General features: G+C 37.5%; 1 protein-coding gene and 1 pseudogene across 1 annotated transcript; one reads left to right on the top strand and one right to left on the bottom strand.

Annotated features, from left to right (window-relative positions):
• Window positions 1-2303: 2303 nt before the first annotated feature.
• On the bottom strand, window positions 2304-2423 carry LOC136215771 (5S ribosomal RNA; annotated as a pseudogene).
• A 28438-nt stretch (window positions 2424-30861) lies between these two features.
• LOC136230218 (protein MICRORCHIDIA 6-like) lies at window positions 30862-59913 on the top strand. Its single transcript, XM_066019221.1, has 22 exons — window positions 30862-31181; window positions 31407-31803; window positions 32103-32190; window positions 39907-40136; window positions 41373-41447; window positions 41554-41588; window positions 41930-42008; window positions 42114-42203; window positions 42278-42353; window positions 43826-43904; window positions 46958-47092; window positions 55810-55908; window positions 55998-56093; window positions 56215-56361; window positions 56902-56994; window positions 57283-57334; window positions 57426-57537; window positions 58026-58096; window positions 58231-58343; window positions 58672-58736; window positions 58863-58905; window positions 58982-59913. Exons 3-22 carry the CDS (start codon window positions 32171-32173, stop codon window positions 59081-59083), a joined length of 1812 nt encoding a protein of 603 aa, XP_065875293.1. The 5' UTR covers window positions 30862-31181; window positions 31407-31803; window positions 32103-32170; the 3' UTR covers window positions 59084-59913.
• The last annotated feature ends 12176 nt before the right edge of the window (window positions 59914-72089 follow it).

Here is a 72089-nt window from a genome sequence, read left to right as displayed (position 1 = left end):
GGTTCAGGGTCTGTTGGTGGTTAACTCTTAGGATATGTCTTTGTTGAGGCAGTAGGCCGCCATGATGTTGATCGCTCCTTCCACATTCAATACCTTGACCCAAATGGCTTCCTACTAGAATCTCTGCACGTGGTCCTTAAGGGTTTCTTTTTATATTAGACTAGGTAGTTGAGATCCTTCATGGGTTTTCTCTCAGGGATGGATGTTACGATGTGGTCAGTGAAGAGCCCTAACATCTCCTTGAAGTTGATGATCATCTCGGTATCAAGGGACTCCTACCAGTAGGAGGCACCATTCATTAAGGTGGTGGCGAATGGGCAACACAACACCTGAGTTGATCTTTTGGAGGACTACTCGTTGGTATTCTTTGCTTTCCTTATGGGGGGAGTTCAAGATCTGTGGTGTCTTACTGTGGAGTCTTCTTTCCCCTTAATTAGGTGACTGAATCCTTTACCCGATCTTTTGGAAACCCATATTGCTAAAGATAACAACTACGGGTAGTATAATGTCTAGTTGAGAAATCAGCATTCTCAAGTTTATTTATATACCTAATAGTCTCATCCAATATCTCCAGTTTTTCTTTAACCTCCACTATTTGGATGGTGTGTTTTAGTTGCATGACGTTGATGATGTTCTGGACAGATCTCGGGTTTTCTACCAATCATCAGGAGATTGCGCCTAGGAGCCTTTGTTGTTGGGCATCTAAGGCCTCAATGTCCTCTTCTATATCTAGAGGTAGACCATGATAGACCTAAAACTATCATCATGCTTCTTCTTCCGCCACCATTTGAACTATAGATGCAGGAAGTGCACTAGAGGATGGAAGTTGGATGGAACCATTCAAGCGAGTCATTGTTGTGTTTGTTCCACGCTCACTGCACCAATTCAATGTGGTTGAATCTTAAAAGTCAACTTAGAGACCTGCAATTGGATAAAAACAGAGTCAAAGGGGGTCGTTGTCCGACTAACCCGCTCTGATGCATAAGTCAGTTTGAGGTAGGACTCGAGGATGAACACAACGTTAAATAGAAGCTGTAATGTAAGCTTAATGAATGAACTAATCTACATTGAGTTGAGCTTACTCTATTTATATTATGATCGAATTATATAAGACGGTTATGAGTTGAGAAGCAGGATATTCCATGTGTCATATGTTGATAGGTGAATGTGTGTCCATATATCAATGCCTAATATTCCTCAAGCCCACTAGGCTCGAGATTCACGAGATTGGGTGTGATTTCTGTAGCGGATGATCTTTGACTAGGTGTTTTGAGACTTCTCGAGTCGAGGTCTCTAGTGCAGAGTCGTATTATGCAGTTTGGCTATGGAGATACCACATGTTCCCTTTTTTGGGGTGTTGGTTCCAATCTCTCAATTGCCACATGGCGAGTTTATATTAGCCTAATATCATTTAGCATAGATGGATAATACATTTTATAATGCATTATTGCAGTCATTTTTTTTATACAATATAATTATCAACGTTATAAAATTTTAATATTTTGATTATATAAGTAAAATTTTAATGACAATTTTTATAATCTAATATAAAAAATGTATCTTTAAATTCATTGTTAATTGAACAACATAATAGCATTTTTATTAAATTAAAGATCATAAATAATAAAATTACGATGAACAAGATACAATTAATAAACATTCAAATGAATTGAATATATGGAAGGATAATTGTTTTAGGTCCGATGAGATCAGTCTCCTTAAAACAGATCTTGTCACCATTGACACTTATTAATCAGGTTACTATGGAAGTGTGAGTTAAACTCTAAACATGTATCGAATTATAACAAAAAAAATCAAGAAATAGTACAAACGAATTAAAATAAAAGTTTTGAGAGCTGAACCAAATTTGCCAGGGAGGAAATTTTTTAGATGAATTGTCTATCCGTTTCGAATGAGCCAAAAACCACTCTTATAGGCATACTGTTGGAATATTTTTTTTCTTCTAAATTAATTTAAGAGTTAATTCACTGAATCAAGAATTGACCTTATAGAATTAATTCACGTTAATGATAATTAAAACCAGTATAACTACTAAATTGTTTTACAGAATTAATAATTCTATTTAATTCTATTAATGAGATTTAATTATTTAATAACCACATGACTTGAAAGCTATAAATTACAAACTAATAAATAAAGTTAACTTAAAATTAGTTTTTAGAATAGAACCAAGGAAGATTATGAATTTCTTTTGAGATGATATGACAAATTCTTTTTTTTTAATCAAAACAAGTGTTTTAATCATCTCATCTACCTTTAAACAATAATGATTAAAAAGTTTTGGGATGCAACACGAGAACTTCCCAAGAGGTCACCCATCTTAGTACTACTCTCGTCCAAGCATGTTTAATTTCGGAGTTCTGATGGGATCCGTTGCATTAGTGCTGGTATTTAATACAATATATTTCACCTATTATATATTTATAATAGAATAGATAGATAGATCACGTTAATGACAGTTAAAACTAATGTAATCATTAAAACATTTTAAAGAATTAATAATGATCATTAGTTCTATTAATAAGATTTAATTATCTAGTAACAACCGAACTTTAAAGCTATAAATTGCAAATTAATAAATAAAATAAACTTAAAAGTATGTTTCAGCTATTATATATATTTTTAATAAAAAAAAAATTCTTGTTTGTCCCATTTTTTGGTTCGAGGCTCGTCAGACACATTTTAGGTGAATCATCTCTCAATTAAAGCTTTATGCGTACGCTAAAACTCGAGATCTAACTTAAGCGACTTGAGACTCTTAACCACTCAAACGAACCTTAATTGGTAAGTTAATTATTATAGATATTTCGTGTTTGATATTATATGTATAATATTTTATGTCAAGTTATGCTCATGACTCTTCAACTTTACATTTATTTTCATTACAATGCCTGAACTCTAAAATCAGATATTATGATCCCAGAATTTTGCATTTTACTAATATAATGGTCTCTTTTAACGTTCATCAAGATCATTACTCTAATAGTAGGTAACCCTTTATTATGGAGTTGATAAAAATTATATTCTAAACAACTTTAATTCTTGAACCTTTTGATTTTGAGGCAATTTAGATGTGTTTGGCTAGAAAAGAGAAATAGTTGTTTAGATACAGAAAACTATGAATTACAATTTTAAAAATCGAAAATGGTAAGTACATAGAGGATGTCGTTTTAAATAATTTGAAGGGAAAAATACAAAAATAAACTATGTGGTTTGAGTCATTTTCAAATATAAACTATGTGGTTTAAAACTTAGTAAACAGATACATTGATGTTATTCCGTTAGCAAACACAGTCCAAATTGACCAACGGTATTAAAATAAAAGTCAAAAGAAAAAGAGTTAATTTCCTCCTTATATTTATTTATTTATTTTATAAATTACCTATTTTATTATTTAATTATCATAAACAAACCTCAAAATAAAAATAAAAATTCAAACTAACAATTTCTCTTCGTCTTCAATCTCTCTCCTTCCATTCTTCTCCAAAAGGCAAGCTTTATAGAGGGTTATTCTCGAGGGAAATTGAGGCGAAATGAATTGCAAATACATGTAGAGACCAAGTGATAAAGGGAAGAAAATATTGAAATTATAGGGACTAAGACAGTAATTTACAAGGGATAAATATGTAACTTTTTGATAGACTTGTTGTATATTTTTCGGAATTAGAAATTGAGACAAAGAAAATCCTTTATTGAACACAAAAATATGAGAACATGCATTATTTTGAGGTACACTCCACTCAATTATATTTTGCTACATCTATCTACCTATATATATATCTCTCAATCCAAGACACTTACATTTTTATATATATATATAAATGTCAAGCACACATTTTTTACTAAATTTGGATCCATACAAGTCCAAATTTATTCACTAACCACAAGTTAGTATTCATGCCATAAATGCATTACCTTATCTTATCTCATCACGTGAACATGCATTATTTTTCCTTTTTTTTAAAATATAATTAAGTTTATTAATTTTAACATGTCCCCTTAAACTTAATTTTTCGTGACTCCTAGTTGAGCTCTCAAATGGCTGAATGTATCGTACTTCAACGGCTTCGTGAAAATATCTGCAATTTGATCTTGAGTTTTCACGTACTTCATCTTCACCTCCTTTTGCTCAATGCACTCCCGAATAAAATGATACCTCGTATCAATATGCTTACTTCGATCATGAAACACTGGATTTTTCGCTAATGCCAGTGCAGATTTATTATCAATAAAAATGTCCGTTGGATTATTTTGTCCCATCTGAAATTCTTCTAGCAATTTTTGAAGCCAAATTGCATGACAGACACATGAGGTTGCAGCGACATATTCAGCTTCACAGGTTGATAGCGTCACAATTGCCTACTTCTTCGAACTCCACGTAAATGCAGTATCACCTAGAAAAAATACAAAACCAGTTGTACTTTTTCGATCATCCTTGTCACCGGCCCAATCACTATCACAATATCCTGTTGAAACACCTTTCCACATAATTTTGATTTGACAAAATTGTTTAAGTGTAATTAAAAATATTCTAAACACACTAAGTTTAAATGCTTTGATTTATTCTACTAATGTGTTTGTTCAATGTTGAGTTAAATTGTTTATAAGACATAAAGATTAAAAGGCCCAAAGCCCAATACGGAAGTCAAAGCCCAAGTCAAACAGTTCAATACAACTCGGCCCGCGTATGTCAAAACGCTGTCGTTATGTACAAAACGCAGCTCAGCGGAAGAAGGATCTAGAAGACATTCGTTGAACAACTTCGGGACGAAGCTGCTGAGTTGAATCGACAAAGAGTACAAGACAGCAGCTGAGTAAGAACAACTTCCAGACAAAGTGTTTCCACTTTGGGTAAAGTTCAGAAGACACAGAACGCTGTCTAGTTGACCTTACCATAAATGGAGAGACAATCTGCCGAGCTGACTAAAAGCTGCTCAACACTGACCGAGGACAGAAGATACTCAAATCTGATTGGCCGAGAGCTCTGAGCAAGATTGAGTGACAACGACAGGAAGCCGTTTCCCTCCAACGGTTATTTCAAAATTCGAAATGACCGATGTCTCAGACGTCTCTATAAATAGAGCCCTTCAGTTGCTTCATTCGATATAGAACTTGAACAAGCCATTACGCTGACCAAAATTCTACTCAAAGTTCTGCAAGAAAAAGCAAAGCAATCTTACACCAAATTTCATATCTTTCGTGTAAAAGTTTAGAGTGATTATTCAATCATCTAAGGTGTCTTAGCAATTGTTGTTTAGGACAAACACTTATCATTTCTAGAAATTAGAAAGGAGAGGCTGAGTACTCGGTTATAGTACTCAGCGAGAGATTAGGAGTGAGTAGAGGTATAGAGGAAGGTACTCTTATTATACTCAGCTTCTAAGTTGTAAAAGGTTTGATGCTCTACCGTTAAAGAGCTCAGTAGAGAATTCGAAATCTCGAAACGTGTTCCGGGGACAGGACGTAAGCTTGGAGGCCGAACCTGGATAAATCTGCAGAGTAATATCTTTCTAACCTTAAACTCCTTAATATATATATTGCTTGCTTAAACAAAACTGACCAAGTAAAGAGGTCAAGCTGAGTTGTGCGCATTGAATATCTGAGCTCAGGAATAGACTCTAAGTGCTATCTCTTGACTTAAGTAAAGAAACTTACCTAGTCACCAGTTGACTAAGCCAGTGTCTTGCTATTCACTCAGCACCGCTGTTAAAACCTTTTTCCTGAAGAAAAAGAAGTCTGCCCTAAAGAAAAATTTTAAATAGTTCCTAACCCCCCCTTGGAACTATACTTGTAACGTTATAAGGGACCAACAAGTGGTATCAGAGCCTGAAAGCTCACTGTAAAAGGTTTAACCACCTTGAGCTGATCCCCATTATGGGCGAAAACATCACTCGGTTTCTCCCAGGAAACCAAACAACTCAAATCTTACCTGAGGGGTTGTCCATTACTCGGCCTCCCCTATTCTTCGGGTCTAATTATACCTTCTGGAAGAATAGGATGAAAAATTTCATTCAGGCTACAAATATGAGTGCCTGGCTGTCCATAGTCCAAGGCCCATTTGTACCTGTCGAAGTTGTGGCTGTCCAAACAGTTGTTAAAGCTGAGGCCAAATGGACAGAGGATGATCTCAAGAAGCTACAAAATCACGCTTTGGCTATAAACATGCTTCACTGTGCGCTCGATGCTGCAGAATATAATAAAATTTCAGGTTGTGAGTCGGCACAAGAGATCTGGAAGAAGCTGGAGGTCACCTACGAAGGAACCAATAAAGTAAAGGAGTCCAAGGTGAACCAGCAGATGAGACTGTACTAGCTGTTCGAAATGAACGATGATGAGGGAATATCTGACATGAATGCAAGGTTTACAAACATCATCAATGAGCTCAAGAGACTTGGGAAGATCTTCACTAAGGAAGAACAAGTTAAGAAGATTCTCAGGAGCCTTCCCAAAGACTGGCAAGCAAAGAAGACCGCTGTTGAGGAAGCTCAGGACTTAACCACCTATAAATATGATGAGCTCATCGGCTCGCTGTTGACCCATGAGATATCAATGAAAAACTTCGAGGTGAAGGAAAAGTCTGAAGACAAGAAGCAAAAATCTCTTATCATGAAAGCTGACTCCACTGATGGGAGCTCAACAGATGATGAAGAGATGGCTATGTTCACAAGAAAGATGAAAAGGCTGTTCAGAAAGAATGACAAATATTCTAAGAAGCCCTACAGAAAGTTTGATAAGTATAAAGCTGAGTCCAGCGACAGCAAATACAAGAAGGACAACTCAAAGCCCATTACATGCTTTGAATGTCATCAAACTGGCCATATCAAGTCAAGCTGTCCCACGCTGAGGAAAGAAAGGAAGAACGGCAAAAAGGCAATGGTGGCAACATGGAGCGACAGTGATGAGTCTTCATCATCAGAAGCTGATGCCACTGAGTCAGCAAAGATCTGTTTTATGGCTGACGAACTTGCTGAGCCGTGCGTCTCTGAGCATGCTGACCCTTCCATTGCATCTAACGATGAGGAGCAATCAAATGAGGTAATATCACTTCCCCAGCTCAGAAATGAAATGGTAAATGCCTTGAGTGACCTCTACACACTTGTCAAAAAGTGTAATAAGAAAGTTAAAGCACTCAGCAGGCGTTGTGACGAGGTTGAAGAGGTCAAGCTGAGTGACCTCAGATTCCTTCTTCAGGACAACTCAACTTTGCATGATAACATGGAGATCATACATAAGTCTGTCTCTGAAGTCCAATCAGATTCTAAGAAACTGAGAAAGGACGTCACAACTATCCAGAACCAATTAAAGGTTCCAAACAAAAGAAATATTCCTCTGAATACTCAGTACCGAGGTACTGGTCAGCAGAGATGGAATCCTCAGCGGAAAGTCCAGTGTGACTTCTGTGGGAAGAAAGGACACACCACAAAGGTGTGCTGGCACGCTCAGCACTGGGGTGCTGACCAGTTAGTGAGAAATCCTAAACGGAAGGTCAGCTATGACTTCTGTGGAAAGAATGGCCATACTGTCCAAGTATGCCTCCATAAAATTAAATATGATGCTTTACCTGTTGAACCTAACAAGCAAGGACCCAAAAAGAATTGGGTACCTAAGAGTAACTAGTTACATTGCAGGTAAGCCTGAAATGTGCTGAGAAGTCAAAGATGTGGTATATTGACAGCGCATGCTCGAGGCATATGACTGGTGATGAAACTCAGTTCATCACATTTGAGCGTAAACGAGGAGGAAGCGTAAGTTTTGGAGACAACAAAAAGGGTAAGATAGTAGGTTCAGGAACCGTTAGAGGTAATCCTACTATTGAGTCAGTCTCCCTAGTCAGCGGACTCAAATATAACTTACTCAGCGTAGCTCAGCTATGTGATAATGGGAGAAAAGTTATATTTGATGACACTGGATGTAAAATATACGAGGGTAAAACTAATGAGTTAATTTTAACTGCCCCTCGCATTGATAGTGTCTTCATGCTGAACTTGGAGAAAAAGTTTTCAAAAACTGTATGCTTAGTTTCAAAGGAAGAAAATTCCTGGCTATGGCACAGGAGACTTGGTCATGTAAGCATGGACCTCCTGGCCAAGTTAGCAAGAAAGCAATTGGTTGAGGGACTGCCAGAACTTAAATTTGAAAAAGATCAACTATGCCACGCTTGCCAAGCTGGAAAACAAACCAAACAATCTTTTCATAGTAAAAATATTGTCTCAAATAAGCGTCCGTTAGAGTTACTACACTTGGATCTCTTCGGTCCAGTCCAGCCGCTGAGTCTGGGTGGAAGAAGATTTTCCCTGGTCATTGTAGATGACTTCTCTCGATACACTTGGGTCATCTTGCTGAGTAGCAAGGATGAGACCTTTGAGACATTTTCAAATTTGGTTAGAAAACTTGAAAATGATAAAGACCTAAAATTGGCTCACATCCGAAGTGATAATTGTAAAGAATTCAAAAACCAACAGTTTGTTGAATTCTGTGAAGCCAGCGGCATTGACCATAATTTCTCTGCTCCTAGGACGCCTCAACAAAATGGGGTTATTGAAAGGAAGAATAGAACCTTGGTTGAAATAGCCAGGACAATGCTGAGTGAGCATAGGCTTCCAAAGTACTTTTGGGGAGAAGCTGTTAACACAACGCGCTATATTCTTAATAGGGCTCTTGTTAGACCTATACTAAAGAAAACCCCCTACGAACTTTGGAAAGGACGAAAGCCCAATATTGGATACTTTCGTGCCTTTGGCTGTAAATGTTTTATTTTAAACACCAAAGATAGCCTAGCTAAGTTTGACTCAAAAGCTGATGAAGCTATCTTTTTAGGCTACTCAACAAACAGCAAAGCATACAGAGTTTTTAATAAACGAACTTAAGTTTTAAAAGAGTCAGTACATGTTGAGTTCGACGAAACTAACCCTGCAGGAAGATATCTGCCGCTGACCGAGGATGATCCACACTCAGTACCCGCTGATCAAGATACAGCCGCTGAGTCATTCCCTCAAGGGCTGACCAAAGGTAAAAGTGAACCAAATATAGTTTTCACTGACCAGTCATCACCTGCAGAGATTGTTGAAACACAGACAGCACAAGACATAAATCTACCAAAGGAGATCAGAATTCCAAGAGGGCACTCAGTGAGTGCAATCCTTGATGCCGCTAAGAATACCCTGATGACAAGAAATCAACTCAGGAGATACCTCAGCAACGTGGCCTTCGTCTCAGTTCAGGAACCAAAGAATTTCGCTGAAGTTGAGTACGACGAGTTCTGGATGATCGCAATGTAAGAGGAGCTTGATCAATTCAGAAGGAATGATGTATGGGAGTTGGTGCCTCATCCCAAGAGTCAGAAGACTATTGGAACAAGATGGGTCTTCCGAAACAAGCTGGATGAACAAGGGAACATGGTCAGAAACAAAGCAAGACTTGTAGCTCAGGGCTACAGTCAGCAAGAAGGTATTGACTACGATGAGACCTTTGCCCCAGTGGCAAGGGTAGAGGCAATTAGAATTTTATGTGCATATGCATCTTACATGAACTTTAAATTATTCCAAATGGATGTTAAGAGTGCATTTCTTAATGGAGTTATAAACGAGGAAGTTTATGTTAATCAGCCTCCAGGGTTTGAGGATTCTAAATTCCCAAACCACGTTTATAAACTCAAAAAGGCTCTGTACGGCCTCAAGCAAGCACCACGTGCTTGGTATGAGAGGCTGACCAGTTTCCTGCTGACTAGAAATTATGTCAGAGGCAAAGCTGATACAACCTTATTCATTAAGAGAAAGGGTAAAGATACCCTGCTGGCTCAAATATATGTTGATGATATTATTTTCGGTGCTACTAATGAGTCAATGTGCAAGGAATTTAGCAAGCAAATGCAGACTGAGTTTGAAATGTCGATGATGGGAGAACTCAACTTCTTCCTTGGACTTCAAATCAAACAAGGGAAGAATGGCATCTTCATCAGTCAAGCTAAATATGCCAAGGAGATATTGAAGAAATATGATCTTGAAAATTGTAAGCCAATATCCACTCCTATGGGCACTGACACTGTCCTCTGCGCTGACGAGAATGGTAAGTCTGTAGACAGCAAATTGTATCGAGGTATGATAGGCTCTCTACTTTACTTAACAGCAAGTAGACCGAACATTCAGTTCTCAGTATGTTACTGTGCTAGATATCAATCTAACCCTAAGGAATCTCATTACATAGCTGTAAAAAGAATCCTTAGATATTTGCAAAGCTCAGTGAACGCAGGTTTATGGTATCCCAACACTCATGGTTTTACACTCGTTGGATACACTGACGCTGACTATGGACGAGACAAGCTAGAACAGAAAAGCACCTCTAGAGGATGTCATTTCTTAGGAAGCTGTCTTGTATCCTGGTTCAGCAAGAAGCAGGCGTCAGTAGCCTTGTCTACCACTGAAGCTGAGTACATTGCTGCTGGACACTGTGTTGCTCAAGTCCTATGGATTAAGCAACAGCTTGAAGACTATGGTGTTCAAACAAAGACAATTGAGGTCAAATGTGACAACAAAAGTGCAATTGATCTGTCCAAGAACCCAATTCAACACAGCAGGATGAAGCATGTCAGCATAAGATATCACTTCATTAGAGACCATGTACTCAAGGGTGAGATAAAGCTGACCTACGTCCCAACGGATGAGCAGCTTGCGGATATCTTCACGAAGCCACTGGCTCGTGAAAAGTTCAGCATACTGAGAGAAGCCATTGGTATGTTTAATCCTCTTCAGTAAATTCCAGCTCTTAATATAGAATCATGCTGAGTGAATTAACATGCTGAATGATCCATTGTTTGCTGAGTGAATAAATGTATGCTGAGTGTTTAATGCTAAATGAATAAATATCACATACTGAGCAAACATTGACACCGAGTAGTATAAAACTGAGAAATCATACGTATATATAAAACTGACCACTCATAATATAAAACGCTTAGTATTCTAAACGCTGAGTATAAGATCTGTGGCGTTTAATGCTAGAGCATGCGAATAGCCACCTAGGATGACGTATATGCCGAATGTGTCATAAAAGCCAGGATTATTGTCGGTTCACAATCCCAAGGCAAAACTGACACATAGATTCGATAAGATCCACTTTTCACCGCTATAAATAATGGGCAAATCCCCATTGTTATCTCTTTACACTTACCGAACTCTCTGGCAAAGCACTCTCTCTCTAAAAACTCTCAAAGCTTCCCAATCTTTTTCTGAAACTATGACTAAGGTTTCCGTTAACATCTCTGGTGCCGGTCACCCTAAGACCAGTTCCGATGAACCTTCTAGGCAAGCTACTTCACCTGAAACTACAAAGGTCACTACGCCGAGCAAAGGCAAAGCTGGCCAAGCCACCTCCTCTAAGGGAAAACCGACCAAAATCAGAACCTATACCAAGGTATTCGACGACGTTAGAGAATGGAAGATTGACTTCTCTAGATGGGTCTCAGAAGCCTTCGTAGAAACTGAGCAACCCTTCTACGAATGGATATCGAAGAGTGGCTGGACCGAGCTGTTCTCCATTAGAGATCACACCTACCCTGACCTAGTAAGGGAGTTCTACCACAATCTCCGAGTTGCTGATGATAACCAGGACTATCTGGTAACTGTGGTAAAGGAAAAGACCATTTTTATAAATCCTACCTATCTTGCTAACTTGCTGAAGTTAAAAAATGAGGGGACAAAACTGAGGCGGTCCGGGGATTATGAAGGAACTGGGTACAATACCACCTTCTGCAAACCCGCTGGCCACTCTGGAGAAATCTCCAGCACCTCAATGGGTCAGCACCAAAAGATGGCCCACTATCTGCTGACCTACTACATTTATCCCAAGATCAACTGCACCACCTCAGCAACGAATTTTGAGCAATGCTTCATATGGCATATGCTGACATACAAGCCGATCAACATGCCAGTATTCTTGATTGCTGGTTTCCAAAGGAGCACTAGAACTCTCAGGCTGGGCTCGCTCATCACCAGAATCCTCTTAGATCATCAAATTGATCTATCTGAGGAAACTAAGGCTAAAGGATCTGAGATAACCGCTGCTTCGCTGAGGGCTTTAAAGTTCAATCAGCCAATTAAGAAAGGCAAAAATACTGATGAGGCTGATAAGGAGTCAACTGTCCCAAAGAAGGGCAAAAGGACAAAGGCTCCAGCTGATCGAAAGAGGAAAGCTGTTGGGACTCCTTCAAAGAAGGCTGAGCCTCAGGCCAAGAAGCCTAAGTCAGCTGCTGAAAAAGGTCAGGAGAGACCTAAGACAGCTGAGAAGAGAAGCAGGCAAGATGAGCCTGATACAGAGGAAAGACTGGGTGTTGAGCAACCTCTGAAGAAGAAAAAGTCTTCAGAGCTGACCCCAATTGATGCTATCCCCACTGACATCATCGTTCCTGGTGATTCTCACTACACTCAGTGTCAAGGAACTGAAGTTGAGCATCAAGAAGATGATGTGGAACTGGATGATCACTTCATCCCTCAGGTGGAAGAAGAATTAGATAACTCAGATTAGGATGATAAGGAAGAAGAAGAAGAAGAAAGCGGTCAGGATGACGCCGAGGAGACAGCTAGTGAAGAGGAAATTGCTGACCCAACTAACACTGAGTTGTCTGCAGATAAAGAACAAGTACAAGCTAATCAGCTTAATACTGATCAAGAAGAGACTTCTCCTTCTCACTCAAGAGAATCTATCCAAGCTGATCCCACTCCTCCTCGAAGAAGAAGAAGATTGATAAAGGCAAGTCAGCAAACAGTCATTGATCTCCCTGTTCCAAAGTCGACCAAAGATCCCTCTTCTCTGAAGCTGAAGTTTTTCAGTAAGCAAACCCCTTCTTCTCAACAAGATTCTCTTGAAAAGCAAGCCTCTGTTTCTTCACCAAAGGAACAAGCCGACTTGAATGCTTCCGCAAACTCAACGAGCCAAATCGAGCAAGTTCTCATCAATGCTGTTGCTCCAAGCACTGTGTTGACTCAAAATATTCCTGCCCCAGTCAGCACTTATAGCATTAGAATTACTACTTCACCAACCATCACTACTTCCGATCAATCAACTCTTCTAGAACATCAAGTGCAGATTGACACCACACTTCCAGTCACTGACCCTATCATTACTCTGACTCCTCTACAAACTGGTCATACTGAAGAAACTAGGCAACATGATGATGAATCTCTCAAATATCTCCATGCCACCGAGTCTGGTAGAAAACTCATCAACTCGGTGCAGTCATTAATTCAAGACATTCATCAATCTGCTCAACCTACTGCTGGGTCAAGTAACAATGCATCAACTCAGCTGTCCCAGGTCACTCAACTCTTAAATGAAGTTAAAGGACTGAAGGATCTGCTAAGTGATATGATCTCAATTCAATCACATCAGCCCAAGCAGGACTCAATCACTAAGCTAGCTGAGCTCCAACTAACAACTGTTCAACATCTTAACACTCTTCAAGGCCAAGTCCAGACCTTGTCAGCTGCGAATACTCAGTATGCCACTTCTGATGAAGTTAAGATGCTTTTTGCCCAGCTTCACACTGAGCAAATCAAGACCAACAATCAGCTGGCCTCTTACTCTCAATGCTCGGTGGAGCAAATAAGCGAAGCAGTTCGTCTACTTAACTTAAATAAACAAGAGATGGACACTGACCAGATGAAGCAGAATGAGATTCTGGTCACTACCCAAAGGACCTTCACACATGTGCGACATAGTAATATCCAGCGCCAATACTATGACTCAGCTCTGCTGAAGACCTTTCATCAAGTCTTTACTGCCCTGACAGAGTCAAATACTTGGGTAGGTAAGTCTTAAGCTTACATACTGAGCGTACTCAGCGCTGCTGAAATCGGCATTCCAAAAGAGCTCTTGAATGAAGGCGTTATTGTCTTTGACGGCATTAACGAAAGTGCCGACAAACTTAAGGAGCTGTCCGCCGTGCTAACCGCCTCTATCTTAACCGACTCTTTTAGAATTCCTGCTCCTCCCGATGCTGACAAAACGGGGGAGAAAGAACAAGCTAGAACTCAGCACGAGGCTCCTAGAAGCAGTCAGTCTAAGCAAAAGAAAAAGAAGTAGAAATAGGCTAGCTCAGCTTGTTTAACTTAGTCTCTAGTCTATATGTTCTTTTATGCTCATCTTTTGCTATGTATGCTGACTACTTCACTTAAATACAATACTTGCATCCTTTATCCTACCTTGAGTTATTTCATATGATGTTGAGTATTATGTCATTATGTATCTTCAATTACATCAACTATGTTTACTGTCTAAATACTTGTTGATTGTATCCCATGCTGATCAAATGTTTGACATTATCTTGTATGCTTACGAAACACTGTCTCATAAAAACCATTGAACAAAATGATTACTCAGCGCTCTTTGAATGATAAACCTTCCGCTTAATACTGAGTAAAATAGAATATGTTCCATGAGCTGACCTATATCTGAAAACTGACCCTAGACCTACTCGATTAAACCTTTGAATGTTTAGAGTTAAAACTAAGTCAGTAGCTCAACCCTGACGGGGGAGTTTGCTAAGCAATAATAGGTCAACTATCATGGGGGAGCTCAACACTGAGTTCCTCGCTGAATAGTTTTGCCAACATCAAAATGGGGGAGTTTGTTGAAACACCTTTCCACATAATTTTGATTTGACAAAATTGTTTAAGTGTAATTAAAAATATTCTAAACACACTAAGTTTAAATGCTTTGATTTATTCTACTAATGTGTTTGTTCAATGTTGAGTTAAATTGTTTATAAGACATAAAGATTAAAAGGCCCAAAGCCCAATACGGAAGTCAAAGCCCAAGTCAAACAGTTCAATGCAACTCGGCCCGCGTATGTCAAAACGCTGTCGTTATGTACAAAACGCAGCTCAGCGGAAGAAGGATCTAGAAGACATTCGTTGAACAACTTCGGGACGAAGCTGCTGAGTTGAATCGACAAAGAGTACAAGACAGCAGCTGAGCAAGAACAACTTCCAGACAAAGTGTTTCCACTTTGGGTAAAGTTCAGAAGACACAGAACGCTGTCTAGTTGACCTTACCATAAATGGAGAGACAATCTGTCGAGCTGACTAAAAGCTGCTCAACACTGACCGAGGACAGAAGATACTCAAATCTGATTGGCCGAGAGCTCTGAGCAAGACTGAGTGACAACGACAGGAAGCCGTTTCCCTCCAACGGTTATTTCAAAATTCGAAATGACCGATGTCTCAGACGTCTCTATAAATAGAGCCCTTCAGTTGCTTCATTCGATATAGAACTTGAACAAGCCATTACGCTGACCAAAATTCTACTCAAAGTTCTGCAAGAAAAAGCAAAGCAATCTTACACCAAATTTCATATCTTTCGTGTAAAAGTCTAGAGTGATTATTCAATCATCTAAAGTGTCTTAGCAATTGTTGTTTAGGACAAACACTTATCATTTCTAGAAATTAGAAAGGAGAGGCTGAGTACTCGGTTATAGTACTCAGCGAGAGATTAGGAGTGAGTAGAGGTATAGAGGAAGGTACTCTTGTTATACTCAGCTTCTAAGTTGTAAAAGGTTTGATGCTCTACCGTTAAAGAGCTCAGTAGAGAATTCGAAATCTCAGAACGTGTTCCGGGGATAGGACGTAAGCTTGGAGGCCGAACCTGGATAAATCTGCTGAGTAATATCTTTCTAACCTTAAACTCCTTAATATATATATTGCTTGCTTAAACAAAACTGACCAAGTAAAGAGGTCAAGCTGAGTTGTGCGTATTGAATATCTGAGCTCAGGAATAGACTCTAAGTGCTATCTCCTGACTCAAGTAAAGAAACTGACCTAGTCACCAGTTGACTAAGCCAGTGTCTTGCTATTCACTCAGCACCGCTGTTAAAACCTTTTTCCTGAAGAAAAAGAAGTCTGCCCTAAAGAAAAATTTTAAATAGTTCCTAACCCCCCATTGGAACTATACTTGTAACGTTATAAGGGACCAACATATCCAACTAATTTGAAATCGTCAGTTTTTGAATAATGTAATCCCAAATTAGTTGTACCTTTCACGTAACGGAGAATTCTTTTTGCTGCATTCCAATGTGAGACCGTTGGGGCTTCCATGTATCGACTTACTAAGCCGACTGCATATAGAATATCTGGTCTCGTACATGTCAAGTATCTGAGACTTCCAACCAAGCTTCGGAATAATGTCGGGTTGACTCTGTCTCCACCTTCATCTTTTGTCAATTTGATTCCACATTCAACTGGCGTGCTGACGAAATTACAATTTTCCATCTTGAACTTCTTTAAGATCTCTTTTGCAAAACCACTTTGAGAAATAAAAATTCTATCGTCATTCTGCTTCACTTTAATGCCAAGATAATATGACATTAGACCAATGTCAGTCATCTCGAACTCACGAGCCATTGTCTTCTTGAACTCTTCAAACATCTTAGGATTGTTCCCTGTAAAAATGAGATCATCCACATACAAACAAACAAGTAACATATCTCCATTTTTCACCTTTGCATACAGGGCATATTCATGTGGGCATTTGGCAAAACCATTTTCTTGAAAATATTTGTCAATGCGACTGTTCCGGGCTCGTGGTGCTTGCTTGAGACCGTAAAGTGCCTTTTTCAGTTTTAGCACTTTATTTTCCTGATCTTTCACAACATACCCAGGTGGTTGCTGGATATAAATTTCCTCTTCCAGATATCCGTTGAGAAATACGGATTTCACGTCCATTTGATGGATTCTCCATCCGTGTTGAGCAGCTATAGAAATTACCAGTCTGATACTCTCCATTCTGGCAACAGGAGCAAAAACTTCATTGTAGTCAATTCCGGGTCATTGACTGAACCCTTTCACCACCAATCTTGCTTTATGTCGGATAATTTCATCGTTTGCGTCTTTCTTTGCTTTGAACACCCATTTAACTCCAATGGGTTTTTGACCAGACGGAAGTGACGTCAGCTCCTATGTTTTATTTTTCTCGATCGAATGAATCTCCTCTTCCATGGCTTTTCTCCATTTTTCATCTTTCATTGCTTCTTCTGGATCTGTTGGTTCATCATTAACAAAATGACAATAAAAAGTTAATTCATCATCGAGATTTCTTGTTACATCATAGAGATCTTTAATTGGTATGAATTTTTTTGGCTTTCCGGGCGGATGTTCATCTGAACTGTCTTCATTACTCGAGGATGAACTCGAACTGGATGAGCTTGCTGATGTCGAACTGGTTGCTGGTGTTGTGGCTGCGACTGTGGCTGGTTCTTCATGATCATTGTCTTCATCCATGAAAGGATAAAAATTGTAGCTGTTTTCTTTTTCATCAGTCCAGTCCCAAACTGCTTCTTCATCAATAGTGACATCTCTACTGATGATGATTTTCTGAGTCTGAGGATCGAACATTTTTTACCCATTGGAATGTTCTGAATAGCCCACAAACAAATATTTCTTGCTTTTATCATCTAGCTTCTTGCGTTCTTCATCCGGTACATGGACATGAGCAACACTGCCAAAAACACGCAAATGAGAAATACTGGGTTTTATTCCACTCCATGCTTCTTGTGGAGTTTGATCCCAAACACTGACAGTTGGCGATCTGTTCAACAGGTAGACAGCACAGTCTACTGCTACGGCACATAACTCCTTCGGTAAATTTTTGCTTTTTAACATGCTTCTCACCATGTTGAGCACCGTTCTGTTCTTTCTTTCTACTACGCCATTTTGCTGAGGTGATCTGGGGACTGAAAGGAAATGACGGATTCCATGCTGTTCACAAAATTGCTTGAAAGAGACGGACATGTATTCACCGCCTCTGTCTGATCTGAGTGCTTTAATAAAATAACCACTTTCTTTCTCCACTTGGACTTTGAATTTTTTAAATGTATCAAAAACTTCTGTTTTTTCCTTCAAAAAATACACCCAAGTTTTTCTACTATAATCATCAATGAAAAGTAGAAAATATTTATTTTTACCCAGGGACTGTGGAGTAATCGGTCCACACACGTCTGTGTGAACTAGCTCAAGTGGCGCCTTTGCTCTTGACATGGACTCCTTTGGAAAACTGGTTCTGAATTGTTTTCCAACAAGACATCCTTGACACAGTTGATGAGGCTGGTCAATATGAGGCAATCCGTTTACCATCTGCTTCTGTCCCAACTGCTTCAGTCCTCCAAAATTGAGATGTCCGTACCGTAAATGTCAAAGCCAGGGGGACTTTGCACACAAGCTTTCAAACATTTGGCCACGTCCGTCTGAATGTTAATTGTGAACATTCTGTTTCTCGCCATGGGTACTTGTGCAATCAGCTCCTTTTTCTCATTCAACAGGAGTAGTTTCCGGTCCACCATGTGAACTTCATAATTTTTCTCCAGTAATTGTCCCAAACTCAAAATATTGCTTTTCATGTTAGAAACATAATAAACATTATCAATAAACAGGTGAGCGCCGTTTTTGAGCCGAATAAGAATTGTTCCTTTGCCTGTAATAGGAACCTTGGAGGAATCTCCAAATACAACATTACCGCGAACGGATTCATAGAGCTCCACGAACATCTTCTTGTCACCACACATATAGTTGCTTGCCTCATTGTCAAGATACCATATATTATTTTCGCGATTTTCTTCTCTTCGTAGGTAAGTAACATAGTGCCAGTTACTTCCTCATCTTGAATATTATTGGCAGTCTCTTCTACCTCCTTAGGCGAACTCCAACATTCTACCGCGTAGTGACCATACTTGGAGAAATTATAACACTGAATATTGGACTTGTCGCGTCCTTCATTCGGCCTCCAGTTTCCTCTTCCTTGACCGCGTCCTCGACCTCTTCCTCTGCCTCTGGTGAATTGAGTGCTTCTGTCATTGTTGTTGTTGCCGTTTTCATTTCTGCCTTGATTTCTGCCACATCCTCGTCCACTACCATTTCCTCCTCGACCTCTTCCGCGTCCTCTGTCGGACTGACTACTTTCGCCATTTTTAAACACAGCCTTTGTTGCTAAGACTTGTTCTGCGGAATCTTCTCTTCGTTTCTCAAACCGCTCCTCTCGTGCTTGTAGTGACCCTACAACTTCATCAACAGACATTTCGCAGATGTCCCTGGACTCCTCCATAGCCACCACTACGTAATCAAATTTTGGTAGTAGTGATCGCAGAATTTTTTCAACAATTCTGGACTCTTCAATTTTTTCTCCATACTGCCGCATCTGATTTACGACAGATTTTACTCGGGATGAGTAATCACTAATGGCTTCCGTCTCTTTCATCCTCATCATCTCACATTCTCCTCTCAGCATCTGCAAACGAACTTTTTTCACTTTCTCCTCCCCTTGAAGAGAAACTCGTAGGATTTCCCACGCTTGTTTGGCGGTGGTAGCTTCGGCTACTTTCTCGAACATTAATTCATCCAAACCTTGATGGATGAGTGTAAGCGCCTTTTGATCGCTTTTGCGATTTTTCTGCAGAGTATCTTTTTCTGCCTGTGTCAACGCTGCCTCATTGCCTGGGACTACGTAGCCTTTTTCGACAATATCCCAGACATCTTGACATCCGAGTAACGCCTTCATTCGAATACACCAACTTGAATAATTGGTTTTGGTGAGCTGAGGGTATTGATAAGGAAGTTTGAGACCGTCTGACATTTTTGTAGGGTTTGTTTTGCGGAAGACTGACTCTCGTAACGTGGCTCTGATACCACTTTGTTGAAATTATAGGGACTAAGACAGTAATTTAAAAGGGATAAATATGTAACTTTTTGATAGACTTGTTGTATATTTTTCGGAATTAGAAATTGAGACAAAAAAAATCCTTTATTGAACACAAAAATATGAGAGTCTCTAATTGAGGTACACTCCACTCAATTATATTTTGCTACATCTATCTACCTATATATATATATATCTCAATCCAAGACGCTTACATTTTTTTTATATATATATAAATGTCAAGCACATATTTTTGACTAAATTTGGATCCATACAAGTCCAAATTTATTCACTAACCACAAGTTAGCATTCATGCCATAAATGCATTACCTTATCTTATCTCATCTCATCACGTGAACATGCATTATTATTATTTTTTTTTAAATATAATTAATATGCATTACCTTATCCTATCTCATCTCATCACGTGAACATGCATTATTATTATTATTTTTTTAAATATAATTAAGTTTATTAATTTTAACAGAAAATAGAATGAAATCGTGGTTAGAATGAGGATTGATGAGGAGATTATCAGAAGGTAGTAATCGGATGGTGGCCCAGAAGTTGGCGAGGCTGAAAGAAATGGTGCGACCATGGTAACCGTCACTTGGGTTACGTAAAAGGCCAATTCTGGCGTAGGCCTTGTGCTCTATCGCCGCTGATTCTTCATCCATTTATTTTTTTCGAACAATATATATATATATATATATATATAGGAGGGAGATGTAATCGAGTGAGATAGTGTTTGTTTAGTACAGCTCAATTGCATAACCTTATGAATTAAGTTGGCAATTAACAACTACTATGAAATCGATTCGCAATGAATTAAAGACTGTCTTTCCTAATATCAACACAAATTTGAGATCTAAACTGTCCGGTTCACAATTAAAACAAAAAAAAAAAGAAAGTGAACAGATGTCAGATTATACCAGTACACACGAAAAAAACCCACCAAGAAGTTGAGATTCAATCTGAAAGTGGCCACAAGGACTTGAAAGAATGTAGAAATGAGTGGAATTTGAGGTAATGTAGAAAGGAGAAAGCTTGTTTTAGAAAAGAATGGAAGGAGGGAGATTGAAGAGAAAGAGAGAACATCTTTGTGTTTAAATTTTTATTTTTGTTCGAGAGTTTGTTTGTGATAATTAGATAATAAGAGAATTGATTTATAAAATAAATAAATATAATAATAAAATTAACTATTTTTTTATTTAACTTTTGATGTTTTTTTAACACCGTTAGTCAATTCAGGTCGTGTTTACTAACTGAATCAACCTCAATGTATCTGTTTGCTAACTTTTAAACCACATGATTTATGTTTGAAAATAGCTCAAACCACATGGTTTCGTTTATTTTTGTACTTTTTCCTAATTTTAATTCTTGAACTTGTCTATTTTGAGATCGTCATTGGTCATTTTGACTTAGGTAATGAAAGAAGTTATTATATTAGTAAAATGCAAAGTTCATAAGTCATAATGTCTAATTTTAAAGTTGATAAGTAATAAGTAATAACAAAAGTATGAGAAAAGTTGAGGAGTCATAACTAGACCTGGGCATGGGCCGGGTTCGCGACGGGCTTGTCAGGCTTTTAATAAAGCCTGATGAGCCCAAGCCCAGCCCGTAAGAACCATTATTTTCAGAACTGGACCGGACCGGCCGGTCGAACCGGCCGGACCGGGAACCGGATTGCTGTCCGGGTTGGGTGGATGTGGGTTTATGAAATTACAACAGCCCGTGTAAACCCGGTGTCAACCCGAGAATCGGCGGTCGGACCGGGAACCGGATTGACTCCGGTTTTTTAATTATATATGAAAAAAAAGACAAAAACTAATTAAACGTAATAAACTCTTCCAATTCCAAAGAAACAAACCATATGAAAAAAAAAAGACAAAAACTAATGTTGTTGAAGTGCAGCATATTACATAAAAAAAAATTTGTTGATGGTGCTTTTGTGTTGTTGAAGTAAATTTTTGGTGCTGCTAGTGTTGTTGAAGTATGCATACATTAGATAATGAATTTTTTTTGCTAAGGTTTTTAAAGTATTTTTTATATAATTAATATATATATAATTAATAAATATTATTTTTTTATTTAATTATTTATTACGTCATCCGGTTCGATCATTCCGAGTCATTTGGTTGAACCAAGTGATCCCTAACCTAAATATAAATCCGGTTCGATGTCCGGTCCGGTTCTGAAAACATTGGTAAGAACTTTAGTTGGGCCCGGGCCTAAGATCTATATCCCAAACCCGCCCATCCAAATCCATCTGTATATATATAAAAAAAAAAATTAAAGTCATCAAATTATTAATTAAATCTAAAAGGCAATTAAACCAAAAAACAGACTATAATTATCACATCGTTTTTTTTTCTGGAAGGGTGCGTTTGTCTTACAACTTTTTAATTGATGTTTGCTGTTTCACTTGGAACAGCAACTATAAAGTGTTTGGTTAATTATTAAATAATGTTCCTGATTGCTTTTTGCTAAATAATCAGCTGATGTTTGCATAAGCAATAAAATGCTACTGTTGTAATTTTACTTTTGTCGGTTGACTTTGTTTTCCTATAATAACTTTTTAATATCAATTTTCTATTTTGTTTAAAACCAATGTTTCTTTTTTGTGCTCTAGGTTTGGTTTTAATGCTTTCTATGACATGTTGATTACCATTAATGGGAGTTATGCTTCAGAAGCAAATTTTTTTTCTTTAGCAAAAATATGATATATAATTACGTAGAAATTTGAATTTACTTTTTAAAGTTTCTTATATAAAATAATTTATTGTGTTCATAAAATGATTTTACTCCTTACAAATTATGTGTTTCTTCTAGCATTAATAAAGTGGATTACTAAACCCAGCCATGAATTCTCACCCTTAGCCTCGTGAAAAGACCAAACTACCCTTTATCCAAAATTTAAAAAAACACAAAACCTCTCAAATACCCTACACACTCTTTGATCAAATCCGGACTAATTTGTGAACCAAAACATGGAGTGTAACAACAACCGTAAAGGAAAAGCGAAAATAATAAGATTTACCGTTTTTGTTTTTGATTTAAGCTTAAAAATTGAATCAGTGGGTGATTTTTTAAAAACGCCGGAATCGCAGTCGGGCGTATGAACATCACGCCCGACCTACAGTTCCGGCGTATGAATATCACGCCTGACCTGTGATTCGGGCGTGAGGCTATCACGCCCGACCTATGGTTAAGGCGTGATGTTCATACGCCCGAGGGGTTTTAATTAATTTTTTGTAATTTTTAGTTTGTTTAATTTAGTTTAACTAAATTTTTATGTCGTAAATTTTAGTATTTTATTTTGTTTAATTTAGTTTAACTAAATTTTTATTTTGTTAATTTTAGTTAAATTTTTATTTTGTTAATTCAGGTATTTACGGGTTAAATTCAATAGCGGACTAATATTTTTACGGGTTTAATTTAATAGCGGACTAATTTTTTTTACGTAACAGGTATTTACGGATTTAATTCAACAGCGGATTAGCTATTTTTTTGCTCTTCCGACACGCGGGCGTGTGCCTATCACGCCTCACCTTGTGGTCGGGCGTGATAGCCCCACGTCTCACCGTGTGGTCGGGTGTGATCGCTACACGCCCGACCACACGGTGAGACGTGGGGCTATCACGCCCGACCACAAGGTGAGGCGTGATAGGCACACGCCCGCGTGTCGGGAGAGCAAAAAAAATAGCTTTTTCCTCCCCAAAACCCATGAAAGGGTATTTTCGTCCTTTCACGGGGCTAGGGGTGGGAATTTGGGGCTGGGTTTAACAACACCCTTAATAAAATAACGAGATTTCCTCATAAAAATGTAAATAAAATAACGATATTTGTATAACTTTGTACTTAGTCATTTGATTTAAATCATCCTCATATTAGTCATTTTACATACTAACAGCAACAACTAATTATAATCTTACCAAACACTAATAATCAATCAGCAAATAACAAACAGTAAGCAGCAACAGCAAACAGCGAAAACCAACAACAAACAGCAAACAGCAAAAAGCAACATGTAAAACAAACGGGTCCGAATGAATTCTTGTAACACATTACTATATTCTTATTATTAAAATTTAAAATAATCACAAGATAATAGTTCACATCACATGATAATAATAATGATCAGTCATATATTTTTTATATTTATATCATACATAAGAAATATATAAATAACATAATATAATTACAACACAAAACTTTAAGTATTTATATTTAGGGTAAATTTCAAATAAAACCCTTGTGGTTTCACTAATTTTTAGATAAAGGACTGCGGTTTACTTTTTGTCAAAACAAGGATTGCGGTTTCGCACTTTTAATAATGCTATTAAAACTATCTTTAACTAGTCGAAAACCCGTGCGATGCATGTGGTATGAAACTTTTATATAATTTAGATAAATAAATAAATTGACATATTTACTTTTAAATAATTTTATATCATGCTAAGAAAAAATTTATATTATATATATTTGAAATTAATATATATTTTTTAATGATAATTCAAATTAAATTAATTTTAAAAATAATTGACTACTTTTTTATAGAATTTTAACTAAAGATGAATGATTTATTTATTTTTACAAAATTCAATGATTTGTACTTTTTAGGAATTTTAATACATTTTCATATTCCAAATATTCTGTGAAACAATAATAATAAAATAGCAGATTAATTAAGAAATATATTAGAATATAATAAAAAACCAAAAATTGAATTAAACTATTAATTAAAATTAAATATTATATTTACGATACAAAATAATTACAATATAGGTTAAACAAAAATTGAATTAAACTATAATTAAAATTAAATATTATATCTACGATACAAAAGAATTACAATCTATGTTAAAATGGAAGCAACATTAATATATTATTCTATAAACTATTACAATCAATACTTTTCTAATGTTGCATATGAAGAAACTTTATCAATTCAATATGTTGCATATAAAAAAATAAAATTCGTAAGAATTAGTCACAAATTCATCTTGATGATAATTATTTTGGTTGATGGAATTTCATGATCACCAAGTATTCGAATTCAATTATTCATTCTGCTACAATAATCCAATATATCTAATTGAATCAGTTTAAGATGATGATTTCTCCTATTTTCATCTCGTAATATCTCATCAAGACATTCGATCAATTTGTTCTTTATTCTTTCACTATATAGAATATCAGTCATACTCGCAGATATCACTTATTTGACTTCATTAATAATTATATATTCTTGAATTTTGTAAGTAAGAAAAAGAAACAAAAGAATTGAAAAAAAAATGAAGGGATGAAAAAGATAATTAGGAGAGAACCATCTTCCTCTCGGGTTTTTTTTTTTGAAAATAAGAGAGAATGTCGAGACATAAGCGTATAAAGAGGAGAGTGAAAATATTTTTTGCACATTAATTAAACATTTTATTTTTTCTTAATGAAGTATTAAGTCCATAAATTAATTTTAGTTAAATAGAATTAAATCGCAATTGTAACCACTCAGTACAAAAAAAAACGTTTTATAATTAATATGTGAAATTAATTATATTAATTAGAATCATTATGCTCAACATTTGAGAATTTGAAGAGATTCAAATAATAATATTATCTTAATTAATATTTTTCAAAAATTTGTCCTATGATCATATTTCATTTTCATCTGTTAAAAACTCTTGAAATACTAACAATTATGTACGAATCATAATATAATAGTTAAAAATTATATAAGCCAATGTTGCAAAAGCAATTATCTCAATATCCATAATTAATGTACATTTTTAGGATTTTGAGCATCAAAATTTATTTTTATTTACCTTGATTTTGAATTCGTATCTAGCATAATCCACATTCTTCAAGAATAAACATCTTATCAAGCGTATTAGACGCTTACAATCTCCTTGTCTAGAAAATTGAGAAAAAATAACTTCTTGATAATAATAATAATAATAATAATAATAATAATAATATAACATAATTTATATTGAAATAAACTTCATTGTAAGTATAATATTCCAATATCTCTTTAATATTTTATTTAATATGTCTCAAACTTCAATGAACAACTATCGTGTGAAACTTTATATCTATTTGTACCAAAATGCATAAAAATAAAAAAATACAATCCACATCAATTAGCTAAACTCAAACTAAAAAAATGAGTGGATTTCAACATGTTCCGAATTAGAAAAATTAATCTAACTTCAATTAAAACTAAAAATTGAGTTCATAAAAAGCCGAAAATCTAAATTTTAGTTAGAGTTAACAATCAAAACGATAATATCTAGGAACATATACTAAAAAAGAATGCAAATATACAAAATATTTATTTTAGTCATTTTGAAAAATAAATAAATAAAAAAGAAAACATGGATAAGGTAGAGAGAGGTATGGAATCTGGATAACGACAGAAATGGAATTTCATCTCTGAAAGATGAAACTATAACAACAATTGTTTAATAAAAATAAAACAACAACACAATTGAGAAAGCCAAAAATTGAGTTCATATAAAGCCGAAAATCTAAATTTTAGTTAAGACTTAGCAATCGAAACGATAACACCTAGCAACATATACTAAAAAAGAATACAAATTTACAAAATCTTTATTTTAGTCATTTTGAAAAAAAAAAGACAAATAAAAAAGAAAACATGGATAAGGTAGCGAGAGGTATGGAACCTGGGTAACGACAGAAATAGAATTTCATCTCTGAAAAATGAAACTATAACAACTATTGTTTAATAAAAAAAAAAAACAACAACACAATTGAGAACAAAAATAACTACAACATATGAAAAAAAAATCGAATAATTACCTTGAGAAACATAAGAATTTCTTGTGATTTTTGACTTTTTTATGTTTTCCGGTTTTAGTTGTTCATGCATCTTCTATTTCTGTCGGATTTCTTCAATTGAAGATATCAGTTTGGAAAAAAAGACAAATAAAAAAGAAAACGTTGATAAGATAGCGATAGGTATAAAACCCGGGTAACAACAGAAATGAATCTGAAAGAAAAAACTATAACAACTATTGTTTAATAAAAATAAAACAACAACATAATTTAGAACAAAATAACTACAACATATGAAAAAAATCGAATATTTACCTTCAGAAATATAATACTATCTATCGTGACCAATGAATATAATGGTGGAATACTATCTATCATGCTTTATATAGAAGTTTATTTGTGACTTTTGGATTTCCTTTGCTTTGTGTTTTCTCATCTTCCCGTAACTCTTGCTTTCTTTTATTATCTTAATTAATAGGCTAGTAATTATTTAATATATTATAAATATAAATTTGTTATTTTTAATTAATTAAATATTTTTAATCTGATTTTTTACTACGTTGACAACTCATCAAAAAGACCTCTAAAACACTTCTTCTCATTTCTCTCTGCTTATAAATATAAATTTGTTATTTTTAATTAATTAAATATTTTTAATATGATTTTTCACTACGTTGACAACTCATCAAAAACACCTCTAAAACACTTCTTCTCATTTCTCTCTGCTTCCGTAATTATATATAGTATAGATGACCTGAAAATGAAAATTTTCAAGAATTAAAGTTGTTCAATGTCATATTTTCTATGGAACTACATTTTCGATTTTAGAAAATCATCTTTTTTGGAATTTTCTTTTTCTAAACATTAACTTTCTCTTTCTTTACCAAACATCATTTAAATAATCTCGAAATAAAAAAGTTGAAGAATTAAAGTTGCTTAGAATATTAGTAGTTCTTAAAATATGTCATTTTTGGAGTCGTTAATGGTGATTTTAATAGTATCAATCGAAAAAGTCATTATTTTGCTAAAGTTGAAAACCTCAGTCCTCGTTTTGACAAAAAGTAAATCACAATCCTTTATCTGAAAATTAGTGAAACCACAGGGGTTTTATTTAAAATTTACCCTTATATTTATCATAATATAATTTATGTTTATGGTGGGCTTATACCGGCCTGGATCGGGCCGGACCTGACAACATTTTTATGTGTCCAAACTTGACTAAATGGGCCTGGACCTGGACGGGCCGGACCGGGCGGGCTTATCGGCCCATGCCCAGGTCTAGTCATAAAAAGGTGATAGAAAAATTGAGGGGCCATAGGGTGTAGTTTATCCAATTATTTTATCAACATGTTGTTCAAATCCCATATATATATATTTTTTTTATAGAGATGAAGTCCAAATTTACTTATATCGTATTTGGAGAAGTGTAAACTTAACTCTAACGTTCAAAATGGTAAAAATTTATTTTTAATATTTCCAAACAAGATCAATTTTACCCTTTACGTAACGAATAATTTTGAAAGGACTGATTTATATATTACTTGATTGCGATGTTGGACTCTTCAAATATAAATATGTTTAAAACATTTACTATTTTAGTAGTAAATATACGGACAACTTGCCAAAATCTAAAAACCTAAATTTGACATGTATAAGTTAATTACAAAAAAAAAAAAAAAACTGCCCAAATATCTAAAATGTTTATTGTGTTATTAATATATTTCTAAGCAACATGACAAAATGCATGAAGTTTTTTCAATTTATGGATAAATTTATTTTAAAGGTTTGATGTGAGAATCAAAGATCTATCAAACCAACTCGTTTTAATTTTCCATTACTACGAGTAAAATTTATCTTACTTAAAAACATTAATAATAAAGTGAGTAAAATTTATCTTAAAAACATTAATAATAAAGTTTTACTATTTCATACGCTAAGATTGAAGTGAGTTCAGTAAAATTGATAAGGATAAATTTGAAATTTATACCATTTTTATATAATATTTGTGGGAGAATTATACCAATTGCTACTAACCTTTACTAATTTTCACGGTATGAATACTAAATTTCAAAACGTAATGTAAAATGTATTCAATTTTATACTTTTTAACATTATGACCACTAAACTTCAATCAACGCTTCAAAATGATTATTGACAACCTCAAAATAAAATCCATGAATTGAAAATATTTTATAGAACTTTAATTCTTAGAAATTTTCGTTTTCAAATCATTAGATATTGTTTGATTATACGAGAGAAAACACCATTAATAGTGATTTTGGAAAACATAAAATTATCTTTTCATGGTAAATGTTGTAATAAACAACTTTGATTCTTGAATATTTCAATTTTAAAGTTGTTAACAGTAATTTGAGGCATTAGTTAAATTTTAGTAGCCATAAGGTTAGAATGTATAAAGTTCAATGAATTTTATGTTACAATTTGAAGTTTATTAGCCAAACAGTGAAAATAATTAAAGTTCGGGATAAAGTGTAAAAGTACTTCCAACGTTTACAGTTAGGAGCAATTTTACCCCTTACATCTAAAATGATGCAATTTTTGTCTATAGCGTTGGCAGCCAAGAGTAATTTTACCCATAACATTGACAAGTTGGATCAATTTCAGATATTATTGTAAAACAAAGATATTTTGTTCCTTATTATCTACCAATTACATATCTGCTTGTTTAAAAAAAGATTTCATATTTTCTATGATTTAATAATAGATTTTCGCGTCTAATCATATGTCTATGATATGTTATTGATGAGTGATAAAATGATTTATATGTGAAGTGTAGATAACAAGATTCATGATCAAGAAGACAGTTTGATGAATTGTTTTTCAGACTGACCAAACTTAACAACGTAAAGGATAAAATTGATTTTGGTTGCTAATTTTAAAGATAAAGTTACAACATTTTAGAAAGGGTATTGTTAAACCCAGCCCCAAATTCCCACCCCTAGCCCCGTGAAAGGACAAAAATACCCTTTCATGGGTTTTGGGGAGGAAAAAGCTATTTTTTTTGCTCTCCCGACACTCGGGCGTGTGCCTATCACGCCTCACCTTGTGGTCGGGCGTGATAGCCCCACGCCTCACCGTGTGGTAGGACGTGATCGCTACACGCCCGACCAAACGGTGAGACGTGGGGCTATCACGCCCGACCACAAGGTGAGGCGTGATAGGCACACGCCCGTGTGTCGGGAGAGCAAAAAAAATAGCTAGTCCGCTATTGAATTAAATCCGTAAATACCTGTTACGTAAAAAAAATTAGTCCGCTGTTGAATTAAACCCGTAAAAAAATTAGTCCGCTATTGAATTTAACCCGTAAATACCTGAATTAACAAAATAAAAATTTAACTAAAATTAACAAAATAAAGATTTAGTTAAACTAAATTAAACAAAATAAAATTTACAACAACTAAAATTTACAACATAAAAATTTAGTTAAACTAAATTAAACAAACTAAAAATTACAAAAAATTAATTAAATTAATTAAAACCCCTCGGACGTATGAACATCACGCCCGACCTATGGTGCGGGCGTATGAACATCACGCCCGAACCATAGGTCGGACGTGATAGCCTCACGCCCGAACCACAGGTCGGGCGTGATATTCATACGCCGGAACCGTAGGTCGAGCGTGATGTTCATACGTCGGACTGCGATTCCGGCGTTTTTAAAAAATCACCCACAGATTCAATTTTTAAGCTTAAATCAAAAAACAAAAACGGTAAATCTTATTATTTTCGCTTTCCCTTTACGATTGTTGTTACACTCCATGTTTTGGTTCACAAATTAGTCCGGATTTGATCAAAGAGTGTGTAGGGTATTTGAGAGGTTTTGTGTTTTTTCAAATTTTGGGTAAAGGGTAGTTTGGTCTTTTCATGGGGCTAGGGGTGGGAATTCATGGCTGGGTTTAGTAATCCACTTTAGAAATTAGGATAAAATTACTTACAATTGCAAATGTTAGAGGTATTTTTTTTACATTATCCCTTAAAGTTCAGTGGCCATGAATGTATTTGGATCAAATATATGAATATCATAATTAAATACAAAGTTACAACTAATTAATATCATCCAATTTAATTCTTAATATGTCATTATTTTCTATATATTATAATTTTATACCATATGTTAAAAATTCTAAACCCTAATTCATAGATCATAAACTCTAGAAAATACATTCTAGATTTCTAATTTATAAATTCTATTCCTTAAAATATATTAAAAGTATTCATTTACTGGTTTAACATAATTTAAAATTATTACTTCATATAATTGTAGCTATTTTTAAAAAGTGAATTTATATGTAAATTGCCCCCAATCTATTTTACCTTAGACTTGCTACTATCAAAAAACATAAAATAAAAAACCTCATATGTGTACGGAAAGCACTCTCTGTTTTTGTATTTAACACTTTAGGTTTCTGCCTTTTCTGGGCGGGGCGCAAGAATGGTTTAAGCATTCGATGTGTGGGTTTAAGCTATAATAAAGTGTTTTGGAATCTCAAGGAGTATTATTGATTTTTCCCCTTTTGGCTCATTTATTGTGTGGGTCGCTGTTGGGGATTTTGTGCGTTTTATCAGATGTAATCCATTGTGTAGTATGAACAGTCTGAATTCAAAGAGCTGGAACTTCGTTGAACCAAAATCAAAATTTGTTTTGGCAAATCACTTGTTCAAGAAAAGAGGTAAGCGCTTGCATTCTATGCTATTCTCATATGTAAATTTGTCGCACACTAATAATCATTTGAAGTTTGGAGTATTTGTTTTGATTGAGAGATAGAGAGTGTGACAATGGAGGGATAAACCTTTTATACCAAGTATATCTAGAGGGGTGGAGTTAAATGAACCAGGTCAATCAATTTCAATTTATCTCAATAAAATCATTTAATTTCAAGTTTTATCTCAATTAGGTTACTTGAATGATGACATTGATGACATTGGTGACACATGAGCATGAGTCGACTCATATCTCGGACCAAAATAGTTTTTTTCCATCAAAATAACCATAGTTGTGAAAGGCGACCCAGGCGATCAAGCCACCGCCTTCTGTAATGGAAGGTGGGCGAAATTCGAAAGGCGACCGCCTTTCCACCGCAGGCGAGAGGCAGTCACCTTCAGGTCTAAGGTGATATTTAGGTCGCCTTTGGGTCTCTGGTGATATTTAGGGTAAAAAATGGAGTAACTGTAATCAGACTGTTTGTGCGATTGCGATAGAAAGAAAGGGAGGGTTCTCTATGTCCAATTGGAAGACTTCATCTCCTCCAGGCTTCTCTGCTCTGTTCTAACTTCTATTTTTCGATCTAAAAGGTATATACTTCAACAACTTTACTTTTCTCTCTTCTCTGCTCTGTTCTAACTTCTATTTCTTACTTCCATCTTCTTAGTTTCTTTTCTTCTTCTCTTACTTTTCTTGGTTCTCAGTGTTATGCTTCCCAAATTTTTATAACTTGTTCTAATTGTTATGCTGCTTAAATTTTTATGAAATTTTGTGAAGTTTTTACAAGTTTATTATTAGTTGTTGTTGTGTTGTGCAAGTTTATTATTTGTTTTGTTATGTTTATTGTTAGTTATTAGTTCTTAAGTGTTATGCTGCCTGAATTTTGCAGGCTTTTCATGAGTATTAGTAATTCTAATACATCGAAAGCTACACAAAAATCGGATTCTTGTTGGAAGTATGTGCAAGAGGTCAAGGCGGTGAGCTCAAATGATCTAAGATACGCATGAATGATTTAGTTTTTTGTTTTTTACAACTTTAGAAGTTAAACTAGTCAATTTGAGTTATGATTTTATTTTTTGTGTTTTTCTAATTCTTTTGTCGCCTCGCGTGCGAGAGGCGGCCGCCTCGCCTCGCCTCAAAGCGATATTTTGCCCTTATCGCCTCGGTTCGCCTTTCGCCTTTCGCCTTTCGCAACTATGAAAATAACCGATACATGGCTCTCAAGTGTCATTTCGGTCAGAGATTTGAGTTGACTCATGCTGACGTGTTACCCGTGTCATCATTCCGATGTTTTTTGAAACCAAGCAAATTCATTAATGAGCCAACAAAGGGCAAAAGTTCAACATAGAATTGGAAATAAAATTCGGAACATAACTAAATAAGGTAGGACAAGTAGAGAAACGAGACGACTGGGCCAGTGCGTGAGCCACCTCATTAACTTGTCTTCGAACAAAACATTCTGAGTAAGATACATTAGAGAGTAAAATGGTTTTGCAGGTATTGATATTGTCTCCAAATTCAGTAAGGTCGTCTTCCGTTGAATAAATAGCCTCTGCAACTAGCCTCGAATCAGTTTCAAAAATAACATTTTCCAGTTGCTGTTCTGCTATCCATCAAAGTCCATGTAATAGAGCAATACCTTCACATTATTTAGCTGGATACAACCTGTCGATTGGAGCTGTTCGACTCGCGAGGAAGAGTCCATCAGAATTACGAAGAACAGCCCCTGCTCCCGCCCTGTACTGATGCGAGAATATGCCAGCATCAACATTGCATTTCAAAAAATTATGTGGGGGACGGTGCCATAGCCGACAGACCTGTACTGCATTCGCTGGTTGTTAAGTTTGTGCCTCTTGTGATAATTCCCAGCTGGGTAGTGTTTCAGCGGCTGTTACTGTAATTTGCGTCGGATGGACCGGCCTGTACTGCCAAATCTTTTCGTTTCGTGTCTTCCACATGCTCTAAAGCAGCATCATCACTTTCCGTTTATCAAATTCGGATATGCTTCCGAGTAGAGCAAACAAGAATTCCCAGAAACTGTCAACTTGTTGAGCTTGAGTTTCCACAACCGTCAACAGCCGTGCGTCTATCCATAGTCGCTTAGTTACTGAGCATTTGACTCCCAGGTGCCAGGTGTCCTCCAGGTCGCATCCACATAGTACACATGTAGTTGGGACAACAACTTGTTTATCAATTAATCGGGTCCTTGTGGGAAGGCAGTTTCGTGCAAGTCTCCAGTTGAAGAATCTCACCTTCCATGGTACAACAGTGCCCCAAATTAGCTTCCAGTCTGCATCGATATGGAGAGGATCAGTTGGCTCCAATTCTGTAACTGCCAGTTTATAGGTGCTTTTGACCGAATATCTGCCATTAGTAGTACATTGCCAAATAATTGAGTCCGGGCTTTGGTGTTGCGGTCTGGGGATTTTTAAAATTTCTTCCACATCCTTATGATTAAATAGTTCTTTAATCATCTCCACACCCCAATCCAATGGGTGAGGGATAAAAAGATCACATACCTTAAGATTCTCCATACCCGGTATTTGAGATGTCACGATTTTACTGTTTTGTTCATTTCGGAGCCATCTGTCAGTCTAGACATTGATGGCAGTACCATCTCCCACCTTCCACCGGAACCCTTCTTTTAACAATAATTGAGAATTCCAAATGCTCCTCCATATGTAACTAGGAGAGTGCCCAAGTTTAGCACTCAAAAAATCCCTTGAACAATAATATTTAACTTTGAAGATCTTACTAGCAAGAGAGTCGAGATTTGAGATAAATCGCCAACCTTATTTTCCCAACATTGCCAAGTTGAAGGTAGTGAAATTTCTGAAATTAAGCCCCCCATGAGTACTTACGCATAATTTCTCCCATGATAGCCAGTTAATGCCGCGATTGTCACCTTGTTTACTACCCCACCAAAATGAGTTGAGCATCCGTTGCAGCTCGTCAGCAGTTGAGACGAGGAGTAAGAAGACGCTCATGAAATAGATTGGCATAGCTTGTCCAACAGTATGAATGAGAATGGCCTTACCTGCTTTTGAGAGTGGTTTACCCCTCCATTTTTGAAGCTTCTGCCAAAGACGATTTTTGAAACAAGCAAAGGTAGCTTTTTTTCTTCGTCCAACCAAAGAGGGTAGTCCCAGGTATCTGCCTGTATTCATTGGCTCAGTGACTTCCAGTATGTGCGAAAAAGCCAATGATAGCTCAGGAGCCACATTACTGCTACACATGACTCCCGACTTGCCAAAGTTGACCGCTTGCCTAGAAGCCAACTCATATCTTAGCAAGAGTTCTTTAATTATCCTGCATTCATCAATGTTAGCCTTGAAAAACAAAAAAGCATCATCAGCGAAAAGTAAATGAGTCTGTTCCGCATCATTCAAAGTCGCAGTCAGTCCTTCAGCACACAGTAGAAATAGATACAGTGATAATGGGTCTCCTTGCCGAAGACCTCTTTTAGGAAGGATATGTCCGACGACCTTTGAATTCGCTTTCACATAGTACTGAACTGTCATTATACACTGCATAATCAAATCACCCATCGTTCAGCAAAACCCATCTTCAGCTGAGTAGCCTTGAGGTAATTCCAGTCAACTCTGTTGTATGCTTTGCTGATGTGAATTTTAAGCGCTACCTCCCCATTTTTCTTACAAGTGTTACACTTGATGCTGTGTATAACCTCAAAAGCAATTAGGACATTGTCATGGATGGAGCGATTTTTTAGAAATGCTTATTGATTTTCAGATATGACTGAAGGGAGTGCTCTTTGAAGGCGATTGGCAAGGACCTTTGCAACAATTTTGTAGACCACATTGTAGAGTGCAATTGGTCTTAAGTCTTTCATACTTTTTGGTATATCACATTTGGGAATCAAGGTTATAATTGAATCATTTACCTTATCCGGAAAAATCCCACTTTGTAGCCATTGGCTGCCGGCAGTGAATACCTCATCGCCAATTAAGTGCCAATTTTTTTAATATAAGCCAGCATTAAACCCGTCAGGGTGAGGTGCTTTCTCGGGTCCTATCTCGAATAGTGCCTTGCGAAATTCTTCTTTAAGGAATGGGGCTAGTAGTCTCCGATTCCGATCTTCAGTAACTGTTGGGGATACAGTCTGTAGCACCTCTTGAAAAGAACAGGCTGTTATCATATAAATTGACAAAGTAATTTTTTGCTACCTGGCAAAGTTCAGCGTTCGAAGTCACCCACTGTCCATCGCTATTTCTGAGTTTTGGGATGAAATTACGACGCTTTCGGCTTGAAGCGTAATTCTGGAAGAAGCGCGTGTTAATATCCCCCTCCTGTAACCACTGCACTTTAGTCCTCTGCCTCCAATGATCCTCTTCTTGTACTAACAATTTAATCAACGAATTTCTGACCTGTTCATAATTCTTAGCCGCTGTTACAGAATTGTGTAAACGAAGTTTTTCCAGCTCCTGCTCCAATCTGCGCACTTCCATTCGGAAATTGCGATTGATGTTGAGGCCCCATCGTGTGAGACTCCAGACAGCGTTTCAAGTTTATGCTCCAATTTGTCGTTGCTACATTTCTGCCATTCCAGTTCAACTAGTTCAATCAGTGATGGCTCCCTCATCCATTTGCTTTCAAATTGAATTTTTTTCTGGTATCGGGTCTGAGCTAAATCATCAGTCTGTAATAAGGTGGGTGAATGGTCAGAGCATGGCGCCAGTGTGTTAATTGTTGAGCCGTTTGGGAATTGACTTCTCCAGTTCGCTGAACAAAAAGCCATGTCAAGTTTTTCTTGTACCTCGTTTGGCTTTCCACGATGCTGTATCTAGGTAAAGGGATAACCTTCCATCTGTAATTGAATAAGCCCACAATCAGCAATGGCTTCACGGAATCCTTCGAGACACCACTCTGGATGTTCAACTAAACCCTTTTTTTCATTCTGCATCAGTAGGTCATTAAAGTCGCCTATAATTGCCCAAGGGAGCGAAGATGATGTTGCTAGGTTCCTTAGAATGTCCCACTAGGCCTTTCGACGAGATCGTTCAGGGCATCCGTAGAAGCCAGTTAATCGCCATCTTGCCTGCTCTCGATACGTGACTTCAATATCAATGTGATTAATTGAGAAAGATATTGAAGAGCACCAGCTAACTTCTCTCCATAGCACACAAATCCCACCACTATGTCCCACACAGTCCACATTAAAACATCCTGCAAATCCAATTGATGTTCGTATACTTTCCATTCTAGACGTTCCGACTAACGTTTCAAAAAGGAAGATTATGTCAGGCTTGTGAGCTCGAACCAGCTCACACAATATTGGAACTGCCTTGGTACTTCAACCCTCGGCAATTCTAGCTCAAAATCCTCATTTATAAAGGCAAGCTCATCCCTCCGAGCTTGCCAATTGTCCATTTTTTTGAGTCGGACAGTCCTCTGGTTTTTCCTGCATCAATATCCATTTCATTCAAACCACAATTTTCTTTGTTGGGCACCCCTCCTATAGCCTTTTGTGGCGTTTTTTCCTCTCTCCTGCGCTTCCGTTCTTCGCCTATCTCCAATCCGTCCTCAGCATTCTCCTTACCGACTGCCTGATCCGGATTCAGTTGAAGTTGCAATAAATTAGCCCCAAATTGTGAAGCAGTGGTTGTAGATTGCTAGGTCCACTGAGTGTAGCAAGTGGTTGTCGAGCGGAAGTTGATACATTTCTAGATTCAGTAGCCATCTGACTTGATTCAGTATGGCCCTGTGTGCTCACTTCTTCCTTAGCCATCATTCACCCCCATCGCTGTGTGTCTCCGACCCATTGCCCTCAGTGACACATCCTAGAGCCGTTGAATCTGCTCTTCTGGTAGTTGGAAATGCTGCTCACATTGTCTGTCTAGATGCCCAATTCTGCCACATATGAAGCAAAAGGTAGACAACCTTTCGTATCTAAAGTAGCACATTAACCATTCTCCTCCAGTACGGCGTATCTTCTTTTCACGCTTGAGTGGCTAGCGATTATCAATAGCAACTCTGAGCCTCATATAATTCTGGTTGACAGGTCGCTGATTGTTTGGATCGTAGGTCATGAATCCTCCTACAAAATTGGCCAATGCCTGACCCACCTGTTCTGTAAAGAAACATGTTGTTAAGCCGTGGACCTGTACCCAGAAAGCAACTTTGTGTATTGGTACATTCCGATGCTTTTTAATCACTGAAATCGGCGGAATGACCTAATTGAGACAAAACTTAAAGTTTAATGATTTTATTGAGACAATATGAAGTTGAGTCCGTGACCAATGATGCATTTAACCAGAGGGGGTGGTATAAGTTAACTTATTTAGATGGAAAAGTCTAATTTGTCCCTCAAGTTTTATTATTTATTCCATTTTGTTGTGTTTTGAAAATTTAGTAGGGTGTTCCAAATATTTCTCAAGTTAATTTTAATCTTTAAACTTTTAAAAACCTAAGTTTGTCTATATATTATTGTAGTGTCAATGTCAAATAAAATTAATTAAATTTAATCTATCATCTTAAAATATATTAGTTATTCCATTTTTTGTGTTTTGAAAATTTAATATAGTGATATCATGTAGTTAAATAAATGATATCATGTAGTTAAATAAATGAGAGAAATATAACTGTATATTGTGATTGCATTACAACCTACTTATATACATCTAGGAACTATACAAAGAAACTCGATCAATTAACATTAATGCTAAATATCCTATTTTAGGAAGGACAGCTAGATATCGTATTTTAGGAAGGATAGCTAGCATACAACAGTTCACGTTCCACATTCCGTAACATTTATGAATTCTTCCTTTAGACCAAACAAGATAAGGGTATTAACCTTTCTTATGCCTTCCTCTCAATCAAGCAAGGGAAAAGTCAATCCTTTGTTTTCTACTCAAATAATTCTTTTAGGCTTAAAGCACTATTTGCCCCCCCCTAACTTTTCCAAAAAATATCCATTTGATCTTTGATATATTATTTGGTCACATTTGGCTCTAGCCTATCTCATTTGGTGAAATTTCACCCAATTTGGATGGAGACTTGACAAAATCGTTATCTCCCTCACATGTGGTGATATTTTGACACCTAGACTTACATGTGGCATGTCTTGAAGTTTTTACCACATAGATTTTCATATGTGAAAATAATTAATTAGATTAAAAAAAATTAAAAAACAAATGCCTAAACTAATATCTATCAAATCGAAGTATCAAAATATCACCATGTGTCAATGACATAATGGTTCTGTTGAGTCTACATCCAAATTGGGTACAATTTCACCAATTAGATGGGGCCAAATGTGGCCAAATATTAGGTCTGATGACAAAGGAGAAAATTTTGGACTGGTTTGGGGCCAGTGCTTTAAGTCTTTCTTTTAATTACCCTTACATGACCCCATCCAATTAGATCCAAAATTTCCTCATTTTTTTTCCTATTCTTCGTGTTATAAATCTTCTTGAATGCCTTTATCTAAATTTTTTCCAGCAATTTTTGTACTTCAATTTGACTTAGTTAGCAATTGTAGTTTTAATTGGATAATCTAGTCACTATAACAAATCTTTCAGACTAATTGTCTCGATAGAAACATGGATGATGATGCTCCATTTAACGTAGAACGAGACCAGATTTGTTAGGTAGAGATTAGATTATGCGAAATTGAAATAGAAAAACTAACTAAGCTCAAACTTGAAATATAAGATCTTACTAAAGAAATTCAGGCAAGTACAATGGCCAAAATATAGCTTTTTCCTGTATTCCAAAGAGAAGCACCAAGATTACGTTTATCTATTTATATTTATTGACAAGCTCTTCTGAACAGATGCCCATCTATATGAATGAAACCTTGCCAGCTTCTTTCTACCCCAGTAAAGTCATTGTCTATGTTGGCTTCCTTATTGCGAATGTGATGCGTCAACTCTTACCTTCCGATGTGGAGGAAAACATATTTCACATTCTCTACTTTACTGTATATTAGTGACTTCATCAATAAACTGTAGGTTGGAACAGGTTGGAGCTCTTTTTCCCTTAACAAGGACTCGGTTCAAGTCTTGTGAATAACGAAAACAGTTATTAGTCGAGTTTTATCCCATTGAAGATTCCTCACGGCTCGAATTAGATTCAATTCAATGTTTAAGACCACAAAAAGTAAAACACTAGTGACCATCAAAAAGTATGCAACTATGAGAAAAAAACCCTCTTTTTTGTACAATTGGTTTTAAATTAGGCACTTATCTTGTTTAAAGATGTCGATTTATGAGTTGTAAGGGTTTCAATATTTTGTTTTTTTTCTTCTTCCATAAAACGAGTAAACAAAAGCAAACATACATTGTTCCAATTTTTCGTTTGGACAAGGCGTTCCTAAACATAATGGAGTGTCGCATAGTCCAATTATGTACTAAGTAATAATAGTACTTATGCATTGAGATATGGTTTTGTCACAAGTCTTTTTTGGTTTGATATTGGGTTCTATGGTTCATTGTTTGAATAGTTACAAAATGTTGCACTTATTTTAAATACGATAATGTTACTTCAGTTTTTCGCACTATATCCTTGAATTTTAGTTTTTCTTTATATCTAAAAATAATGACTTTATGATAAAAAAAAATAAAAAAAATAATGACTTTGACTTTTTCTTTTAAATGATTATTATGTTCATAATAATTGACTGTCCACCATCTTCTGCTAAGCAACTTTATATAAATATTGTACTTATGTAGTGATACTGGGATTGGAATAGCTGAAATGGAAGTTAAACTGGAGTCAGAGGGTGGGTTTCAGAAGAAAAATAGTGAGAATGTCTCACTAGCCAAGCATCGAAGGTCAGAATCTCCTGTGGATGACACCGGTGTTTCTTTTGCAACAACCATATGCCCAGCACCACTTTGTCGTCAATTTTGGAAAGCTGGGAACTACACTGACACTTTTGCTTCCAAGGCCACCGTTCACAGTATGTACTCCCTCTTTCAGTTTGAAATAATTGAAAATACTATGTTGCAAGTCCATTGAGTCATGTAGAGGGACCAAAAATTGCGTTTTGCTATAAAGTTCTGGTGTTATTGGTTAAATTGTTTGCATTTTTTGTTAGGATCGTTAAAAGGCATTTGAATAATCAAAACATAGAAACCTAGTTTTTTGAATTTCTCATATGTTCTACAATTTGTTTCTTTTAGCTCTAATATCATGAATGATGTGGAGTTCAATAAAATTATAAAGTTATGCAATTTAGTCATGAATAATTTTAAATGTGTGCTTAAGTTTTATTTTTTCTTGGTGACTGTCAACAAGATGGTAGAACAGTTCAAACAAGTTGATCAGCATTTTGGTTAAGCTTGAATTATCTAATGATTTTGAAAAAGTGATATTGGCTTATTTGTGTAATTGTGCACTGTAAATTATCATTTGATTACAGAAAAAAATGTTACAATTTTAACTGTAGGAATTTTATTTGTAGCATTTTATTTTGTTCAATGGAAAGTTACTCACTACAATTTGATGGCTGACTTTGCAAATTCGAATTTGCACAATCTTGAATAAATTTCTTCACTAATGAATGTCAGCAACAAAACTCATCGGTATATATAATTGCATTGAAATTTTAGGTTCTTAAATTTTAGTTCAGTGACTAGGTGGTTTAGGTGAATTTAATTGTTTGTGTTATTTATTTGATAGCTTGTTGAATCCAAGATATTTAGCAAGCAAAACATTTCAGCTGCAAGTAAAGCCTGTTATTGTGTTCAATAGCAGCCAGTAATTGCTAGCAACTTCTTACCAAAAACTTTGCTTTGTAATCAGCTATAATAAGTTACCATTTAGCTGATATTTCGAAACCTTATTGGGCTAAAAAATTAACAAATTGAAGGTTTAGTGCTATTCTGCATTATGTGATGATAAGTTCAGGAATTAATAGCCAATCCATTGAGTGGGTATTTAACAATATGATGTCCAAATAGCTTATCAGCAGCAGTTTGGTTTGTTCGTAGTGTTAAGGATCAGCCAAAAAATTGGTTCTAACACAAGCTAATGTAGTATTGAATAACCATATGGGATTTTCGAGTTTTATTTTTTTCTTTCTCAATGATAAACCTTGTAGAATTCATATGAACTTGTGAATGTTTATTGATGCTTGATCTATTGTTTCATTTCATAGATTTTTTTTTTAAGGTTTATTTTACTTGTGGGGCAGATGGAAAGAATTATCTCAATGTCCACCCTATGTTTCTTCATTCAAATGCCACTTCACATCAATGGGCCTTCGGTGGTACGTAGACTAATGTTAATGTTTGTTCCGTTTTGTGTACTTTCTTGATGATGTATTGAACTTGCTATTGGTGTATTGCTTACTATCTTATACCCCATGTTTGCAGCAATAGCAGAGTTGCTTGATAACGCAGTTGATGAGGTAACTTTTAAAGATAGAAAAATGCAATTTTTTTAGTCTAAAAATTGAATAGTTAATCATTGTGTTAATTTTTGTTTATATAAATATCACACATACCAGAATTAGTCATTGTGCTTTTTAATTGTAAATTACTATTTTACCGAACACTATTATCAATCAACTATCAGCTACAAGCTATCTTTGATAGCTATCAGCTTTGAGTTGCATAATTCGCCATTTACGCAATAGGTTACAAATATGTGTTGACTGGTTAAGTGTATTATAGTGTTTTATCTTTTTACATGTGGATATCATCGGCTGATGTCATTGCTATCCATTTCCCTATTCTTTGTGTTGAATAGATCCAAAATGGAGCCACTTTTGTCATTGTAGATAAAATTGCAAATCCAAGAAATGGAAGTCCATCATTGTTAATCCGAGGTATTTGAAGTTCTATCGTTTAGTTTTTTTTTTTTTTTTTGATATAAAATTTATATAGATAAGACAATACCTAAATCTTGGTCCAAAACTCAAACATGCATCCAGATGACGGTGGCGGAATGGATCCTGAAGCAATGCGACATTGTATGAGTTTTGGATATTCAGATAAAAAATCCAAATCAACTATAGGACAATGTATGGATCTTTTTCATGATCTACAAGTTATATTATCCTTTTTTGTATTTGTAGACTAATTGTTGGTTTTTTAGACGGTAATGGCTTTAAGACCAGCACCATGAGACTTGGGGCAGATGCTATTGTCTTCAGTCGCCATTTACGCGATAGGTTTGGCTGCAATACTGAAATTTCATGCTGATATTTTACTCGAGTTTGGTTGTTTCCATTTGCTATCTGGCAATATGATTGTTTATAGCATCCAAGATTGTGCCAATATCTTATTACTTATCTTCACTCTTATTATTTATATTTAATGAGAGGAATATTTTGATGGGAAAAACTTTAGGGCATTTTCTTATAGTTATTGTTATTTTCTATGAATGTTCCTCGTAAATCAATTTTTCACTCATTCCTTGCGTTCAATTCCACTTCGTCTTCTGTAAAACAAATTCAGAAGTTAACTTTTTGTTTAGATGTTCGTGTGTATTATTGTTTGGTTTCTTCCTTCTGGTTATGGATAATCTGAGAGCAGTATAGTGCCCACATATCTAAGAGCTTGTATTGTCTTTTAAATTTAAGGGACAAGATGGTGTTGTATTTATTTGCCATCTTTATGCTTTCTGCTTCTGGGCCAATACAACACTGTCTTCCAGTGTTAAATGTGATTGCGAGTCTGTACTTCGTTGAGTTTTTGTCTTGTGCCTACTGCTTAGACCAGTATGATACATTCTTTATATTTGTAATTATTTCTAACAATAATATTTCCTTTACTATTAAAATGGTTAGAAAAATACATCTGTTCTACTCATCCCTGCCTCTTTCTTCATAGTGCTTAATCTTATATATTCTGGAATTGATTTCTTATGAATATGTTTAATACATTTCACTCTAGAGCATCATGCAAAAATTACTTACTAATTTTGTGCAACTGATGTCAAAAAAAAAGATTTCAAAAGATAACTGACTTTGACTTGCATGTCAAGATGGACCTTTTTTCTTATTATATCTAGTCAAATTATTGAGTTAAGAACAGATACATTTAATCTCATGGACCAATTTGCAAGATTTTGGAAGAAGAAAATAAATTACAATTATGCTCTAATCTCCAGGGGTTTCCTAATGGACAATAAAATGCATGATCATGAAGTTTATGGAATCCATCCCTTGGTTTTTTGTTTCAAACTCTGAAGAAACTGAGTTTTGGGAATGTTGCTTTGAATTTAAGGTTTTTAGGGACTAAGGCTCTAGATTGATCTTTGAAAAAGTAACAGCAGAATTTTTTTAATGCTTCTTTCGTTTTGTGCTTGCTTTTCTGTAGTTCAAGTTGAGAAGCATGGCTAGATTTTACTCTTGTGGAATGTTTTATGCAAGAAAATTTTGTGAGCCTGAAACTTAACATTGTTTTTGGTATAAAGTCTGCCATTATTATCTCTCATTGCTGAGATCACTTTGTTGCTGTGCTTGACAGAATTGTTTGATATGTTAGATAAATTGATGATCCACTGCCAATCAAATAAGCATAGTTTTGTGAAAAGATCAATGACAAATTGTGGTAAAGTTTTCTTGTATTGGTATTTGGTATTGTTGTGCAATATGAGGCCAATTAAGCTTCTTACCTTATTGATTTGTTGAATGAACAGCACCTTAACTCAAAGCATTGGCCTTCTCTCTTATACATTTTTATCACGAACGGGCTACGACAGGATAGTAGTGCCCATGGTGAGTTTCATTTACACACTTGAGCATCAATTTAATTTCTGATTCTTGCCATTTATATTTCAATAAGCATCCTGTGCCTACTTGTTTATTGGAGCTGTTTAGATTTTGTTTCATTTTCAATGTGGCAATTATATGAAGTGTGCCTTTTATAGATAATCTGACAATGAGTTAAAGGTATAGTTATTTATTTTTATGCCATATAGCGGTAGTGAGATGTGCTCTCTGTTAGGGGTAATTCAAGTATGTTGATAGTTCTATTAAGTTATGAGTGTGATGAGGGAAGGAATGGAATTGTTGTTTGGTTCGAGGCCCTCTACTCTTATTTTCTGGATGGATTTGGGGGTTTTCCCATTTCTCCACTCTATCTATTACTTTATGTTGGGTTTCATATATTCATTGAATAATATCAGTTCATTCTTATTGGTTTCCTTTCTGTGATTTGTATCTGTTGTTTGTTTTTTACACTTGTTTGTATCAATTGGTTCGACCTGTTGGATCCATTATGGAGAACGACGAATTACCAATGGATCCATTACACTTGTTTGTGTCAAAGTTGAGTGATTTTATTGAGACAAATTGAAGTTGAGTGACAATTTTAAGACAACCATGTAAGTTCAGTGACCATTTTAAGACAACCATGTAAGTTCAGTGACCAATTGTGCATTTAACCCTTGGATATAATGATACTTGGGATTTGGTAAATTTACCTATTGGCAAGAAATCTGTCGGATGTGCTGTGAAAGTCAATTCTTATGGTTCTGTTGCTCGTTTAAAGGCTCGCCTTGTTGCAAAGGGCTATGCTCAGATTATTCTGACACCTCTCTAGTTGCCAAAATTACCTCTATTTGTCGTTTTATCTCGCTGGCTACCCGCTCTAATTGGCCATTGCATTAGCTAGATATAAAAAATGCTTTTCTATTTGGTGATTTTCAAGAAGAGGTTTACATAGAACAACCACGAGGGTTTGTTGCTTAGAGGGAGTATGGCAAAGTTTGTCGTCACCGCAAATCACTATATGGGTTGAAACAAAGTCCTCGAGCATGGTTTGGAAAATTTAGCCAAGCAGTTGAGGATTTTGGGATGAAGAAGTGCAACTGTAATCACTCTGTCTTTTATAAACATTCTGTTTCGGGTACCATTCTTCTTGTCGTCTATATAGACGATATTGTTATTACTGGGAGTGACATTTCAGGAATCTGGTCTTTGAAGTTGTTTCTCCATGGTCAGTTTCGGGTAAATTACATTTGTAACAAGCTGGGCATGATAATATAATATCTATGCTCCAGCTTGAGGGGAGTGTAATGTATATATATATATATATTGAGGTGTACAGCTTTAAGTAACTATTTATTAGTTTAGGTAGTAATTAGAATTTATTCCTAGTTACAGTCCCTATGTATATATACATATCACATTCTCATAATCAGATATTCAGTTTTCTCTCAATCTTGTCTATATAACTATAAGTACTATTTTATCTCCTATTTCAAGGGACACAAATCAATGTTAAGTACTATTTTATCTCCTATTTCAAGGGACACAAATCAATGTTCAAGACCAAAGGATAGAATTAAGAGGGAACATATCCAGCAATGGGAGAGAAGATGGTTAAAATTGGGACAGCTGAAATTAGACATGCAGTTAGAGGTGGCAGGTAAGATAAAAAAAAAAAAAGGGCGGCCCGGTCGCATTACGCGTCCCCGCTGAGCGAGGGTCCGGGGAGGGGTCCCACCACATGGGTGTATTGGGGGCAAGCCTTCCCTTGCCAATTTAATTGGCAAGAGGCCGCTCCTAAGACTCGAACCCGTGACCTCTGGTCACACGGCAACAACGTTTTACCGTTGCGCCAAGGCTCGCCCTCGTGGCAGGTAAGATAATGGCCAATATTATTTTGATTGGAGAGACCAGTTGTTTGCTTGATTTTTGTTTTCTGCTGAAGCTTCAAACTTTTGGAAGGGTTTTCAATGAGGAAGCAAAGGCTGGTTTCCTGAGGTTATTAATCATAAGATTATTCTTGTACTGACATTAATTTGTTTAAAAAATGTCATGACTGTGGAGGCAGAGAATTCTTTACGGTTGAGACTATGTTGGGACTGGGTTACCTTTTGTTCCTCTTAGTTGGCAAAGACCAGGTTCATGCTTGGAGCAACATCATAAGTTTTTCAGCCAAAGTTCCATGTTTTCCGTATAAGATAGTCTGTTTTGGCAAATTGTCGCAGAAGTTAGCTTTTCTGTTTTGGATGCTAACCAAATTATTTCATCTTTCCACTTGAAACTATTTGGACAACTCTTTAAAGATTGTGGCAATTGTGATTTGGTTGCTCCAAATGTTCTATTTCCTAAAAGGGACGCAGTGTTCCAATGCTTGATTCCATGGAAGACTACAGGATTTGAAGGGTGCCTCTCGAAAGGATGGATCTGCATTCAACCAACAAAAATCCTCGTTTGTGGGAGAGTATTGATAGAGAATGTGATAATGAGTTAGAGGATATAATTAGCTACTTATGATTCGTATAGAGGTGGAGAGCTGCGATGTGTTTTAGGGGTAATTCAGGTATTTTGTAGGGTATTTCTAGTAGGTGGAGAGTTTAAGGAGGGCAGGAATAAAATTGTTGGTTGGCTTGTTGTCTCTACTCTTTGAGTAGAGAAGAACTTAGGTTCTGGGTTGATTTGGGGATTTCTCCCATTTCTGCTTTGCATCTGTTACTTTCTGTTGGGTTCGTATCTTCATTCAATATTATCAGTTCATCCTTCTTGGTTTCGTTTCTGTGATTTGTATCTGTTTGCTTTTTACACTTGTTTCTATCAGTCTTGCACATGCCATAGCCTTGTGCTTTGACTCTTGCGCCCATTTGATGAATTAGTAGCTGATTTGATGAATAATGTTACATTCACCTTATAGGGATACATTTGAAGATTTATGAGGGTCCTGGATTGACCTTGATGGATATGATTTTACATTGTTTTAGTGAAGTAGAAGTTCCGGTTTTCATGTTCTCACGTTGTATTTTCACTTCTAGAACTAATATTTGAAGAGCTTGTTCTGTTTGCAGGTGGATTATGAGTTTAATAGTGTAAGTGGCAAAATGGAAATTCATCATCGCTCTGGGAAGGAGCATTTTATGTCTAATCTTTCCATGCTGTTACAGTGGTCTCCATATTCAACAGAAGCAGAGCTTCTGCAACAAGTAAGATTCTTTTCTTCCTCTTCTGTGTCACCCATCATTTATCATCCAACATTGTCTACTCCTTCAGATACATATTCATTTTATTCATATGTTGAGGATTTTCATTTTATTTAGTTTATTCACTTTAATTTGATGCGACATGTATTAGCATATAATGTACATGGATTCACATAAACATCGAAGGCTCTCTACACTTCTTTTCAGTATTAAGATTCCAAGTTCTCTCTCAAAACTTATGGTTTGAGAATACCCATTGTATTAAGTGTTGGAGCATATTCTAATAGAGATTCCCTTAATGTTCTAAAATGAATTTGGTGGACATGAGAGCTTGAACATTGTTCAACTCATGTCACCCATGCAAGGAATGACTCATTTAGAAGGTGTACCGCCTGCCAGTGGTTTTTTCCCATCTAAGAGTGAAAAAACCTTGGCTCCATTTAAAAATGATTATAACAATAATTATCAAGAATTGAAAAGAGAGGTGAGCTATATTAATGCTATGGTCTTTTGACTTTGAGGCTAAGGAGATTTTTTTTCTCTATTTGTGCATGTGCTTGTAATGTCTGCTTCAAAGTGATCAAGGATACCTCCTTTCGGCGTACTTTACGCTGGATCTCTTGATTCTCATTTCCTAAATTTCCCCACAAACATCTTAAGAAAAAAAAATTGTTCACAAAGTAGTATAAACCCATTCCTGACTAATTTCCACTTGTTCGAAAAGGAGCACCGAACTGCCAGCACAAATCCTAAGATGTGTTAAGTTAATATCTGTGAACTGACAGAAAAGAAAGTTCTCGCAATGGCTTAACGAACCCAACAGACAGATCCAAAGCGCCAGTTTAGCAAGGAAGTTGATTGGCAACAAAGTCTTTATATAGTTCTTCTAATTTGACATTCAGATCATTTTGCCTTGCTTTGTTGGCTGCTTATTCCCTTTCTGTCTGAGCTTGATATATTGCCTTGTCCCCCACAAGGTCATAATGGCTTCAAATTGCACGTGTAAAGTGTGAGGGTCGCCATGATAGTCGCTTAGACAGGTCTAGCCCATGCTCTAGCTAGTTTTGGGCCCTGGTACTCAGAAGTCTTAGACAGGTCAAATTATAACCAGTTTGGTAGTTCCTTTTGTCTTTCTTGAATACAGATTCGAGAGGAGTTCATCCGACTACGGCTGGTTGCAGACCCCCCCCCCCCCTCTTTAAAAAAAGAAAAAAATGAAGCAGCTACCAACGAAATGCCTCCTCATCACAAAATCAACCGTTGTCTAGATTCAATAGCAATGAGGACACTTCTTGAAGGTCTTTCATTTCCTACTTTCTTTTGACCATTTCTTATTGAAATTTTTTCATCCAAGTCTCCAACAATGTCAAATTATTGTAGTTTTCTTGCTTCTTGACGCTAAAATGAAAATAGAGAAACTAGACTTTAAGTAAATGGGTAAAATAGTTTAGACTTGTAGTATGAGACATTTCGGTCTGGAATTTTGTCCACCATCGGTTCACCAATTCACGTCGTTGTTCCCTTGGTCTCGAGTGTCTGTTCAAGAAAAAGCCAACTCTCTTGGCAAATCATTTAACTGTTGACTCAATTATTGTTGTTCAGCCTCCTGTTCTGCCCGATCCCTAGCACTGTCTTCCTGATACATGGCCATGGCCATGAAGGCTTCAAACTATTGCTGTAATTCGTGAAAACCACCCATAATGTTTGGCTTTTGATACCAAGTTGTTACGGCCCAAAGACTAAAGACTGTGATCGAGTTATAGGTTGATTGGTGAGAAGACTCCAATCTAAATTAGGTGTATCCTTCTTAGAATTTTTGCCTTTGATACCTTTGTTTGCTAATAGTTGAGGCTCATTACAGAGAACCTCAGATCTCTGTATCTTTTTTGGTGATAAGGAACTTAACTTTTGCTCGTGCAGTTTTCATTACTTAATATGCATTTCAAGCATAACTGCACATAGAACAAGTAACTGTTACCTGGTAACTTGCAAAGTCATGGTAGCAAGAAAGTTACAACAAGCCAAACGCCAAACCAAAGTGATGAGGGCATTTCCGACACGGGCCCGTGTGATGGATTTCAAGCATAACTGCACACAGAACAAGTAACTGTTACCTGTTGGTAACTTGCAAAGTCATGGTAGTAAGAAAGTTACAATAAGCCAAACGCCAAACCAAAGTGATGAGGGCATTTCCGACACGGGCCCGTGTGATGGAGCGAAGGAAGACCAAGTTGGAGTGAAGGGAGGCCAAGGAGAGAATGCTCCTCACATGGCGTGCCAGTCAGGTCACACGCCGTGTGAGGCTATTCCTGGAATTGGGGGAAACATAGTTGTGAAAGGCGATCGCCTGGGTCGCCTGAGGCGAGAGGCGACCCACGCGTTCCTTCCCCTGCCTTCTTCACTGGAAGGCGGGCATTATTCAGAAGGCGCCCGCCTGGCTGCCATAGGCGAGAGGCGGTCTGAGGCCAGAGGCGGTTGCCTTCTGAACTTAGGTGGTTACTTACCGTTTAAAAAAAAAAAAGAAATCAGAAAGAAAGAAATATAAAAGGGATTTTAGGTTAAAGAAATCGGAACCTTTGGAAGTATAGGAGAAAAAAAAAGCAAAATATCGACAACAGCACCGATTGATCCACACAGAAACTTCCTCTCCACCCACCCAACGGCACCGATAACATAAAACCAGGTACGGTCTCTGTTCTCCTTTCTTTTGTTTTTGTTTTTGTTTCTAATACTCTTTTCTGTTCTCATTTCTTTTATTTTTCTTTCTATAATCTACTCCTTTCTTCTATTTTTCTTTTTTTCATCTTCATCCTACTGTTATGTTGCCCAAATTTTGTGATTTGTGTTATTATTAGTAAGTCATGAAAGTTTAGGTGAAGTTTATGAAAGTGTGAAAATTTATGCTAATGCTACTGTTATGAAAATTTATGCTACTGTTATGAAAGTGTGTGAAAGTTTATGTAAGTTTGTGAACTGAAAATGTGTGAAAGTGTTTGCAACTCTATGGAAGTTTGTGAAAATGTATAAAAGTGTATGAAATAGTAGCTTACAAGAGTCTAATTTTCCAAATTTTGCAGGCTGTTGGACATGAGTATTAGTAATTCTAATACATCGAAAACGACAAGAACGAATCCTTGTTAGAAGTATGTGCAAAAGGTCAAGGCAAGGAAGTATGATGACATTGAGTTTGATGATGATGATTGATATGATATTAGGAATTAGGATCTTAGTTTAGACTAGAAGTTTTATTTTATTTTACAACTTTAGAAGTTAAACTAGTAATTTGAGTTATGGTTTTATTTTTTGTTTTTTTCTAATTTTTTTTGTCGCCTCGAGGCGAATATTTTGCCCTTATCGCCTCGACTCGCCTTTCGCCTTTCACAACTATGGGGGGAAAACGACTCTCGCACGAAGACGGGCAGAACCTCATCCACATGCTGAGCCACTCTCCCACTCGGCATGTCACTTGAGTCACACGCTGTGTGGATTAGTTGGCACGACGTGTGGCCCTGAACACTGCACTCCGATCATTTGAAGGACAATGCTGATTTTCTATCCAGATTCTGATTATTACTATTTTGCCATTTGGGATTGTTGTGCGGAATTAATGAAAGATAAATTAACAAGTAATCGAAAAAAACAGATTTACGTGGTTCACCAATGTTGTGTTGGCTAGTCCACGGGCAGAAGGAGAATAGTATTATTAGGAGGCGAAAAACCGATAACAAATTAGGTTTACATAATGGAGTATTTATAATACCCAATCTAAACTAATACGACTTGGAACCCACGACCTAATCCGACTAGGAACCCATGAACCCACGATGTCCCCACGATTCCGAATCCAAGTAGAAACCGAAACACAATACTACTCCCGTTGCTTCTTGTCGTAGTGTGTTATACTGATTTAAGGCATTACGACAAATCTCCACCTTGACTTGAATCCTCTGGAAAACATAACAGATGCACCAGATGAACATATCTCTCCCTCTGCCTCGGAGTTGGCCCCACCGGGCAACTAATAATCTCTGACGTTTAGCAAGTCCAAACAGTGTTGAAACTTTCTCTGTGGAATAGGCTTGGTAAACATGTCAGCATGGTTGTCAGCAGTGCTTACCTTCTTCACCTTGACCCTCTTCTCACTTCTCAGAAAATGATACCTCACATCTATATATTTGGTCCTCTCATGATGAACCTGATCCTTGGCTAAACAAATTGCACTCAAGCTATCACAATACACTGTAGCCTGATCATGATGCAGACCAAGATCACTAACCAGTCTTTTAAGCTAAATCCCCTCCTTAGCAACTTCAGTTAGTACCATATACTCTGCTTCCGTAGTAGACAAAGTCACTGTAGGCTGTAAAGTAGCTTTCCAACTGACAACTGAACCGTTAAGAGTGAAAACAGAACCAGTCATAAATCTTCTACTGTCAACATCTCCAGCATAATCCGAGTCTGAAAAACCTGTCACCAAACATTTTGTATCACCTCCATAAATGAGACCAACGTTAGATGTACCTTTAGGTATCGAAAGATCCTCTTCACAACTTGCCATTGCTCCTTGCCAGGTTCACCCATAAACCTGCTAACAACACTAACAGACTCTGCAATATCTTCAGCAGAATTAGGTGCAAAAGCAATAGACAGATTTGCACTTGCAGCACTAGGAGTATCTATGGGCTTTGCGGTAGACATGCCAAATCTTGACAAGATCTTCTGAATATAGCCCTTCTGTGACAAAAAGTTTCCTGTTGCTTCTGTCCCTGTAAATCTCTATTCCCAGAATTTTCCGAGCTGCACCCAAATCCTTCATCTCGAACTCTGCAGCTATCAACATGTCATCTACATACAACACCAGATAGATAAAAGACTCATCTTCGAGTTTGTTGTAATAGACACAACAATCATATAGGCTCCTGGGTCAAACCTCTTATACCACTGCCTAGGAGACTGCTTAAGTCCATACAAGGACTTCTTCAACTTACAAACATAATTCTCCTTTCCAGGAATCTGGAAACCTTCTGGTTAGGTCATGTATATCTCTTCCTCCAAATCTCCATGCAGAAAGGCTGTCTTTACATCAAGTTGCTCAAGCTCCAAATCCCGATGTGTAACTATAGCTAGCAACACTCTAATAGAGGTGTGTCTGACTACTGGTGAGAATATCTCATTATAATCCACTCCCTCTCTCTGATTGAAACCTCTAGCAACAACTCTAGCCTTATACTTAACTCCCTCTGCATGTGATATCCCTTCCTTCATCTTGAGAACCCACTTGCAAGAAATAATCTTTATCCCTGGAGGTGGTATGACTAAATCCCATGTTTGATTCTTATGAATGGACTCCATCTCATCTCCCATAGTAGCAAGCCATTTCTCACGAGTGTCCACCTCTTCAGCAATGTGTAGTGCATAGCCCACCATGTCCTCAAAGCCATACCTCTTAGGTGGCCCAACTCCAACCCTCCTTGTCGATCTTGAGCTAAGCTACGATGAGTAGCTTCAGATGGTTGAGAAACTGATGGTGTAGATTCTGGTAGCTCAATTTCTGCTTCTGACTCTTGTTCCTTCAAACCACTATCACTCTGCATGACCCTGAAGCTCCACCTGTTTATCAATGCTATCAGTTTCTGTAGCAGTTGTAGGCTTCACCATGGGTCTAAGCACAGATTTTTCGTCAAAGACTACATTTCTGCTCAGAATGACCCTTTACTCAGATGGAGACCAGATCCTGAAGCCTTTAACTCCATCTCCATAGCCTACGAACACTCCCTTCTTGGCTCTTGGCTCTAGCTTATCCTCATTAACATGATAGTAAACTGTGCACCCAAAAGCTTTCAGATTTGAGTAATCAGCAACCTTTCCTGACCACATATCTGTGGGCGTCTTGAACTGTATGCCGGTGTGTGGTCCGCGGTTAATCAGATAACATGCTGTGTTCACCACTTCAGCCCAGAATCTTCTATCTAACCCAGTGTTAGAGAGAATGCACCTCGCTCTCTCCAGTAATTTCTGGTTCATTCGTTCAGCTACACCATTCTGTTATGGTGTATTCCTGACTGTGTGATGCCGAGCAATCCCTTCATCTTCACAGAACTGATTGAACTCAAACGAGTAGAACTCCAGACCATTATCAGTTCGCATCCTCTTTATCTTCTTTCCTGTTTGGTTTTCCACCAATGCTTTCCACTGCTTAAAATTCTTGAAAGCTTCACTTTTATGCTTCATCATAATGACCCAAGTCATCCTTGAATAATCATCAATCAGAGACACAAAATACCTGTGACCTCCCAAAGACAACTCGAGATGGACCCCAACAATCAGAGTGGATGTAATCAAGTGTGCCTTTTGTTATGTGAATAGCCTTGGGAAACTTGTTGCGATGTAGTTTCCTAAAGACACAGTGTTACAAAACTTCAGACTCTTGACCTTATGACCACCAAGAAGATCATCCTTTGATAGAATCTCATTTGATAGAATCTGCATCCCTTTTTCACTCATATGACCAAGTCTCATATGTCATAGCTTTGTCATATCTTCTTGGTGAATCTCTGACGATGCAACATCAGCTGAACTTGTAACAGTGGAACCTTGCAGGAAATACAAAGTACCATGCTTCACACCTTTCAGAATCATATCAGAACCTTTGCAGGCATGCAGAACTCCATCTTTTCCTGACCAACTGAGATCCCTGCTGTCTAGCAGACTCATGGATATCAGATTCTTCGTCATCAATGGAACATGTCTGACTTCGTTCAACGTGCAGAACTTGCGATCATATGTCCTTAACTTGATCGAGCCTATTCCAACTGCCTTGCAGACATGACTATTAGCCATTGAAATGCTACCTCCATCTACCTGCTTATAAGTTAAAAACCACTCTCTCCTTGGACAAATATGATAAGATGCTCCAGAATCAAGAACCCACACATCAGAGTGATGAGTCTGTCTGTCAGCAACTAGAGCAATATCGTTTTCAGAGCTGGTGTCACCATCTGCTACAACAGCAGATCCTGGTTGATTTTCTTATTTCTTCTTCTTTGGACAGTCAGTTTTCCAACGCCCTTTCTCCTTACAGTAGTTACAGATGTCGTCTGGCTTGGGACCCTTTGAGAACGGCTTCTTAGACTTCTTCTTTCCACCGTTACCCTTTCCCTTACTGCCGCTAGCAAATAGTCCAGATGCCTGATTATATGTACCTGTATTGTTCGCCTTATGGCGCAACTCCCTGCTATGAAGAGACGACCTAACTTCTTCCAGAGTCACAATATCTTTACCAACAATAAATGATTGAACAAAGTTCTCATATGAAAGCGGTAAAGACACCAACAGAATCAAAGCACCACCTTCATCTTCATCTTCAATTTTCACATCAATATTACGTAATTCTATTAATAATGTGTTTAATTGATCTAAATGAACCCTGAGTTGCATACCTTCCTACATTCACAGGCCAAACAGACGTTGTTTCAGAAGAAGTTTGTTTGTTAGAGATTTTGTCATGTATAAGCTCTCTAACTTCATCCACAGACTGGCAGCAGTCTCTTTGTCTGAGACCTCAGTGATGACGTCATCTGCGAGGCACAACATAATTGTCCAATGTGCCTTTTCTTCCAGAATCGCCATCTCAGCAGTGACTATTCTCGTTGCCTTCTTCAACGGCGTCCACAGACCTTGTTGTTTTAACAAAGCCCGCATCTTGATCTGCCATAGACTTAAACTATTTCTCCCAGTAAACTTTTCGATTTTCACGTTCATCGCAAACATCTTTCTTTCCAGAAAACAAAACCCCGATTGGAAACCGAAAGCTCTGATACCAGTTTGTTGTGCGGAACTAACGAAAGATAAATTAACAAGTAATAGAAAAACACAGATTTACGTGCACCAACGTTGTGTTGGCTAGTCCACGGGCAGAAGGAGAATAGTATTATTAGGAGGCGAAAAACCGATTACAAATTAGGTTTACATAATGGAGTATTTATAATACCCAATATAACCTAATCCGACTTGGAACCCATAAACCCACGATGTCCCCACGATTCCGAATCCAAGTAGAAACCGAAACACAATACTACTCTCGTTGCTTCCTGTCGTAGTGTGTTATACTGATTCAAGGCATTACGACAGGGATTATTAACCCAAATGCCATTTATCCCTTTTGTTCCTTTTATTACGCTATGCTTTGTTCTTTATGATGTAATCCTAATGGAGGCCTTATTGTCTTTTAGGATGGTTATATATACCCCTTAATTTGTAAAAGATGCAACTTTTATCAATCTAATAAAAAACTTAGCCCCCATTGGAGCTATTGTTCTTATTACTTGGGATTCACTCCTTCAAGCATAGGCTTGAGAAGAACTTCTTTGTGGATTTAAGATCAAAATCCTCACTCGACTACTGATCTGTATCACAAACATTAACAGCTTATAACACCTAGGGGTTGCGTCCATCCTTGTTAAACAAAGTTGGCATACAACCTAAGGGCTTATAGCCATTAACTTCATATGGAATCACCATGTTGATACCATTTTTATTTCAATTCAAGCACAAAAAAGGGAAAACGAACAAAAGAAAAAGGATATGATGAATGTCAATTGAAACAAAGAGGTGAACAAAGTTCTGCAATTCCTTGGAGAAATCTTTGATTATATGCAATTTAGTATGTTTTCTGGTTTTGTTGATTGCCTGCTATTTTTATAAACTTAATCTGATTGCAGTTTGATGATATTGGACCACATGGCACAAAAGTTGTGATCTACAATTTATGGTTCAGTGACGATGGAAATGCAGAGCTAGACTTTGAAAGAGATCCTGAGGTTGAAACTGATTCTTGTCACTTTGTTTTCCCCCCTTATTTTAATAGTATTATTCTCAATGAGTTGGTTTGTCGTGGGCTTGGTTGCAGGATATTCATATCAGTGGGGATATAGAAAAAGAGGCGACAAAGTTTTCTGTTTGGAGGGAACAGCACGTAGCTAACCGATTACGTTATTCCCTCAGAGTAAGTTACAATGACAGCTTAATAATCCTCCTATGCTTATGTATCCACATGTGCTGCAATATCTGTATGTAAATGCACCTATACATGTGACTCATGTTATTTACCTTTTTATGCTTTGTAGGTGTATCTGTCCATATTGTACTTAAGACTACCTGAAACTTTCAGAATAATATTGCGTGGACAACTTGTCGAGCATCATAATCTTGCCAATGATCTCAAGTTTCCAGAATTCATCTTGTACATACCTAAATGTGGCGGAGTTAAAGAGGTTATATTAATCGTTTGCAGAATTTTTCCTTGTTGATATTGTATGAATTAATCAGGGTTCCATTCAAGCTGTGTCAATCATGAATCACCTGAATGTGCAAATAAAGGGCGGCCCGGTGCACTACGCGTCCTCGCTTAAGCGAGGATCCAGGGAGGGGTCCCACCACAAGGGTGTACTGGGGCAAGCCTTCCCCTACCAATTTTTATTTGGCAAGAGGCCGCTCCTAATTCTCAACATCTTCCTCTTCAATGCATGCAAAACATAAAAAGAAAACAAATCAAACAGATATTATTTATGATTTAGACTTGTTTGGTTACTTCAATAAATGGGTTTTTGTGTTGATTATGGATGATAATTTAAATGAAAGATCGTGGTTGTTAGTGCTTCATTCTGTCCTTTAAAGTGGGGTTGCGTATACAAGTTTCTCTTTAGATGTTTTAATATATTCTGTGGCCTTCTGAATCTTCCTCTGCAGATTTAGTGATATGCTGTAGAAATAAATGTTCACATCTCGTGTGATTTTCTGTTTTAAATATGCAGGGTCAGGTCATAACTACAATTGGATTTATAAAAGAAGCTCCACGTGTAAATGTCCATGGATTCAGCATCTACCATAAAAATCGCTTGATACTGGTAAGGTTCCTTTTTTTTCTACAATCTGACATCTCATGGAGGATGTGCATGTTCATATTGAAGATGTTATACCGCAGTAGAAATATCATTAAGTGAGGAAATTGGTGGAATCATTTGGATTTTGAAAAATGAAATGGCATAGAAATTGCCAAGGAACTACCTAACTTGAGAGTCATCGTAATGTCATGGAATAAAAAAAATAACCTGTATTATCAATCGTCGCTCATTTTATTTTCCCAGCATTGATCTAGTTTATTAACTTCTGATTGTTGCCTCCTTCTTTTTCAGCCATTTTGGCCAGTTGTGAACATTCAAGGCGGTAGGGGTAGAGGGGTTGTTGGTGAGAAGCTGCTTAAACAAGTCCTATTACTATTATTTCGAGGTGAATATGCTGAAAGTCTGATATATGCATGGTTTTAATGCTCTTTTAGGTGTTCTTGAAGCAAATTTTGTTGAACCAACACATAACAAACAAGGGTTTGAGAGAACTTCCCTTTTCCAGAAGCTTGAATCTCGATTGAAGGAAATGACATGGGAATACTGGTAAATTGTTAAAGACTGGAAGAAAAAATATCTTGGATTAATTTCTCAGCAACTGTTCTCTAGATTAATTTGGATGGAGCTGATTATAATTCTGTTTAAACTAATTTTTGAAATTGATAGATTTTGGTTAATTCAGTTTAATATTTCTTGTTTATAAGCCTTACTTTATTTATCTATTCTTATAAATATTGAAGAGGGTGGGTGTTAAATGGATGACCTCCCTTCACTTTATGGAGATATGAGCTACACTCAATTGGTATTTAGAGGCCATCTTTTATGTCTTTTCTTATATTTATTCAAAATCAATGGAATTGAATTAGTTTCTTTTAATTCAGTTAGTGGAGGTAACCTGTTAATTTAATATTCTAATTTTTTTGAACTGAATAAACCGGATTAACCCATTGATAGCCAACCCCGCCCACATTTAGAGGATTTATGAACACTACAAAGATCAAGTTTTACAGATGTAAATTATTGGCCTTTGGCAGGGACTATCATTGTGGTTTACTTGGATACCATGTCCATGTAAAGAGTGCGGTAAAGGGGCATAGAGTTAGAGGTAGTCTTTCAATCTGGAAATTTATAAAGTCAACTGTTGTCATTATTTGGTCACATGCTTCTGTAAGAGTCCACTGTTTATCTTACTGGAATTACTCATCTCTACTTAGAAATAACACCCTCATATTGGGACAGGATTATCCACAAAAAGGAAAGAGCCTAACGATTCTGTGGAACGTGAGAATTTGAAGAGGCACGCAAGCATCGGGGTCAATTCAGATGATGCAGAGCACGGTTTGAAAACGGAGGTAAACATGTAGCTCAAGTGCAACTATTGGTCAAGTGAATTATATATAACAATTGATACAAGTTCAAGCCATGACACATGCATTCATGCTCATTGTCACTGCCCTGCAATGTCATGCGCGTGCACACGCCCAAAGGCTGCTTTACCCTTTTCTGACCTCAATTACAAGTGAGAGGTGGTTTTAGCGATGTCTTAAAAACTTGTCTGCTTGTTTCATACCTTCAGTTTGTACGACAGTTTGAGTTTGTGTGATCGCATTGCTTGCTATAATCTTTTCTGCTGGGAGCCTGATTGCTACTCTATCTTAATTCTTTTTCGCCTTTTTATAGCCTGTCATTACTGCAAACCAGGAGGCTCCAAATTTTATAGAAGAAAACAGGAAACTCAAAGAAATGTAAGTATTTAGGAACTTCTTTTATGGATGGAATTTCTTCCTTTTCCCATATTAGCTATAGATAGGTTGGTTGCACGCTATATTTGCAGATTATACTAATCAAAATTCCATACTACAATTTTTCAGATGTCGGGAATATGAGAAGAGAAAAGTAGAAGATGATATGAAGGTATGTATGTAAATAGCATAAAAAAGAGCGACTTTTAAATGCATAAATTCATATAAACATGAGTTGATGCATGCAGGTAATAAAGCTTAAAAAAGAGTTGGCGGAAGTTAAATGCAAGTATCAACGGCTTTTGGCAGAAGCAACGGCTTTGGATCTTATGAAGGAGGAGAAAAGGTAAATATGTAAGATCACATCTGTACCTTTCCAATCAATTCTTTTGTTTGTTTGTTTGTTGTATATATGTAGAGAGAAAGCAAAGCTGTTCATTTTTCCTCAACGAGGTTAGTTTTTGCACCTTTTTTTGTATAACATAACAAAGGGGCGTTTAAACATGGGTTGGGTGCGGTATAATAGAGTTTTTGCCCAACCAAAGGACACTACTTGATGGTTGTATGGATTATGGTGGATTGAACTAATTTTTGTAGATGAGTTAAATTATATTAGTTGGACGAGTTATGGTGGTGGGAGTATAGTTTGGACAAAATTTCTCATTCAATAAGCTAACTTTTCTCTTTTCTCTTTTCTATTTGCTTTTGTTTTTGTTTTATATTTTTCTTTTTTAATTGCTATAAATTTGTTAGTAGAAAATCTTGAATTTAGAGGGTGTTTGTTTTTACTTTTCATACCTCTTAGGAGAATATTTAGTGTTCGTATGGAAATAGAAAACAGCTAATGTTTCTATCAACAACAAAATACCGCCTTTCAACTTAAATCTCTCCTTATCCTTCAATCTCTCCTTATACTTCAATGTAAACAAAGCTGATACTCTTTTGTCTCTCTGCAGCTCTTCTTTAGTTGCCGATATTGGTAAAAAAAAATGAAATAAAATTAAGATACCCTTTAAGCAATCTTTAGTATCTTGTTTCTTTTGCTTTAATTTTATAATTTGGCTTTATGTTAATTTTTGTGGGTTTTTCTTCTAGTGGTTAATGGACTTACTATTCAATCGCGACTGAAGTTTTCAGTGAACTGATATAATCAGCTTTTTTAGATTATTTTGTTATACTTTTAGTTCGTCAAAAGGTTTAAGCAAATTTCTTGTATTTTCAAATTCATAATATTTTTATGTTTCTTTAATTATTATCTTCTTGTATCATTGTTTTTTTAGATTAATATTTTTTAATAATCTTCTTTTTAATTTTTCTTATCTTGAATTTCATTTTTCTTATCTTGAATTTCTAGAAATATGAAAATTCGTAGTTTCGTATTTGTTTGTGGACTTGTTTGGATTGTTTGTTTCTGTAATTTTAATCTAGTTGAACTAGTACTTCAATAGCTTTCTTTTATTGTATGCTTACTAAAAGTAATAATTGTCTTCCGTAATTACTGCTTGATCCTAAAATTGAATGAACTCTTTGTAAGAGCGAATGTAATCTAAGGAAAGAGAATATGATGTAGCCTTTATACACCCTCTTGGAGATGCTCGCGCTTAGCTAGTCCAGCACTAGCACGAGTATCGTGGAACTCACCATGAGAGAAAACAACTTTGAGATCAAGCTCGTGATAATCCAATTGTTACAAAACTTTGACCAATTCGGCAGAGATCCTAGAGAAGATACTAATATCTATTTAAATAAATTTGTTAAGGGTAAATTATAAAGTTGAGTCGAGGTTCATTTACATATTTAAACTCATTATAAAATGCATTACATATCTAGACTTTCATTTAGGAATTACTCGTAATATTCTCCATATATATAACAACATAGTCATTTCCTTCCTTTTTTTTTTTTGTAATCCAAGCTTCAACAAATAGTACTATTCATTGAGAATCCTTTATTAGGAATTCTTCATTTTTTATACATCAATCCAAGATGCAAGCTCTTCATGTAAGTATTATGTTCTTTTTACATTCATAAATTCTTTTGGAACCATAGGTTTTGTGTATTTGAAGTTAGTTTTGTATATTGAACCTATATTTGGAGTTTTAAGATTTTCTCCGATAGCGTTGCGGTTTGCGATTTACTTCGCAAACTGCGAAGCCTTATAGGCTTCGTGGATCATATAAAACCGAAAAGTCAAAACATACAACTTCACAGTTTCATAATCTGCGATGAGCTGCGAATTCGTAATTGAGTATTTTGCTTCGCGGTTGAACTGTGAAGCCTATTTTCTTTCTTCCTTTAGTACATTTTTTAACACTAACTTGGGTTGTCCTTGTTCGTTAACAGTGGTATGTCAATCGAGCATTGCTTGTGTGTGATCATGTGGAACGGCCAATGGACAACCATGGGAAAAGCCATGACATATGAGGGGGGGGGGGGGGGGGGGGGTGTGAATTAAAGTTGATCCGGCTTTCAACGAAAATCAACTTGGAAATGCTTCAAGAGAGAGTCTATACTTCTATCCGTGTTGATTCAACATCATTTGACGTACGCATCACGATGCAAACTACATACGGTCCAAACAAAGTTTTGATTGTTGATTCAAGTGATGTTGAGTGCTTTATAGAGTATTGCCGGATGAATCCAATGCAATCCCATTATATGTTACTTTTGAATCATGAACAATAAATCCACAATTATCGCGAGCTATGAAGATCGAGAATGTTATTCAATCAAGTTGTGATGCCACCGTTGAAGTTGAAACTTATCGTACATGTAAAGAAAAGATCATTGATTTCAACCTCGCATCCAACCTTGATTTAGATGATATTAGCTCGAATTCGTTTTATGTTCCCGAAGAAACGAATTATGAAGAAGATATATGGGGTCATTTTGACCCCGAAGAAACGACCAACGAAGAAACGGTATATGGCGAACAATATATCCCTCGGAAACAATTAGTAAGTATTTATGAGTCGGATGATGAAGAAAGAAAAAGAAAGATGAATGATCCATTTCGATGGCTCCTGGAGGTCAATGATGCACATGTTTTTCCTATTGAATCTAGTGCATTTAAAGGGGTTGTCGGTTTAAAGGTGCATGATATTTTCTCAAACAAACGAGAATTGTAAGATGCACTTGGAAAATACACAATTAAGAACATGTTCAAATGGTGAGTGTACGAGTCTAACAAGTCCATGTTTGAAGTTAGATATAAGCATGATGAGAAATGTAAATGGCGTGCTAGAGGTATTGTGATACCAAATTCCAATATGTACAGGCTCTGAATAATGGATGAAATGAACAAACACACATGTGCTAGAGATCAAATGTTACCACATCACAGGCAAGCGGGGAAACGCGTTATCGGCATACTAACTACGGATAAGTTTGATCTCGAGGATAGTGTATAAACCAAAAGACATTGTGAAAGATTTTGAGAAAGTGTATAAAATCAACATGTCTTACATGCAAGCTTTGAGAGCAAGATGTTGGACGTTAGAAGATGCGAGGGTTCACCGGAAGATTTATTTATGTTGTTACCAGACTACTGTGAGACCTTAAAAAAATGCAATTAAGATACGATGACACATATTGAACTGATGATGATGATCGCTTCAAGTACTTCTTTCTGGCGTTTGGTCCTTCACTTAGAGCATTTAAAGAACATATTCGGCATGTTCTTTGTGTTGGCGGAGCGTTTTTAAAAAGGTAAATATCTCGACCAATTATACACTACAGCTGGCAAAGATGGTAATAACCAGATTTATCCTATTGCTTTTGGGGTTGGACCAAATGAGAGCAATGAGGCATGGACTTGGTTTATGACCAAGCTTAAAGAATGTATTGGGGATGTAGAGAATTTTGTCATAATCTTGGATAAGCATAAATAATTGATTATGTCGTGAATTTAGTGTTTCCAAATGCGATCCATGGATGTTGTTGTCAACATCTGAGAATGAATGTGAAAGCTACATTCTGAAAAAATTAGAAAGATAGATGATGTGTACTAACGAGCTGCTAAAGCTTGTAGAGTTTTCGATTTTAACGAGGCATTTTTTCGACTTCGGCAACTACACGGCCCCGCGGCAGAATATCTAGAGAAAGCTGATATCCAGAAATGGTCACATACATACTTTCATACTTGTTGGTATAACATGATGACCACAAACATTGTAGAATCATAGAACACGGTTATGGTGGTAGGAAGACGTTTACTTATCACAATGTTGGTAGAGTACATTAGAGCTATTCTGATACGGATCGGTTTCGGGACGTGTTAGTTTTAATCGTAAACTAACAAAGATGTTCTTCTCTAGCTAAACTAGAAGGAGTGAATCTCGGGTTTTATGGACTAAATCCGTAGGAAATCAATGATTCCCCATTGTTGAAGGTTTCAAACCTTAACAAACTTAAATGAAGAAGAAGATATATTTTGTATTGATAAAAGTTAACTATTATAATGACAAAGAGATGAATTTATATCATCTAAAACCCTAAAACCAAATTATATAAAAGGCTAACATACATAATTAATTAAAGAGTAAGGTTAGGGGGTAAAATGGGGTAATAATAAGATGGTGGCATGGGTGTAAATAAAGGAGTGGTAGGGTTGTAATAAAGGAGTGGTGAAGGTGTAAATAAGGAGTGGCAGGATTGTAAATAAGGAGGAAGCTGGAGTAAGGAGCAAGTTCCTTAAAGTGAAGGTACGCGGAGCATAGGTTGGCTGTTGAACTCTTCTCCGGATCAGTACTCATTCTACGCGGAGCGTGCCCAAATCTAAGCGGAGCGTAGGTTGGCTGCTGAACTCTTCTCCGGATCAAACCAAACTTTACGCGGAGCATGCTACAAATCTACGCGGAGCGTGCCTGAGCTGTTGTGTGGCACTGTTTTGGTCTCCTTACTTGCTTGTTGCTCGTGCTTGGTTCTCCCTCCGACTTCCTTTGTACGGACCGGATCCCAGAAGGAGATACCCCGCATCATACACTCTCTCTTAAAAAGAACTTGACCCCTAGTTGCTTGCCACATATTGATGAGAAGTGTTCGTTGTGAACGGACCCAAGCCCTCAAATCGAACCAAGGTGTTGTTCGAGATGAATTCAATGAGTCCACTCCAAATATTGCCGGACTCACCTTCTCCTCACGAGCTTTTCCCCATATCTCCACAAGTGCCTCACCCCGGACTTCATCTTCCGTGGTACTCATCTCCCAATCTCCGCCAATATCGAAGGCCCTACCAACATCGAATGGTATGTCTCGGCGAAGCTTGTCAAACCACTTCCCAATAAATGCGTGGATGGTCTCCCCATCACGAACTTGAGGAATCAACACAAACTTCTTCCGCTCGTGGCCTACCTCGAATGGAATGTCCCGACGACACGTATCAACCCAACTAGGATCAATCCCATAAGCACTCTTCATAACCCCAATATGGCATTGATAACATTGAGATATTATCCCGAGGACTAAGGAGGATATTCACCTAAGGAAGCGCCGCGTATTGACAAGATCCGCCTGGCGGATCACCGGATCTCCAAAGATCCATCAAAGGAAACCCGCCGGCGAACCCATGAGGCGAATCTCCTTGAACAACTCATTTGCCATTATAACGGCCGGGCCGACCTGGCCATAAAGACCATTAATGAGCTATCAATTAGCTAACCGTCAGCTTAAGGATAACTTGTAAACGCCATTAATGGAACATTAATGGAGACTTTCTAGTTACTGAAAGTTACAACTTTCTAGCTATATATAGCCTACGTCTCAGGCTATTCAGGTACACATTCCCTGACCTCCTGTCGATTCAGTTTGCTTTCTTGATATTCCTTACTGACTTTGGCATCGGAGCTTCCCCTCGTCGAACCCAAGGACGCCCCCACAGGGACGGAAGTTGATCAGAATTTCTCTACTTGTCATCAATTGGTGCGGTGAGCGTGGAAACCTTAAACAAATAAAGGGTTTTCATTCACGGTTGTTAGACGAGGTGCCGCGACCTAATCTCCCGGGCGGACCGGGGGGTGGACAACCTCATGGCGACGTAAGCGGTGATTGGCGCCGAAAGCAACCAATCGCGGAATCAACTGCTCGGCAGGACCGGAGCTCGGAGATATGGAAGAGTCGCCACCCACGAATGGGAAAATGAACACCGATCCCTTGCGGGAGACCGGTGTGGGTTCGGAAAAACTTAGGTACGAGCCGAGAAGGCTAGCTCCTTTCCGGAGAAAGGCTACTAGGCACCCCGACATCGCCCGGTTATGAACCACCGGCCTCCTACTCAGCATGTTAGGCGATAACGGACTAATCGTATACTTCTTTAAGTTTAAAATTCATTTGAAACCCTTTTCTTTCTCTTTTTGGAAACCATTTTGAGCATATGATATTGAAAAGCCACATCAGTAAAGAATCACCCATTTATGTTTATACATACACAGAGAGGGGGAAGAAAGAAGTGATTTATTTACAACCGTATTTAAATGTTATGTTGTGTGTCTATTCTACATTAACTCATTCCCCCAAAACGATGTTTATTACATGGTTCGCACCTTAATCGCCGTTGGAACGATTTAGGTGCGTTTTAAAACCCCGTTTGATGAAGCTTACCCGAATCGCCGTTGGAACGACTCGAGTAATTGAAAACGTTAAAGTAAAAGCCTTTTAATAAGAAAAACGTGGTTAAACATACAGGTCAATTTTATTTTGTACAAATTCATTAAGAAAGCGATTCAAAATCTCCATTATTAACAAAGAAAACGATTTTGATTACAATGTTCGCTTAATCTGTCGTTGGAACGGACTAAGGTTTTAAAACGTGGTGTTTTGAAGACGATTTGAAATATCAACCAAAATGACTCTATTTATCTACATTAGAGATCTAAGAAAGCTCATTAGCTTAAATAATTTAATTGAAAACTCTCTTTTTGTGACTTATTTTCCCCACTTATTTAATGGACTCTCTAACTATTATAATTACATCAATAAACACATTTAGGCTCAGAAGTTAATTTTTCCAAGTGAAGCCCATTTGAAACATGGACTTATAAATGACCAAAAGAAATAAAGAAAATAATATAGATATATATTTACACATTTTAGCCCAAAAGACATAAAATAAGAGTAAAAGAAAATATACTATCTAATACATATATAAGAAAGAATAATGAAAATAATATATTTATACTTTAAACACAAGAAAATGGTGAATGAAATTCATAAATAAGAAAATAGCATTTATCACTCAAGATAATTTTATTTAACAATAATTAAGATAACCCAAATATACCCCAAAACTATATATATACATAACTAATATAATCCTAATGTCAAAAAGACTATATGTTCATCCTCAAATATCTACTAATTATCTCTCAAAATGCCCAAGTAAATAACATTTAAAATAGAATTTAATGTAATTTAAATGAATAATAATAAAAAAGAAAGTAATATGTACATATATAAAAAATTAGAATGAAAATGGAATACCAATCTCCTAAAATAATTATATATGCTAAAGTTTTAAAACAATTTGAGAAGAATATATTACATAATTATATATATATATATGCTAAGGATTAAAAGTCTAAAAGTTGAGAAAAAGGGACCGAAATGGCATTTTTTACATTTTGGCAGATTTACCGACGGAAAATCCGTCGGTAAACAGCATTTAGTGACAGAATTGGCAAATTACAACAGCACTCCAATATTTTCCAGATTTATTCAAAAGCTTTAAATTAAATCTAATTCAATCGTTTTGGACTTCCGAACTACCAAAGATGGATCATAGTCGAACACGGAAGTTCCTAAAGCGATGTTTTTATTTTAAAACGTTATTTGGAAACCTCTTTTAAAAAAGAACTTATAATTACAACATTTTCGATACCCGAACTACCTTTTTATCGGATCACGGTTCGTATTGGGATATCCAAAACGAGGTTTTTATTATAAAACAAAACCGAATTTTATTTAACACGAAACGGAAATTAAATAAATACGTTAATAAAACGTGACAAAATAAATAAATAACTAAAGGAATAAAAACTATAGCATAAAAAAAATAAATAGAAGGAGAGAATAAATTAAATAAAATAAAGAGTCTAGTCCTCGGATAATACCTTTAATTCGGTATCTGACCGTCGAAGTCGATTGATTCCACGAACCGCGAGCTCCCGTTTTTTTATGAAAAATTTAGTAAAAATTGAACTTAGGAAATTTAGAGATTTTCAATTTTAGGAAAAAAAAAATGTTTTTTTCCCAAAAAATCCACTTCCTTTCTCTAGAAAAATATCTAGTGTGAGAAAGCTCTCCCAAAAAATCCTCCCCCTTTTCACCTTGGGATCCGTGCCCTTATATAGGGAAACGGATCCCGGAACAATGGGCGACGCCCAAAAAAAATTGGGCGTCGCCCATTGTGGTTGGGCGGCCGCCCAACCTAGTGTTGGGCTACCGCCCAACCTTGTTGGGCGGCCGCCCAACATGAGTTGGGTGGCCGCCCAACAATGTTGGGCGATCGCCCAACTTTCGTTGGGCGATCGCCCAACGGCGTTGGGCGAGCGCCCAACGCGAGGTTGGGCGCCCGCGCCTAACCCTCGTCGGGCGTCCGCCCGACGCGTTGGGCGTTCGCCCGACGTGGTTGGATGCCCGTCCGGCGACCCTCGGGGCGTGCCCCGCGCCGTCGGACGCGTGCACTCCGTGGCCGCCGAGCGCGCGTTCCGCGCAGCTAGACGCTCGCACGTCGCGGCCGCCGAACGCGTGCCTCGCGCTGCCAGGCACGTGTGCTCAACGGCCCACGAGGGCGCGCACCGCCAGTGGTCCCAGGCATTGCTCGGGCGTCGAGAGCGTACCACTCGCGGTGCGTCCGACGGACGCCGCGCGCACGTCTCGAGCCGTCAAGCGGGCGTTCGACCATCGTCGTCCGCGTGCGGGATGCCGTTGTGTGTCCACGCCGTGCCGTTAATTTTCCTCAGCTTATTATTCTTTATATATTTTTCAAAACTTCCGGAATCAATCGCTTCGACCGCCTTGTTTCAGATTTTCGTCACAGGTCCTCCGACTCGGTGTCTACAGTTGCCCCTACTTTTCTATTTTGAGAGTGATGTGTGTGGTTCGAAAACGTTTTTCCTAACGTAACACATGCAATGTAAAACATATAAAAGTAAAAGACACGGAACGAGTAGGAGAAAACATACCTGACCTTTGCGCTGCGCGCTCTGGCGTTGCTCTCTGACTGCATCAGACTCTGCTTCAGGCTGCACCCTAGTTCACGATCGCGGGGATAATGGCTAAATAGCTACCCTAGTTTATGACCGCGGGGATAATGGCTAAACAGCTACCCTGATTTACGACTGTGGGGATAATGGCTAAACCGCTACCCTAGTCTACGATCTTAGGTAAATATGGCTCAAAAGCAACTCCGGTCTGCGACCATGAGTCAGATGGCTCAAAAGCAACTCCGATCTGCGACCGTGAGTCAGATGGCTCAAAAGCAACTCCGGTCTGCGACCGTGAGTCAGATGGCTCAAAAGCAACTCCGGTCTGCGACCGTGAGTCAAATGGCTCAAAAGCAACTCCGGTCCGCGACCGAGAGTCAAATGGCTCAAAAGCAACTCCGGTCTGCGACCGTGAGTCAAATGGCTAAAAAGCAACTTCGGTCTGCGACCGTGAGTCAAATGGTAAAAAAGCGGGTTCTGTTTCTGGATTTTCTTACCACACGGTTGTCTGTATTTTCTCACTAGAGCTATCATCTCGACGATTCGATGGGCACACGTCTGAGTCCGAAATGAAATAGACTACTGATTGTTTTTCTGTTGACTGTCGTCTGTATTTCGACTGGTGTCACTGTTCTGTAAAAATTAGCTGTTGTCTAGAATTGATGTTTTGACAATGTTAGTCACTGTCTGGGAGAAATACAGGCTGAAACGGACTGCAAATCGGAGGTCTGTGCACCTGGTAATTAATTATTTACTTTTTACCTTTATGTCAAATCGTACTTTTTTCACTATTTATGGGAATGCCATTCCCTTTTCCTATATAAGGTGGTGGGGTTTCATTTCAACCCCACACCTTCTCTCTCCTCTTTCTCTCACTAGACTTCAATTTGGATTATTCTCGGGATAGATTTAGACGAATGGGATGGCATCAGAGGCATGGACGAGGTTTACGTAAACCTGGATAGAGTGGATACCTTCCACGACCCTACAACACACTTGAGCAGGACACGCTGCAACGAGATAAGTGGTTTCTCACTTTTATTTGATTTGAACTCTAGGCTTTAGCATTCCTATACGAACATGATTTGCATGCTAACTCTTAGGCTGCTTTAGAGGACTTTAGCTAGAAAACGTGAATTCCTTTATTTACACGTAACACCTGTTTGTTTTTGTAAGAATGCGCGCTATATGCATGTGAATAGTGCCCTACGAATTTATACAGGTTGACAGTAAAAACGTGAATAGTGCACGTGAATAGTAAAAACTTAGCTAATGCACGTGAATAGTAAACGTGAATAGTGCACGTGAATAGTAAAAACTTAGCTAATGCACGTGAATAGTAAAAACTTAGCTAATGCAGGTGAATAGTGACACGTGAATAGTAAAAACTTAGCTAATGCACGTGAATAGTGAACCGTGAATAGTGGCAACGTGAATAGTAAAAACTTAGCTAATGCACGTGAATAGTAGAACCTAATCTATGCTCCTCGTCACCGCAGACGAGGGTGGATCAAAGAATTGACTCAACCTTACGTGAAGGACCCTACATGAGAGATTTTTGCAGAAAATTGGTCCTAACTGACCGGATGTCTCTAAGTTAGAAAATGGAAGAATACCTAGTCTTAACGCGTTCTTTTCAATTGCATGCTTTAGGAACTGTATTTAAATTTTCTTATCTTGTTCCTTTTTAGTTCAATGAGATTTCGGGGACCACCGCCGAGGTTCTCTCATGGTATGATAGGCTAGGTGCCGCGGCGAGAGCCCGTGTGCAGGAGTTGGGCTTCGAGCCCTTTATTGCAGTGCTGCCCCGCACCAACGGGGTATGCGATCCTTTTGGCCTACGGGCCTTATGCGAGCGGTGGGTTGACTCGACCCACACCTTCCACCTTTCCTTTGGGGAGATGACCATCTCGCCTCGAGATTTTTCGCTGTTGACAGGATTGCGAGGGAGCAACACTCCCGTCCCTTTCCACTTTGGTATGATGCGACCACGGGTCGACCCTGCTAGGCTTGCTACCTTGATTGGACCGGGAGTTCGTCTATGCGCCAAGTCTACTCCGGCGAAATTTATTTCCACTGCTAGCCTTTTGAATAGACGAGATTTCTGCGAGACTGACGCTACCGACTTGGCGGTTCGTAGCTTCTTGGTATACGCTCTGAGTGAGACGATTTTCCGCACGAAGGGCGGGAAGGTACATGCGGGCCTCATTCAGGCGCTCATCGATTTGGATGCAGCGGCTTCCTACGATTGGGCGGGGGCAGGCTTAGTCTTTCTTTACAAGTTTTTGGATCGGACTTGCCGGAAGCGCAAGGACTTCGGTGGTTATACCTTTGCTCTGCTGGTACGTGACGCCTTCTTGACTCATCCGTCTTATCTTTTTCGCATTTTTCACACTCCTAGTCATTGTTTTTACCGCAGGTGTGGGCATACGAGAGACACATCCTTCCTAGCCGGTCTCGACCTCGACCGAGAGTGCCGAGGCCGCCATTTATGACTCGATGGAGGGACTTCGACTTGAGCGCTGAGAGGAGTCGGACAGTGTCGCGGCTTCTGGATCGGATCGACTTGCTGACCCTGAGTCAGGTAGGTTTTGCCCCATCGTGCCAGATTTTGGTTTGAGCCTTTCTGACTTTCTCTTTGTGTATTTTGCTTTAGATTCAGTTCAGGTGGGATGACCTCGACTTCGGCCCTGAGTATGCATACGTGTCGATGATCCAGGAGCAGCAGTGTGTGCTCACCGGCCCCTGCGTGCGGGCGTGGTATCTAGGGGATCGAGGCATTACCGGGGTTAGAGACGCTCATTGGACGTCGGGTGAGATCCCCATCTCTATGTTCGTGGTACGGACCCTGCCTTTATCGGTCATTCGTCGGGACCTGACCCGTAGGTATGTTGGTAGAGCGGTGTGGATTCACGCCGGGGGCCGCGAGCCTTACTTGTCTACTTTACTGAGCGCTGGGGATGCCCCGGCGACAGCGATGGAGGTAGATCCGGTGACTGACGTGTTTTCGAGAGAGGCTGTCGCGGCAGTCTTCGGTCAGGAGGAGGTTCCGGTAAGTGATTCTGTTCCCCCTTCATTTTATTTACGATATGCTCGGAGGTTTTATTGTGTGTTTTTTTTTTTGCAGGAGGGATCTTGGAGGAGTGCCCACTTATCTGATTTTTTTTATGGCACTCAGACTCAGACACCAGCGCGCGAGTAGCCCTACTTCGTCGGCGAGTCCTCCAGCGCAGCCCGACCGGAGAGATCGTCCATAGGCGTGCCTATACCAGGCTACGGGAGGGATTATGCTACGATCCGCTATGACGAGTCTGGGACACCTTATGCGGGATTTGAGGCGGCCCCTCCTATCTTCTCCTCGAGGGTCCCGTTTGATCCCTCGGACGCTTCACTGACCACTAGGGAGACCTGTACCGACTACGTGGATCTATCCGGCTTCCTACGAGATTGCCTCAGCTTGCGCTGCACCGACCACCTGGTATGTATCATTACTATACTTTAGTGTAGTGAAATGCATGTATGTATGATTTATGTTTTTGCCTATGCTGCCTCTTATCTGTTTTTTTTCTTTTTTTTTTTTTTTTTTTAGAGTGATCTTCATGCCCATGAGCGGAGACAGAGTGAGCTAGTGCGGGAAGCTGATGCCCGAGTTGGTCATGTGTATCAAGAGAGGAACGACCACTGGTCGAGGATGATGCGACGGGAGACTGAGGGTCGCCTAACCGTCGAGGAGAGGGCGCGTGATGAGTCGATCAGACGCCTTGCTGCAGAGGAGAGAGCACGAGCTGCTGATGAGAGAGCGCGAGCTTCTGATGAAAGAGCGCGTGCTGCCGAGGAGACACTATCTGCGGAGCGGGCATCTCACCTGAGAGATTTTGAGAACTATTGGGACTTCCCTCCGTATTAGGCTCGTAGCTTTCATTGTTGCTTTGTAGCTTTTATTAGGGTTTCTCCGATGTATAGCTGATGTATAGGGAGTGGGGTGGATAGTAGGTAGGCTTTTTGTGAAAAGTAGGATAGGAAATGTATAACTCGTGATTCATATTACCATGCATTCAGTAGATTATGATGATTCCAATCATTCTCGTCAAATATATTCATGCCTTTATTTATTTACAAACAACAGAAATACTTAGTCTCTTATACATTATTTTTA

Source organism: Euphorbia lathyris, chromosome 1 (assembly GCF_963576675.1).
Source record: "Euphorbia lathyris chromosome 1, ddEupLath1.1, whole genome shotgun sequence".
Classification (NCBI taxonomy): Eukaryota; Viridiplantae; Streptophyta; class Magnoliopsida; order Malpighiales; family Euphorbiaceae; genus Euphorbia; species Euphorbia lathyris.
Note: the sequence above shows the minus strand (reverse complement) of the source record. Positions and strands in the feature narration are given on the sequence as shown.

What these genes read in the sequence shown, in the direction of transcription:
- LOC136230218 (XM_066019221.1), top strand. Translation starts at nt 32,171, where the DNA reads ATGTGCAAGAGGTCAAGGCG. An exon ending in ACTTTGAAAGAGATCCTGAG is followed by an intron (nt 55,909 to 55,997) that starts GTTGAAACTGAT and finishes GCTTGGTTGCAG; the next exon opens with GATATTCATATCAGTGGGGA. An exon ending in TAGGGGTAGAGGGGTTGTTG is followed by an intron (nt 57,335 to 57,425) that starts GTGAGAAGCTGC and finishes ATGCTCTTTTAG; the next exon opens with GTGTTCTTGAAGCAAATTTT.